Source organism: Maylandia zebra, linkage group LG2 (assembly GCF_041146795.1).
Source record: "Maylandia zebra isolate NMK-2024a linkage group LG2, Mzebra_GT3a, whole genome shotgun sequence".
Classification (NCBI taxonomy): Eukaryota; Metazoa; Chordata; class Actinopteri; order Cichliformes; family Cichlidae; genus Maylandia; species Maylandia zebra.
The window spans coordinates 1,520,296-1,587,283 of record NC_135168.1 but is presented as its reverse complement, the minus strand read 5'-3'; the positions used below and the strand labels follow the sequence as shown (position 1 = coordinate 1,587,283).

Below are 66,988 nucleotides of genomic sequence, written 5' to 3'. Positions count from 1 at the left end.
ACACTCTCTCTCTCTCACACCCACACACACACACACACTCTCTCTCTCTCTCTCTCACACACACACACTCTCTCTCTCTCTCTCTCTCTCTCTCTCTTTCTCACACCCACACACACACACTCTCTCACTCTCTCTCTCTCTCACACACACTCTCTCTCTCTCACACACACACACACACACACTCTCTCTCTCTCTCTCTCTCTCTCTCTCTCACACACACTCTCTCTCTCTCTCTCTCTCTCTCTCTCTCTCTCTCTCTCTCTCTCTCTCTCTCCTTCTCTGTTCCCAAGATGGCAGCCTCGTCGCGAGCTCCCCCAAGCAACGGCTTTCTTCTGTGTTTAATTTTACTTTTCCTTCATTTTTTCACGAGCAGCACTTGTCTCCTTGTGTACGACCGACAACCTTACTGGACATAAAAGACGGTCTTTCTTATAACTTTCCGGAGTTCAAGTTTTGCAACACGGACCCTCCGTTTGCAGACCCCCCCATTCATCTCACCTGAGACGCCTTTGTTCTCTGGCCCTGGAGGCCGCAAACGCCGACGCAGAGAGAGAAGATCTGGCGTTCTGTTTCGACTGAGACGGCGCACTAACAGACCACCGTTACCCAGTTTATTACTGGCTAATGTGCAGTCTCTGGAGAACAAGCTGTGCGAGCTTCGGGCACGGATCTCATTCCAGCGAGAGATGCGGGACTGCTGCGTGATCTGCCTCACAGAAACCTGGCTATCGGACAAGGTACCGGACTCCGCAATACAACTACCGGGGTTCTCCGTGCACCACGCGGACAGGTCACAGGATCTTACTGGAAAAGCAGAGGCGGTGGTGTGTGTTTCATGATCAACAACAGCTGGTGTGATTATGCAAACGTGCACCCGGTCAAATCCTTCTGCTCACCGGACCTGGAGTACCTGATGATTAAGTGCCGGCCATTCTGGCTACCGAGGGAATTTACAGCAGTGATTATTACGGCTGTTTACATTCCCCCACAAGCCGACACTGACCGAGCACTCAGGGAACTGTACAGCGCGATCAGCAGCGAGGAAACCGCACACCCAGAGGCAGCGTTTATCACAGCCGGAGACTTTAATAAGGGAAACCTGAAGAAAGTCTCACCCAAACTCCACCAACACATCCATTTTAACACTCGTGGAGACCGGCTACTCGACCACTGCTACACCTCTTTCCGGGATGCGTACAAAGCCCTCCCCCGCGCCCCATTCGGCCAATCAGATCACTGCTCCATCCTGCTCCTGCCCGCCTACAGGCAGAAGCTGAAACAGGAAGCTCCAACCCGGAGGGCGGTGCACTGTTGGACGGACCAATTGGAGTCTGCGCTGCGGGACTGTTTTGATCATGCGGACTGGGAAATGTTTCACGTGGCTGCTAGGGACATTGATGAGTACACAGACTCAGTCTGCGGATTTATCAGAGATGTTCGCGCGGCACGGAACACCGCCTTTGCCTCTGCGAACACATCGGACTACAAACACGCACATTACCAACTCCGGAAGACGATCAAAGCAGCCAAACGTGAGTACAGGGACAGGGTGGAGCAACAGTTTGACAACCCTCGGAGTATGTGGCAGGGACTAAACACGATCACAGACTTTAGAGGGAAAACCAGCACACCGCAGACCACGGCCTCTCTGTGTGAGGATCTAAACGTATTCTACGCTAGATTCGACACAGCGAACACCACGAGACCGGACAGTGTGCGCACCGCGGATGACGTCAGTGCGCACACTGTGTCTGAGGAGGATGTGCGGAAGTGCTTCAGGAAGGTGAACGCACGCAAAGCTACTGGTCCGGACGGGATTCCCAGCCGCGTCCTCAGGTCATGCGCGGCTCAGCTGGCTGGAGTGTTCACGCACATCTTCAACCTTTCGCTCTCTCGGTCTGTAGTCCCAGCCTGCTTCAAAATGGCCACCATCGTCCCTGTACCCAAATCCTCCACCATCTCCTCATTGAACGACTGGCGACCTGTAGCCCTGACTGTAAGCAAATGCTTCGAGAAGCTGGTCAGGGACTTCATCCGCTCTGCACTACCCGACTCACTGGACCCTCTACAGTTCGCATACCGCCACAACAGGTCCACTGATGATGCCATAGCCCTGACACTACACACTGCCCTGTCACACCTGGAGAAGAGAGACACGTATGTGAGAATGCTGTTTGTAGATTACAGCTCAGCATTCAATACCATCGTTCCCTCGAAGCTGGACAGGAAACTGCAGGATCTAGGACTGAGCAGCTCCCTCTGCAGCTGGATCCTTAGCTTCCTGTCTGACAGACGCCAAGTGGTCAGACTGGGCAGCATCACCTCATCCCCCATCACACTGAACACTGGTGCTCCACAGGGGTGTGTACTGAGCCCTCTCCTGTACTCACTCTACACCTACGACTGCACAGCCACTAACAGCTCCAACATCATTGTGAAGTTTGCGGACGACACTACAGTGGTGGGTCTTATCACCAACGGTGATGAGACGGCTTACAGGGAGGAGGTCAGCGCCCTGACCCACTGGTGTCAAGACAACCATCTCACCCTCAACGTCGCAAAGACAAAGGAGTTGATAGTGGACTTCCGGAGGTGCAGAGAAGTACACACCTCCATCACCATCAGCGGCGCTGCTGTGGAGAGAGTGAGCAGCTTCCGCTTCCTTGGTGTACATCTGGCTGAGGATCTTACGTGGTCAGTACACACAAACAAAACAGTGAAGAAGGTGCAGCAGCGCCTCTTCTTTCTCAGGAGACTGAAAAGATTTGGCATGAGCCCCCGCATCCTCAGGACCTTCTATCACTGTGCCATTGAGAGCATCCTCACTGGATGCATCACCACCTGGTATGGCAACAGCACCGCCTAGAACTGCAAAGCTCTCCAGCGAGTAGTGCGGTGCTCTGAACGGATAATTGGAGGTGAGCTTCCCTCCCTCCAAGACATCTACAGGAAGCGGTGCCTGAGGAAAGCGGGGAGGATCATCAAGGACTCCAGTCACCCCAGCCATAAACTGTTCAGACTGCTTCCATCAGGAAGGAGGTTCTGCAGCATCCGGTCCCGAACCAGCAGACTGAGAGACAGCTTCTTCCACCAGGCCATCAGACTGCTGAACACTTCATAGACACCTCAGCTTCACTACTGGAACTTTAACATTATGCACTCCATACTGTACAGTAATGCCACTGTTTTGCACGTCTCACTCTGTATATTTTTATATATTTTATTTATTGTTGACTCTATTTAATTTGTAAAATATGTGTACACACACACACACACACACACGTAGAAAAATATTTAGTATACACATCCAGAAATGCATATACTATTATATATTGTACATATATTTATTAGTTTCAGATGTAGCCATTCTTGTATTTTGCTTGTTTACATTATTGTATTTTGCACAACTCTGTTGCTTGTGAAGCTCGCACACAAGAATTTCACTCACATGTGCTGTACCAATGTACCTGCACATGTGATGTGACAATAAAAGTGATTTGATTTGATTTGATTCTCTCACACCCACACACACACCCACACACACACACACACACACTCTCTCTCTCTCTCTCTCTCTCTCTCTCTCTCACACACACACACACACACACACACACACACACACACACACACACACACATCAAACTGTATGACTCAGTTCAGTCTAAGGAAAATATTCATCTTGCTCCATGTTTCCTTTTAGAGTTTCTTTTGTGGACTATCTGAGTTAGTGACGTTATTAATAAATGACTTCAAAAGGGTGACGTGTGTGGGCTCAAACTGTGGTCATAAATATTTTGTACTTGTAAATCAGACTGTGTAGTTGAGAACTGAGTTTTGTAACCCTGTCAACCAAAATATCTGAAGCCTTTACCTTTGCGCATCTTTGGATGCCAATTTGTGTGTGTGCAAAAACGATTTGAGTTTGTAAAAAATATTTACACAAGTTAGAGTTTTTTTTGTTAAGGTCTGGTTACAGATACAAAGGAAAAAACTCTGTGCTTGAGTTCCCCGGCTGTGTGTGCATTTCAACTTGCAAGTATGGGTTTTGACCACTCCGACAACCAAACCCATCTGTTATCTTATTGGACTGTTACATTTGTGATTGACATTAGATCGACCAATCAGCTGAAAGGAAGAAAAATCTGGTCAACAAATGGAAGCCTTGTGCCACCTGACTACAAGTAGAATTTCTGTCCTTAGAAATAATGAACAGACTCAGTAACAAAGGGAGCCCTGGAGGAGTCCAACACCCACTGGGAATGAGTCCCACTTATTGACAGCTATGTAAAGCTAATTCTTCCAATAGTTGTATAAGGATTGCATGGCTCATAGCAACAGACACCCCATGCTCCTGAAGCACCTCCCATAGGACACCCCAAGGGACACGGTCAAGTGCCTTCTCCAAGTCCACAAAATACATGTGTACTGGTTGGGCAAACTCCCATGCACCCCAAGCATCCCAGAGAGGGTAAGGAGCTGGTCCAGTGTTCCACGACCAGGACGAAAACCACATTGTTCCTGCTGTATCAGAGGATCCTGTATCCTGGAACTCTCCTTTCCAGCAACCTGTCATAGACTTTCCCAGAGAAATCAATCAAGACAGCCTTACAACATCCAGAGCCTTCAGAAACTCAGGGTCTATCTCATCCACCCCAGCAGCCCTGCCACTAAGAAGTTGTAGCAGGGCTCCGGGGGTGAGGTCACTGAGACGGTTATTGACGAGTCATCCTCCTCGTCCCCAGACTGTGCTTCCTCTATGGAAGACATGGGATTAGGGAGGTATTCCTTACACCGCCCAACAATATCCTCAGTCAAAGTCAGCAGCCACCTGCACTATACACAGTGTAGGCAGAGCACCGCTTTCCCCTCCTGAGTCACCTGATGATTTTCCAGAATCTCTTTGAGGAAAATGAGCAACTTCGTATATCTCAATTTTACAGCTTGTTTAATGCAATACCAGGGAGCACTAGTGTAGGTGTGTGGGTAAGATGGCACCAGTGTGCATGCCAAGGCATCTATCTGGGTTCCTCTGTTATTTTTCTTCTTTTTTGTTGCCCTTAATTTATGAATCCCAAACACTCCCGAGTCTTCTTCCAGTTAAACCACAAACGTTTTATCTTAGAAATAAGCCAGAAATCTTCCTCCACTACTGGCTGAACACCTACCACTCTTGTTTCTCCTTACGAAGCGCTCAAAAAGATAGGGAACAAAGGGCAGCATCTTGATACACATCAGAACCTACCTGAAATCCACCAGACCGATTAAACACTGTACTATTGCATCCGTGTTGCCATCTTTCCCTACTGGCTCCACCTGTCATAGTGTGGAGTCACACAGAGGTGGCGTGAATCAGAGAAACTTTCAGAGACGTTAGTACTAGCATGCTTCGGATGGCTCTGCTGAAACACCAGATCAGCAAACAATACTTTTGTCTTAAATTACCTCTTTACCTCTTCAGACCTGCATTACATATTTCTGATGGAAATTTGGCTTCATCCCATAGTCTTCCAGGATCACTGGCAAAGGTGGAGGGATAACTTCAGTATTTCAATCCAAATATTGTTTTTGGCAACGGTCACTTTTCTTCTTCCTCAATTTTGTAATGCAGCTTTTTCAACTAAACTCTGCTTTCTCAATCGTCTGCACTACGGTGTATTGTCCACCAAAAGGTGTTAAAGATTTTAGTTTTGTTCCGCTTCCGGAGTCTAATGTCAACATAAGGCCATGTTTTAATCAGGGGCCTCCAGAATATTTTCATAGGAGTGGCCAATAACAATATTGGGCTGGCACAACAAAAACAGAATTTCCAGATGTATTGTGCTATTGTCAAATATGGATTACAAAAAAGAGAGAGAAAGAAAGGAATTATCATCATATGTCTCATTAATTTTCTGCTGTTAAAGTTCAAATCACTGAATATTGGTACTTCTCAAACCTTGGTGGTGTTTATTTTACAGGGAGTGCAGAATTATTAGGCAAATTAGTATTTTGTCCACATCATCCTCTTCATGCATGTTGTCTTACTCCAAGCTGTATAGGCTCAAAAGCCTACTACCAATTAAGCATATTAGGTGATGTGCATCTCTGTAATGAGAAGGGGTGTGGTCTAATGACATCAACACCCTATATCAGGTGTGCATAATTATTAGGCAACGTCCTTTCCTTTGGCAAAATGGGTCAAAAGAAGGACTTGACAGGCTCAGAAAAGTCAAAAAATAGTGAGATATCTTGCAGAGGGATGCAGCAGTCTCAAAATTGCAAAGCTTCTGAAGCGTGATCATCGAACAATAAAGCGTTTCATTCAAAATAGTCAACAGGGTCGCAAGAAGCGTGTGGAAAAACCAAGGCGCAAAATAACTGCCCATGAACTGAGAAAAGTCAAGCGTGCAGCTGCCAAGATGCCACTTGCCACCAGTTTGGCCATATTTCAGAGCTGCAACATCACTGGAGTGCCCAAAAGCACAAGGTGTGCAATACTCAGAGACATGGCCAAGGTAAGAAAGGCTGAAAGACGACCACCACTGAACAAGACGCACAAGCTGAAACGTCAAGACTGGGCCAAGAAATATCTCAAGACTGATTTTTCTAAGGTTTTATGGACTGATGAAATGAGAGTGAGTCTTGATGGGCCAGATGGATGGGCCGGCTGGATTGGTAAAGGGCAGAGAGCTCCAGTCCGACTCAGACGCCAGCAAGGTGGAGGTGGAGTACTGGTTTGGGCTGGTATCATCAAAGATGAGCTTGTGGGGCCTTTTCGGGTTGAGGATGGAGTCAAGCTCAACTCCCAGTCCTACTGCCAGTTTCTGGAAGACACCTTCTTCAAGCAGTGGTACAGGAAGAAGTCTGCATCCTTCAAGAAAAACATGATTTTCATGCAGGACAATGCTCCATCACACGCGTCCAAGTACTCCACAGCGTGGCTGGCAAGAAAGGGTATAAAAGAAGAAAAACTAATGACATGGCCTCCTTGTTCACCTGATCTGAACCCCATTGAGAACCTGTGGTCCATCATCAAATGTGAGATTTACAAGGAGGGAAAACAGTACACCTCTCTGAACAGTGTCTGGGAGGCTGTGGTCGCTGCTGCACGCAATGTTGATGGTGAACAGATCAAAACACTGACAGAATCCATGGATGGCAGGCTTCTGAGTGTCCTTGCAAAGAAAGGTGGCTATATTGGTCGCTGATTTGTTTTTGAATGTCAGAAATGTATATTTGTGAATGTGGAGATGTTATATTGGTTTCACTGGTAAAAATAAATAATTGAAATGGATATATATTTGTTTTTTGTCAAGTTGCCTAATAATTATGCACAGTAATAGTCACCTGCACACACAGATATCCCCCTAAAATAGCTAAAACTAAAAACAAACTAAAAACTACTTCCAAAAACATTCAGCTTTTATATTAATGAGTTTTTTGGGTTCATTGAGAACATGGTTGTTGTTCAATAATAACATTATTCCTCAAAAATACAACTTGCCTAATAATTCTGCACTCCCTGTAATTGTTAGGGATTTTTACATCCATGTTTGCCTTGAGTCCACTTGTAAAAGACTTCTTCACCCTTATTCTGGGACCGAATTAGAATATTGTGGGATATCAGACCATTTCCCTGTTATGCTTAATATTGTGGTGTGTAAGCATCACAGCAGGAGACGCTCTTCACTTTTCCCCCATTTTCATCACCTCTTCTCTGTGTGATGCCAACCTTTGTGCTGAACTACCTATTAACCCTTTAAGACCTACCATAGAACCAAGTACGCCAGAGCTTACTTTATATTTTTACATGCTGTAATTCCATTTTTGGGAGCATTTCAAGTTGCTATACATCAATAAAACTGTTACAGCCCAAATTCTAATAATACGTATGCATTAAGCCCATAGTAACTACATAAATTGCAAAAAAGTGCAAAAACTACAAAAAAACTGAAAATCGTTTTTGTTTTTTGTTTTTTACATATATTTCTACTTAGAGAAATTTAAGAGGTCTATCCCTCAAAACGTTAAATACAAAAAAGTTGCAAAAATTAGTTTACAACAACAGGATATTTATTTTGAGTGTCTTCATATTTTATTTTTTAGATACACCAATTTTTACTTCAGAAAAAAACTAAAATAAATCCTATAATACAAATTTGCAAAGAAAACAGCATGTGGATCAAAATAAACTATTTAAAGCAGTGCAATTTGAGTTCTAAGCATCCCAGAAACTATTCAGAAGTCAAACATGACTTATAGGCTTATAAGGCCTATAAGTAAAAAACTACATTTTCTGCAAAAAATATGTCACTTCCGGTTTCGGGCAGGTAATGGCAGACACGCGATAGTTTGCGCTGATGCCTATTTCAATGTAGGAAGTGTTACGAACAGCTGATTGGATCGACAATGCATGTTTCTGGAATATTATGTTTTTGTTGCTGCAAATGCTTTTTATGGCAAATTGGTCCTGGGTGAGGGACCAGACAAAGAGTGATTCAGAAGACCCTTATGAGGAAAACATTGAGGGAACAGTTTACCCTGCCCGGGATAGGGTTACCGGGTTCTCGCCATGGAGCCAAGCATGGGGAGGGTTCCCGAGGGCGAGCGTCTGGTGGCCAGGCCTTAGTTCATGGGGCCCGGCCAGGCACAGCCTGAAAAGGGGACATGGGCCCATCCTCTCGCAGGTCCACCACCCGCAGGAGGTGCCATAGGGGTTGGGTGCATTGTGTGCCGGGTGGCGGCCAGGAGCGGAGGCCCTGGCGGACTGATCCCCGGCTGCCAAGACTGGTAATTGGGACGTGGAATGTCACCTCTCTGGTGGGGAAGGAGCCTGAGTTAGTGCATGAGGTTGAGAGGTACCGGCTAGATATAGTCAGGCTGCCGGTACGTTGGGGTTCTTCCCGGTGGAGGAGAGGGTTTGTTCCCTACGCCTTAGGGTCGGGAACGGGTCCTGACTGTCATCTGCGCTTATGCACCGAGTGGCATTTTGCAGTACCCAGCCTTCTTAAAGTCCCTGGGTGGGGTGCTGCAAGGTGTTCCACCTAGAGACTCTGTTGTCCTACTGGGAGACTTCAATGCTCACGTGGGTAACGACAGCGAGACCTGGAGGGGTGTGATTGGGAGAAACGGCATCCCTGATCTGAACCCAAGCGGTGTTTTGTTATTGGACTTCTGTGCAAATCACAGTTTGGCCATAATGAACACCTTGTTTGAACATAAGAGTGTCCATAAATGCATGTGGCATCAGGACGCTCTAGGCCGCAGGTCGATGATCGATTTTGTAATCTCAGCTGACTCTTGGTGGCGCTGTCACTTGGTGTTCGCTCGCTCTGCGGTAGAGTATCACATCCTGTTCCTGCTCAAACACAGTGGTGTTTCTGAGTAGCTTATTTCCTTAGCAATCTAATTAACAACTTTTAAATAAATTCTTTTTCATAGTATAAGCTTCACGTGCTTCATCCGAAGCACACTTTCTGTGTATTCACTACCTAATTTATAGCCAAAGTATTCACTCACTGTCTCTGTACTGTTTTGCTAGCTTAGCTTAGCTCGTAGCCGACTCGTTAGCACCATGGCTACTTCACCTGTCCCTCCTGCACTTTCTTGCTCATTGTGTCAGATGTTTAGTTACTCCTCGGCCTCCTTTAGCAGTAATGATATCTGTAACAAATGCAGCATATTTGCAGCTCTGGAGGCCAGGATTACTGAATTGGAGACTCAGCTTCGCACCCTTCATTCACCCATAGCTAGCCAGGCCCCTGTAGCTGGTGCAGCCGAAGATAGCGTAGGCCCCGCTAGCTGTTCCCCGGCAGACCCCAAGCAGCTGGGGAAAGAGGGCGGCTGGGTGATGGTGAGGAGGAAGCATAGTCCTAAACAGAAGCCCCAGGTACACCACCAACCCGTTCATGTGTCTAACCGTTTTTCCCCACTCGGCGACACACCCGCCGGGGGTCAAACTCTGGTAATTGGTGATTCTGTTCTCAGACATGTGAAGCTAGAGACACCGGCAACCATAGTCAATTGTCTTCCAGGGGCCAGAGCAGGCGACATTGAAGAAATTTTAAAATTGCTGGCTAAGGGTAAACGTAAATTCAGTAAGATCATAATTCACGTCCGCAGTAATAACACACGGTTACGCCAATCGGAGGTCACTAAAATCAATATTGAATCGGTGTGTAACTTTGCCAAAACAATGTCGGACTCTGTAGTTTTCTCTGGTCCCCTCCCCAATCAGACCAGGAGTGACATGTTTAGCCGCATGTTCTCCTTAAATTGCTGGCTGTCTGAGTGGTGTCCCAGAAACGATGTGGGCTTCATAGATAATTGGAAAACCTTCTGGAGGAAACCTGGTCTTGTTAGGAGAGACGGCATCCATCCCACTTTGGATGGAGCAGCTCTCATTTCTAGAAATATGGACAAATTTATTAAACCCCCCAAAATATGACTATCCAGAGTTGGGACCAGGAAGCAGAGTTGCAGTCTTACACGCCTCTCTGCAGCTTCTCTCCTCCTGCTACCCCCCCAAAAACCCATCTCCATAGAGACTGTGTCAGACAAAAAACAAACTAAAAACCAGCAACAAACAACTTAAACATAAACAATTACAAAGAAAGAACAATACAGTATCCACATCTGAACCAAAGAGTAATCCTCCCTTAGTTATGCTGCAATAGACATAGGCTGCCGGGGGATTCCCATGATGCATTGAGTTTTTCCTTTCCAGTCACCTTTCTCACTCACTATGTATTAACAGACCTCTGCATTGAATCATATCTGTTATTAACCTCTGTCTCTCTTCCACAGCATGTCTTTTATCCTGTCTTCCTTCTCTCACCCCAACCGGTCACAGCAGATGGCCGCCCCTCCCTGAGCCTGGTTCTGCCGGAGGTTTCGTCCTGTTAAAAGGGATTTTTTCCTTCCCACTGTTGCCAAAGTGCTTGCTCATAGGGGGTCATATGATTGTTGGGTTTTTCTCTGTATCTATGAAGCGCCTTGAGGCGACTTATGTTGTGATTTGGCGCTATATAAATAAAATTGAATTGAATTGAATTGAATCACCAGACCTGAGGCCACATGTTCTGGAAACTCGGGTAAAGAGAGGGGCTGAGCTGTCAACTGAGTTGGATGAGGTGGCGGGGGAGGATGCTGGACAGACCCGGTGCACCTAAATGCGCAGTGAGGGTGTGCTGGGAACGTCTAGCAGAGGCCTCAGTCCGTGAGATCTTCAACGCACACCTCCGGCAAACCTTCAACAGCATTCCGAGGGAGACTGGGGACATTGAGTCCGAATGGACCATGTTCAGCGTCTCCATTCCCGAAGCTGCTGCATTAAGCTGCGGCCGCAAGGTGGTTGGTGCCTGTCGTGTTGGTAACCCCCGAACCAAATGGTGGACACCAGAGGTGAAGGGAGCCACCAAGCTGAAGAAGGAGTCCTATCGGGCTTGGTTAGCCTGTGGGACTTCGGAGGCAGCTGACAGGTACCGACAGGCCAAGCGGAATGCGGCTTGGGCAGTGGCTGAAGCAAAAACTCGGGTGTGGGAGGAGTTCGCAGACACCATGGAAAAAGACTTTCGGACTGCCTCGAAGAGATTCTGGCAAACCGTCAGAGGGGAAATCGGTGCTCTACCTGCACTGTGTATAGTGCTGGCAGAGAGCTGCTGACGTCGACTGAGAAAATTGTCGGGCGGTGGAAGGAATACTTCGAGGACCTCCTTAAACCCACTGACACATCTTCCGACGAGGAAGCAGAGTCTGGGGATGAGGGGAATGACCCGCCAATTTCCGGGGGCAAGGTCACTGAGGCAGTTAAACAACTCCTTGGTGGCAGAGCCCCTGATGTGGATGAGGTCCGCCCCGAGTTCCTGAAGGCTCTGGACATTGTAGGGCTGTCCTGGTTGACATACCTCTACAATGTTGCGTGGAGATCAGGGGCAGTATCCCTGGACAGGCAGACCGGGGTGGTGGTCCCCATCTTTAAGAAGGGGGACCGGCGGGTGTGTTCCAACTACAGGGGGATCACACTCCTCAGCCTCCCTGGGAAAGTCTATGCCAGGGTGCTGGAAAGGAGAGTTTGTCCGCGGATACAGGAGGAACAATGTGGTTTTCGTCCTGGTTGCGGAACACTGGACCAGCTCTTTATCCTCTCAAGGATACTTGAGGGTGCATGGGAGTTTGCCCAACCAGTCTACATGTGTTTTGTGGACACATTTGACCGTGTCCCTCGGGGTGTCCTGTGGGAGGTGTTGCGGGAGTATGGGGTGTCTGGCCCATTGTTACAGACCATTCGATCATATACAACCATTGCAAGAGCTTGGTTCGCATTGCCGACAATAAGTCGGACTCGTTCTCGGTGGGTGATGGGCTCCACCAGGGCTGCCCTTTGTCACCGATTCTTTTCGTAATTTTTATGGACAGGATTTCTAGGCGCAGCCAAGTGGCGGAGAGCTTTCACTTCGGTGGCCTCAGAATCTCATCTCTGCTTTTCACGGATGATGTGGTTCTGTTGGCTTCATCGGATGATGGCCTCCAGCTCGCACTGGAACGGTTCGCAGTGTGAAGCAGCGGGAATGAGGATCAGCACCTCCAAATCTGAGGCCATGGTTCTCAGCCGGAAAAGGGTGGAGTGCCCACTCCGGGTCGGGGATGAGTTCTTGCCCCAAGTGGAGGAGTTCAAGTATCTCGGGGTCTTGTTCGCGAGTGATGGGAGAAGAGAGCGGGAGATTGACAGACGGATTGGTGCTGTGGCTGCAGTGATGTGGATGCTGCACTGGTCTGTTGTGGTGAAGAGAGTTGAGTGTAAAAGCGAAGATCTCAATTTACTGGTCGATCTACGTCCCTACCCTCACCTATGGCCACGAGCTGTGGGTAGTGACCGAAAGAACGAGATCGCGGATACAAGCGGCGGAAATGAGCTTAAAATTTGTCTAATAATAGATAAAATGCCATTGTGAGTTGGTCATTTATACCATCTACATGGATGTTAACCCTCTGGACTCGATGGAGGAGCACATCCAGATCACATTATCCATTTTAAGATGATGCAGCATCAACATGCAGTCTCACTGTGGACTCAAACTGTACACCAATTTTCAAACTTGATGAACCAAGTAAAAACCAGACAAAGAGGACAAATAATTAATCCAATGCTTTTTCCTGAAAACTGTTGTTGGGTCTTTATCTTACAATATAAAGCACCCTGAGGTGACTGCTGTGATTTTGCACTACATAAATAAAATCAAACTGAAATACTCGTTGTATTCAACAATGAGACTTTGCCACCTAAAGACTGCCCAGTTTGGAAACAAAAGATTTTCTGGTACCAGAATGATGAGAAGAGAAAAGCTCAGGATCTTAAAACTTCATCTCAAAAATATGGCTGAAACAATGTAATGGCATGGGAATATATATGGGCTGCTGCTGAAACTGGGTCACTAGTATTTATTGATGTGAGTGCTGAGAAAAGCAGCAGGATGGTGTACAGGGACAGACGCTCTATCCTTAACTGAGATTGAGAAATAAGAAGGATTTTTCTACTGTTAAATAAGATTAACAACTGTAAGATGTGTTTAACAAAGAGAAAAAAGGCTGCTGTAGAAAGAAAGATTATGAAATTCAGTACAAAGTAGATCCAGGGTGTGCTAGTTTGAGATGCTAGTCCTTCAAGAAAATATGAGAATACAGATTTTGTCATCAGTTTACTTTCTTGACTGTAATATGACTGTGCAGTAATGAGATGAGATTGAATAAAATTAATAATATTTCCCGTCCTGTGTGTGTGTGTGTTGATGAAATCAGCTCCTATCTTAACACCACGGTTGAATCCAGTCGGTCATGTTTGACTAATAACTTGCAGGTTGATCCCTGTTAAACTGCTGCTGTCACTGAGATGACAGTTTTCTTACACAAAATCTAACAAAGTAAGAATCAAAGAATCTGAACAAATGATTGTTAAACACATATTAGCATGGACCAGCACTCACTGAAGGGTCTGCACATTTACTATGGCACATTTTCAAAGCAATTTTAATGCTACTATTTTTTTTATTTCTGCAAAGCATTAAAATGATAGAAACAGTTTATTATTCTACTTAACTGTTTTCTTGATATGATGAGTTTGTTTTCTTTAGTGTATTTACATCTTAAAAACACATTATACTTAGGACTGGATGGACTTCTCACTGCACGTCTCTTCACTCCCCATGTGTCTGTGTGTCACTCATCTTTGTCTGCTCTTAGATTTTGTCCTTGACTCCTCGTGGTCTCCTTTCTCTTCCCTGTCCTTCCTCAACAGGTCAGGTCATGTCTGCCCTTTCTAAAGCCTGGTCCTGCTGGAGCCTCTTCCTGTTAAGAGATCATCTGATTGTTGGGGTTAATAATGTACTGTGTCTTGAAATTACAGATCCTTGCCAAGACTTGATTTCTCACCAGTTATGTATGCTAGTGATGGTGACAGGCCTATAAGGAAGAATTCCAACCTGGATGGATGTATGCTGTCATAAAAACAAAGAAATGCTTCTCCTCAGAACAATCCAAAAATCACATTAAATCATATGACAGAAAAGATACAAACACTGGTGTTAATCGTTCTTGTTTTGTGTCATGGTCCAGGTGAGTGCCAGTGTTTTTCTGCAGTGCAGTGGTCTCCACCTCTGAGCACAGCCCTCATCGTCTCACCTACTGTCCAGACCTGCTGTGGATTCCAGTCGCTATACTTAAGCGTGCAGTCGTCTCCAGGTCGTCTGCTAACCTGTGTTAGTGCTTGGCCGTCTAGTCCCACGGTGAATCATAGTACTTGTTTTACTGTGTAATTCCTGGGATCATCTACTCACGTTCACCTGGACACTCGTCTCTGCTGTGAAATCACAGCTGCCCGTCATGCTCTGTGTTTCTTCAAGCTTCACCTGCCTCACTCCCTCCTCGGTCACCCACAATCACTGGATCATCTCGCCCAGTGCTGTTCTGGCATCTCTCCCTCTATTGCACTGACTCCGATTGTCGCTCCTCGAACCACGACCCCCTTCCTGAGTCCCTCTCTGCTGTTCACAGCTCCCAAGCATACTTCTCTTGTTTGTAAATCTAGAACTGCGCCTCTGCTTGTATCTGCTTTTGGGTCGACTCTCACGCTCTGGCCTACGCCGCCGTAACACACAGATGCTCTCAGTAATAGTTTAGCCAGTGTTTGCAGCTGCTTACAACGGCATTGCGCTAGCTTAATGATTTATCAGCCACTGACACATGTGCTCATCTATTTACAGCACTGATTTATACTCGTGAGTACTCCCCAGCACCTGTGGAGCAGATTTATTATCCCACATAACTCCCACATATCTCTACATGCATTCCACATTAACAGGAAAAGGAACAATTACCCTCTCCTCTCATTGTTTATGCAAAGTCTGCTGCTGTGCTGTCCTTTACAGCAGTAACAGAGCTGAGATGGCTACTGCAGATCCACGCTTTTCTGCCGACTCCTGCATTATCTCAGCCTGATAAAAACACATTCTCCCACAGGCACTCGTATAACACTGCATACACACTCACACACTCTCTCTAATCTGATTGTTCCGGAAAACTGAATTTAAAATTGCAATCAGTGCAGTGCAATTATTAGCCATCCAGCAATTCAATCTGCGCTCCTCTCTGCCTCCTCCACTGCTGGAAATCAGCATGTTCACTACAGGCAAAACAAGGAACAAGTGGGTGGAAGGGAAGACAAAGAAGTGAGGAAGGAAAGAAAGGGACATGGAAATTAAAGTTGAAATAAAAGAAAACCAACTGCTGTCCCAACTATCACTGAAAGTAAAGCAGGAAAAACACATTTAAAGAAAGTTTGTAATAGGTACAGAACAGAGAAAGGGCAACGAAAGAAGCAAAGCAGGAGCGAACAGGGGAGGAGGGCGAAGAGTTGCAAGAACAAAAGCACAATGAAGAACTCAATTATTGTCACATCTGTCGAAGGAAGTGGAGTGACAGAAAGAAAATGAGAGCGGCTGAGAACGGGAATCATCTGAAAACCTGCATCTGAAATTCAGAAAGCTGCTGAAATATTCAAACAGCCCAGCGATGGCACATCCATTGGACTAATATATCTGATATTTCCATGTAGAAATAAAAGCCAGTGAGTAAAAGATTTATATCTTCTGCATTCTCTGTTTCCTTCCACATCCTGGAAATGGAGGAAAATAGAGAAAAGAAGAGAGGAAAACCAAATACAGAGCATGAGGAAGTGACACATATTACCTGGAAGAGATGAAACGATGAGGGAAGACATCGTGCAGTAGACCTGACCCCAGGTTTATGGGGCTTAGAAAGAATTACATTTGGAACCTCAGCCCACAGCTTCAACTATCAGCAGCAATATTAACTACAGACTGTCTGTGCTTATTAATGTTGGTATTATACATCCAACACAAGCACTGTTGTGGTTCACTTGTGTGCTGGAAATGAAGAAAATAAACCAATGTGCTTCACAAGGCATTACCTGATTTGTTTTTGAAATAATATGTGCTAATATGTAATCAGCATGTTCACTAGAGGCAAATGTAATTAAATATTTCCACTATTTTTACATGTAAAAAAAGACAACATAAACTAAATTAAACCACATTAACTACAGTAAGCCTAGCACACCTCAACTGAACCAAAGATTTGTTTAATGTGTTTGTAGCCAAGTAGAGGATAGGGTATGGTTAAAGTAAAATGGAGACAGAGTCATAGGAGGTCATAGGTGAGTTGCGTGCAGAAGAATGACTGGAGCCACAGGTCCAGTTGCTTTGAATTGTATTGAACTATGTAGCAACAATTTAGCAGCACTTCACAAATGGGAATGAAAGCATAAAAGAAAATACAATAACAGCAATAATAATAATACCCAGAATCCTATCTGAGCTCAGACACGTCAGTCTTGCCAGCTAAATAGTCAGTGTTCAGTCTAGTCGAATCCAAAAGGTCAAAGTGTGTGATTAGTGCGATTTTGTCCTACCGCACTGTTGCAGTTGTTCGTGAGGGAAGAGCAACCTGCCCTTCTGGGCCAACTCGGAATGGCTATGGTTCGGTTCAAAGGGAAAGGTTCGCCATCTTCCTCGTCAGGAAGAAATCCACTTCTCACGATCCCACAAAAAACCAAGCCTGTAAACAACAGGGCTATTACTAATTCAGTTCACACTCTATAGCAGGGGTCGGCAACCCTGGGCACACGTGCCACAGCTGGCACGCGAAGGGTTAACTGATGCCACGACACGCAGTGAATTAACCTGAGGAAGTGCATTAAAAAATAAATGGCCGCGCCAGTGGTGCACATCGCAAATTAGCTCGCATAGACACATTAGTCGTGCTGTTTCTTAATGACGGTATCTTAGCTAACAACCCCAACTACCAGATTCAACTTGCAGTTGGCTAAAAATAACTCAGCCTACCAGTGAGACCGACGTTGCTAGCTGGCAGTTTTTTCAAGCGATGTTGAAATTTCCACATTCCGACACTTCAAAAGCTTCAGCAGCTGTCCGCTCAGCATCAGCACCACGGAAATACACGGATACATCCGTAGACTCGAGACAGAATTCACAATGCGTTTTTGGGGCTTTCAGGTGTTTGGACCAATGTTTTCTTTTCTGATCAAACCAGAAAGCTTTAATCAGCAGCTGGATTTGTCTCACATTAACTGGCTCGACACAGAGGACATCGAAATGCAGCTGATTGAACTGAAAAGCTCGACTCTGTGGGGGTCAAAGTTTGCAGAACTACAGATGCAGCTGGAATCCACAGCTGTGCGTGTTCATGGAGCTGCATGTTCACCTGCTGGACATCACTACCTGACAAGTTTAACTGTCTTCAGAACATTGCAGAGGCCTTATTGACAGTATTTGGCTCTACATGTCTGTGTGAGCAGATTTTCTCTCACATGAGTCCTCAGGTAGCCGTCTCAATGCTGGACACTCGGAGACCTGTGTCTCTGAGTGGGAGACCAGAGATCACATTAACATGTGTGTCTCTGTATTAACAAACATGCCATATTGGCCCAGTTTATTTTCCTTATCATTGTTGTGAGGAGACCATAAATAGCATTTGCATTTTCTGATAACTATTCGCTGATAGCTGCCAACATCTGTGAACAAATATAATTCTATAAAGTGGTTCTATATAGTGTGTAACTGTTAATATAGAGCGTTATTAAATTTATTGCTAATGCAATCATATGGCACATTGACTCCTGAGGAAACCATAGGGATAGAGATCCATAGGAATATATATGGCCATATGTAAATAATTCAAGTGCTATAACAAAGACAAGCACAAAACATTAAGTCTCATTTCTAATCATGGTCTTTACAGTGCATCTTAATCATGAATGTAATCTTTAAAATCACAATCAGCTTATTTTATCATCAAGGTGCACATTTCTATCAGAAACCATAAATAAACCATTAACTATGGTAGATTACTTTTCCCAGTACTGCCCCTTTAAGTGAATTAGAGGAGCATTGCTTTGCACTGAATAGCAATGAAGCAATATGTTAACTCATTCACTGCCATTGACGTCTATAGCCGTCAATGGCAGTGAATGAGTCAATGGGTTTAACTCATTCACTGCCAATGGCTGGCAGTGAATGAGTTAATTACATTCAAAATAAAATTACCAAAAAATATCCAAAAGCCCACAGGCTGTAGTTTTACAGTGTGTGGTAACATATCAGCACAGTAAGAATACTCAGAGACATCTATACAGCGATCTTAAAGGTTATAAAACAGATTCATAATCTTTAAGATCAAAATTAACTCATCAGCTTATTTTAGTGCATTTAATATTCAACATGTAATACTAAAACATCATCAGAACACAGCTGAGTGCTCAGAGTAGCTGAACTCCGTGAGAAACCCCGTGTGTTCTCCCACAGTGAAAACGTGGTCGGCCCCAGCTTCAGCTATGAGCATTAGGCTGGTTAGCTTCTCAGTTAGCCTCATTCACCCAGTCCCAGTTTAACTCACCAGCATGCTACTAATGTTCAACTCTCAGAGAGGATCTTCATGGATCCAAGGTCCATGCAGATCTCTGGTATGGATATTTGTTCAATTTATCAAGTTCATAGCTGTATTCCAGCAATAAGCTCGCAGTGAAAATCAGCAATGGTCTCGTGTACATGCGTGTCTCTCTGTGTCTGAGCACATGTGACGGTACAGACAGTGTTGCCAACCCCTCAGTAAGGAAAATCGCTATTGGTTTGTCCTAAAAGTTGCTAGAAGTCGACAAATGACGTAATTGCCTAATTTGCATAATTGGTCATGCAAATTACAGTTTTTGCCCACTGCTTGAACACATTTTGCAAAACTCCGCTCTCTGTGCCAAAACTGTACACACAAGTACACATGACACAACACTGGGAAATATACCATTCACATCTGTGCCAAATTGAAACTCTACTCCCAAAACCTAAACTCTGCTGTCAAAACCTGACATTCCTTTGTCAAAATGTAAAGAAAAAAAAGATAAAAAGTCCTTGGCTCACAAAAGGAATTATTAATGCTTGCAAAAAGAAAAAAAATCTGTATAAACAGTTTATCAAAGTAAAAACAAAAGAAGTGGAACAAAGATATAAAGCATATAGAAATAAATTGACTGATATTATAAGAACGAGCAAACAACTTTATTATAGAATAAGATTATATGAAAATGAAAACAATATAAAAGGAACTTGGGATGTGTTAAACAACTTAATTAAACAAGGATCTTCTGGAACATCATATCCTGAATAATTTACTGATGCAAATGGTGAAAATCACAACATGAGTAATATTGTCGATGGGTTCAATAAATTCTTCATAAATGTTGGCCCTGAACTAGCAGCGGACATCCCGTGTCATAAAAATGAAAATATCAGTAATATAAAATCAAATCCCTTTTCACTGTTCCTCTCAGCTACAAATGAGCAAGAAGTAATAAATATCACATTAAAATGTAAAAGTAAGTCTTCAATGGATTATCATGACATAAATATGTCTGTAGTTAAACAGGTTATTCTGAATATTGCTAGTCCCTTAACATATATCTGTAATTTATCATTTCAGTCCGGTTGTTTTCCAAAAAAAAATGAAAATTGCGAAAGTAATACCACTATATAAAAGTAATGACAAACACAGTTTTACCAATTATAGGCCTATTTCTCTACTGCCTCAATTCTCAAAAATTCTAGAAAAACTTTTTAATTCAAGATTAGAAAAATTCCTTGAAAAACATCAAATAATAAATGTTGGTCAGTATGGTTTCAGAACGCAAAGAACCACTTCAATGGCGATAATTGAGGCAGTAGAAGAAATTACTGATACACTGGATAAAAATAAATATGCAGTTGGTATTTTTGTTGACCTCAAAAAGGCCTTCGACACAATCAATCACTCAATTTTACTGGATAAATTGGAAAGATATGGTATTCGAGGGAAAGCTGGTAACTGGTTAAAAAGTTACCTAACAGGTCGGGAACAATATGTTAGCATAGGGCATTACCATTCAGAGAAACTTGGTATTACATGTGGTGTTCCCCAAGGGTCAGTGTTGGGACCAAAACTTTTCAATGTATACATAAATGATATTTTTGATGTTTCTCAAGTACTTAAACTCATACTGTTCGCAGATGACACCAACATATTTTTCAGTAGCGATGATTATACTGATCTTGTAATGACTGTAAACAGGGAGCTAAAATTAATAAAAAAATGGATGGACATAAATAAATTATCATTAAATATAAATAAAACTAAAGCAATGTTTTTTGGTAATTTAAAATATAATATAGAATTACCAATTATCATTGAAGGTGTACCAATTGATAATGTGAGTGAAAACAAATTTTTGGGAGTTATAATTGATAACAAAATTTCATGGAAACCCTACGTCAGACACATAAAAACCAAAATTTCCAGAAGCCTCGCAGTTTTGAACAAAGTGAAACAATTCCTTGATAAAGATGCACTTCGTACTCTGTACTGTACCCTGGTTCTTCCATATCTTACATATTGTGTGGAAGTGTGGGGAAATACATATAAAAATACAACTAATCCATTAGTCACAGTACAGAAACGAGCACTGCGTATTATTCACAAGGCTGGTTATCTAGATCATACTCACAAATTCTTTCTTCAGGCAAAGTTACTTAAATTCCAGGATCTGGTTAATTACAATACATCCATAATTTTGTATAAAGCTTTTACTAAACTTTTACCGGCAAATTTACAAACTAGATTTGAAATTCGAGAAAAGGTTTATAATGTGAGAGGCTTTGGAGAATTCAAATTACCCAGAACTCGAACAACCCGTAAAGGCTTTTGTGTGTCTGTATGTGGTGTGAAAATCTGGAACAGTCTGAGTTTACAACTGAAACAATGCAAAAATATTCATAGATTTAAATTTCTCTACAAACAGTTGGTCTGGTCACAGTATACTCAATGATGGGTTTTAGTGTGCTCTGTAATGTCTGTCCTCTTACCATTGCTGGTATGGATTCCAAAATAAAAAATAAAAAAATAAAGTGTGCGTATGTATGTACATATATGTACTTGTGTGTGTAGATATATATGTATGTATATGTATGTGTGTCTGTTACTTGTAGTTATTACTGCCTGTTACCTGTGGTAATGCAATTTATAATTTATATATTCTGTATTCAGTTATGAAGGCTCTAATTGTTGGTTGCGAGCTGCCGCTTAGATGCTTGTATCTGCCCGGGGCTGTTGATGGGTCTGTATGCAATGATGGGCGTAGCTGCGGGAAGTTTATTGGGTTTTTTTTGTTGATGAGTGAGTATAGGGGTGGGATTTAATAAGTTTTCTTCGTCCCACTCCTTTTTCAGGCAAGTTTTGTTTTTTGTTTTGTGTATTTTATGTTCAATATAGGTATTTGTTGTGCCTGAAAATGAATAAATAAATGAATGAATGAATGAACTCTGTTGACAAAATGACACATACTTGCATCATATGCAAACACTGACAGATCAGGGGGAACACACTAGTCTTCTTTATATAAAACACTGCAGTCCTTGATTTCCATTGTTTATTCAGAAGGCACATTTTCAGGAGACACATTTTCAAACAACCAAAAACGCAAATAGACCTACTCAATATTGTACATTGCAGTACCATGAATTCAGATAAAGCAAAAAAAAACAACAACAACACAATAATACTGCAATAGAAAAAACACTATACTGTAAACACAAAAAACCATGACAATTGTGCATAAGTGGGCTCATGGATCCCGCCGTCTGTTGGGGTCTGGCCACAGGACCTCATCAACATCGCAAGCAACGTCCTCTCCCGCTAGGCACCGGGGAAAATATCCTCTTGCATGTCGAAACCATCCATGGATTGCTGTCACCTGAATGTCGCCGCAGGCCTGTTCCATTGCCTGCAGAAGAGGCATGCGGGCATGTGGTTGGCGGTCATATACTCGCCATCTCCAAGCCGAAAAAAATTCCTCTATAGGGTTCAAAAATGGTGAGTAAGGGGGCAAGTATACCACTTCAAATTGATTGTGGTTGGAGAACCAGGCCTGGACCAGAGCAGCCCGATGGAAACTGACATTATCCCATATCACCACAAACCTGGGCTGATCTGGTCTGTTCTGTACAACTATATCATGGAGAGCATCTAGAAATGTGAGTATGTGTTGGCTATTGTATGGACCTAGTATTGCATGATGGCGCAGAAGCCCTCGAAGGCATATGGCGGCACATAATGTGATGTTTCCCCCGCGCTGCCCTGGGACGTGCACAATTGCCCTTTGGCCAATTACATTACGACCCCGTCGTCTTGTTTTGCTCAGGTCGAATCCAGCTTCATCAATGAAAATGTATTCATGAGGCTGTGCAGCTCCATCCATGGCCAAGATTCTCTGAAAAAAAGGGGAACATATCACTGTACTACAGTGCTACACATACAGCACCCTCACCCCATCACACAGGTACCTGTGTAGCTCTCAGAATAGATCCATGTGGTACTGATATGGTACATATTCAGCTGCTACTGGACTTCACCAATACTCTATTGTAAATGTAAGGGACAGTTACACGTACCCGTACATATTCAGTTCGGAGTCCTTTGACCCTGTCACTGTTCCTCTCGAATGGGACTCTGTAGAGCTGCTTCATGGTGATGCTGTGTTTACCCAAGATGCGTCTGATGGTGGTGATGCTCACATGGTCTATGTTGCTGAACACTCGCCTGTCTGCAAGTATTTTCCGTCATAGCTGGTGGAGACGGATGGCATTGTCTGCCCTCACTAGGTCCACAACGGCAAGTTCCTGCTGTTGTGTGAACAGGCGTTGCCGTCCTCCCCCAGAAGGTCTTCGAGTCATTCTGGAGAAATACAACCACATATTGTCATCGGTTTGCTTATTTTTCTTACAGTACTTTACTGTATGTACTGTGTCATCCACTGTACAACACTGTACTTCAATATAAGGAATCAGCCACTTTGGCTGCAAAAGGAGCATTAGCACCCCGTACACTTGATATGGTAATGTGATATACTGTAGAACAGTGCTATAAAACCATCTGAGTAGAGCAGAAGGTATGGAGGTGAAGACATACCTGTTTTCTAGTCGGAATGTTCGTATTACAGATGCCACTGTGAAGCGGCTTAGATGTGGGTGGACTCTCTGCCCAGCTTCCCTCATAGTCAGGCCATGGTTGATGACATGGTCCACCAAAGTTGCTCTTATTTCATCAGAAATATGGGTCCGTGCATGGCCTCTTCGGCCTCCTCCTCCTCTTCCTCCTCCTCCTCTACCTCTTCCTCTTCCTCTTGCTCTGCCTCCATCCATGCTTGCAAAGTTCTTGAAATGGCTACGCTGAGGGCTTTTTGTAGTTGGCTAATTGGTGTTCGGTTTTGCAAGTAAGTGCCTTCAGGTGTGTATTTGAGTGGTTGCAATTACCCGATGTGTTTTGTATTTTGGATACATGTGTTTTCCGAATGGCACCCTGAAATTTCATTTTGTGAGCGAAGTGTCTTATGTATGAAATGGAGTGTAACATGCAGGACCATGTGTGTTGCATAAAGGAGTAGGTGTGTTGCATAATTGGAACTGGGGTGCAAAGCAGCGCTTTTGTTTAAGGTAGGGGTACATGTGTTTGAGGTATGGTAACAAAAGCTTCAACTTGTGTTACTTTAGTCTAGGCATGGGTTCATGGTGTTCAAGCAACGGGCAAAAACTGTAAATTTCTTTTAGCAATTTTTCTCTTTTAATGTCACAATTCCAACCCTGCTCCTTTACCAGGGCTTGGACCGGCAACAGTGACCCGAAATAGACACTCTGGTGGAGTTACTTTGTGTGTGTGTTTATAAGTAGTTTTAAACTTTGTGATAACACAAAACAGCATAAGAGTAAAAAGAATTGAGTTACAGTCAGTGTGGGAGCAGCTCATACGCGATTCATTTGCAGTTTGGACACATAGGTGTGAATATCTTCTGCCCTGATAGCAGCTGGGGGAGGACTATCCTCCACCCGTGAGCGCTTTGGAACGGGCGAGGTGCCCAAGGCAGCACCGCTGCTTATTGAGAGTAAGAGCGATACGCGCTTTCAAGTCAAAAAGTCGTCATAAGTAAGTCTCCAGTAAAACCAAAAAAAGTCGTCAGATTTGTTGCTAGTCGCTTTTTGGAAAAAAAGTCGCTAAGGGGGTCTGAAAACTCGCTAAATATAGCGACAAAGTCGCTAAATTGGCAACACTGGGTACAGAGCAGGGGAAGGCGGGGCTTGTTAATCCTAGCCAGTAGGGCCCTCAAATTTACTCTTTGTGGTTTTATTCTTACATTTATGTTATTTGTCTTTTATTATTGATTTACTTTTGCTCAAGTCAGAGTAATGATGAATCACAATCAACAATAACAATGTTGAAGTGCATTACTGAGTCGTGTAAAACTCACTGGGTTACATGTCAGTTTGTAATGAATACTTCTCATAAAAAACTAACATGTAATAATCAGTAACTAATTACTGATTACTTCCCCAAAAAGGTAATCCCGTTACTTTACTGATTACTTATTTTCAAAAGTAATTAATTACTTAGTTACTTTTTAAAAACACGATTTACAACCTGAATAGGTGATAAAGCGATAGCTCTTTCAGCCCAATTCTACTTTTTCTGCATAATCCATCATACAAAATGTAATCAAATGGAAAAGTATGGGCTCAAAATGTGGTCATAAATATTTTGTACTTGTAAATCAGTTTTGTATGTGTAAAAAGAATTTGTGTGTGTGTAAAAAAGATTTGTGCGTGCGTAAAAAAGATTTGTGTGTGTGTAAAAAAGATTTGTGTGTGTAAAAAAGATTTGTGTGTGTAAAAAAGATTTGTGCGTGCGTAAAAAAGATTTGTGTGTGTAAAAAAGATTTGTGTGTGTAAAAAAGATTTGTGCGTGCGTAAAAAAGATGTGTGTGTGTAAAAAAGATTTGTGTGTGTAAAAAAGATTTGTCTGTGTAAAAAAGATTTGTGTGTGTAAAAAAGATTTGTGCGTGTGTAAAAAAGATTTGTGTGTGTAAAAAAGATTTGTGTGTGCGTAAAAAAGATTTGTGTGTGTAAAAAGATTTGTGTGTGTGTAAAAAAGATTTGTGCGTGTGTAAAAAAGATTTGTCTGTGTAAAAAAGATTTGTGCGTGCGTAAAAAAGATTTGTGTGTGTAAAAAAGATTTGTGTGTGCGTAAAAAAGATTTGTGTGTGTAAAAAGATTTGTGTGTGTGTAAAAAAGATTTGTGCGTGTAAAAAAGATTTGTGTGTGTAAAAAAGATTTGTGCGTGCGTAAAAAAGATTTGTGTGTGTAAAAAAGATTTGTGCGTGTGTAAAAAAGATTTGTGCGTGTAAAAAAGATTTGTGTGTGTAAAAAAGATTTGTGTGTGTAAAAAAGATTTGTGTGTGTAAAAAAGATTTGTGCGTGTAAAAAAGATTTGTGTGTGTAAAAAAGATTTGTGTGTGTAAAAAAGATTTGTGTGTGTAAAAAAGATTTGTATGTGTAAAAAAGATTTGTGTGTCTAAAAAAGATTTGTGTGTGTGTTAAAAAGATTTGTGTGTGTAAAAAAGATTTGTGTGTGTAAAAAAGATTTGTGTGTCTAAAAAAGATTTGTGTGTGTGTTAAAAAGATTTGTGTGTGTAAAAAAGATTTGTGTGTGTAAAAAAGATTTGTATGTGTAAAAAAGATTTGTGTGTGGACTTAGCCAAAAAAAACCCTGCAAGTTACAAGTACAAATTTTGACCCTATTTTTCTTCCTTTCATCTGATTGGTCAATGTCATGTCAATCACAAATTAAACAATCCAATCAGAGAACAGATGGGTTTGGCTGTCGGAGGGGTGCTTTTTTTGAACTGCAGGTCTTTGAAGGGAATGAATGCCCTTTTACATGCCAACCCAGCGTTTTCCTTCATCACCACAAAGGAAAACAGTCTGTGGTCGTCCGAGTTTGGTGATTTTTGTGTCACAGGCCTACGTGTTTAATACAGGGACTTCCACAGCCTTTTCACCAGCGCTGCGGACGCGGGGGGGGCAGTGTTTTGGAAATGACAGTCTTCATTACAAAGCTTTCTTCGTTATGAATTAGCATACATGTTTTTATTGAACATTTGAAGAACTAGCAAAAAAAACCCCACAAACTCTTGTAGTTCACATAAAGTCAGCGATAAAAATGACAAGGAGCAGGTGCATCTAGTACAGGTAGAGCTGAGCTGCTGCAAAAACCCACAGAGCCCAGCAGCCAGCAACAAATTCTGGATCCTTTGCTTTTAGTTAGCAGTTAGCATTAGCAGCACATCCTGCGTCCGATGTGAAAGGACTTTTATGCTGCGCACTGTGACTCACAGCAATGGTCCCGGGTCAGCCTTGACTTTGTGTTAAACTAATCCTAAAGTAATAATGGTATTTCTAACCACTGACATACCACAACTTTATCCTTTCAACAGCTGCTGAAAGTAAGGGGACCTAGCTGCTATCGGATATTTATATAGAGATTACCCTTCAAGGACCTGCAGTTCAAAAAAGCGGCCCTCCGACAGCCAAACCCATCTGTTCTCTGATTGGATTGTTTAATTTGTGATTGACATGACATTGACCAATCAGCTTAAAGGAAGAAAAATAGGGTCAAAATTCGTACTTGTAACTTGCAGGGGTTTTTTTGGGCTAAGTCCACACAAATCTTTTTTACACATACAAATCTTTTTTATGCACGCACAAATTTTTTTACATACACAAATCTTTTTTACAAGTACAAAACCAATTTACAAGTACAAAATATTTATGACCACATTTTGAGCCCATAGAAAAGTCTCTTTTTAAAACTTGTTTTATTAATTTTAATCTTTGAACTTTATGCATTGAGCAAATATTAAATTATATGCAACATTCTCTGACTGGAAGAAATTTGTTGAACATTTAAACCTATTTTCTGCATATTCCAGCATAAAAAAACTAAAATAGTTTTTTGTGGTGTTTACACTCACTCTTTCAAATAGATGCAAGTAAAACACAGCAGAAAATAAATAAAATCAAAGTCTCAGCGGTCCTGTTGCTCTATTTTCACCTGTATGGGGCAGGCAGAGGTGTGCTCTGGTGCAGGTGTGCCACAGCGGTCAGCGGAAGGATGCGGCAGTTTGTCTGTTAATTTCCCATTCTGTGGTGGCGCACTCGCTGCTTGCTCGGACATTTAGGGGTTTTTTCGCTGTAAAAAGAAGTTTTCTTCCCACGCACAACGGACACTAATGTTTTTGTCACTTTTTATGGAATCAAACTCAAAGTAGTCCAACACTACTCAGTGGTTCCACACTTTAAACGCTGCACGCTCATACTCTCTCCCGCACTCGTTATATTATCCACTGTTGATCTGCACACAGCTGTTGCCACAAACGTCGCACTCGCTTACGTCAAACACTTCTGCCAGGGCGCATCATTACAGTCCAATAAATGCTTCTGGAGGAATTTGGGGTTCAGTATCTTGTCCTAAGACACGTTGACATGTGCACTGGAGGCACTGGGGCTCTAACTACCAACTTTCAGATAAATGAACAATTCATTATACCACTATTTGTTACTGTGGAGGTTCTGTGGCTCAGGTGGGAGCGCAGGTCGTCTACCTGTCAGAGCTGTGTGTGTGTGTGTGTGTGTGTGTGTGTGTGTGTGTGTGTGTGTGTGTGTGTGTGTGTCTGAGAGACTGGGTGAATGAGACTTGTAGTAGAAAGCACTTTGAGTGTTGTGTGTTGTTTTTGTTGTCGTCTTTCAGTCTGATGCATACTTTTCTTTGTGCAGCATTTAACATGAAAAATGATTGATTGGTAATTTTATTTCAACATGTGAACAATATACAAGTACATTTAGAAAAGAAATAAGAGAGAAAAAAAAATACTATACAAATTACATACAAAAAAACATTCTGATTAATTTACATGTTGAAAGGGAGTGGGAAGAAGTATACACTGGACTGGAATGGAAAATTCTTTAATGGTCCTGCTGCCATTTAATTGCTCATCCGTTTTTTTTAGTCATTTTTCTTTGAATGCAATCCATTTCCGTCATTAGTCCAATGACCCAATTTGGTTTGAAGGATCCATCCATTTTCTTCTACTTATCCAACCCGTGTGTGTGTGTGTGTGTGTGTGTGTGTGTGTGTGTGTGTGTGTGTGTGTGTGTGTGTGTGTGTGTGTGTAAAATGAAATTTTAATATAATTCTTCATGATTTTATCCCTTAGTATAATTAAATATAGTCTAATAGATGATGTGCAGCCTTCTTGAAACAATATGTTCTGAATGTTTTGAATTTTAAAGGGACTTACCAAACTGATTGGTAGTGGAAAGTTGGGGCCTTAAATCAGTCAACATAACTTTCCTTTTATTTCCTCATCCATACATTCTGTTGACTATGAATAAAGATACACAGTGCTAAACAAATTAGATAAAACAAAAAGAACTACCACCATATCCATGACTGGATACATAATCATGATTGGAAGATATGTATCAGTATTGCAGGGGGAAAAATTGTTCTGTGCACCCAGGGTACTAAATCTAATTAGATCAGTTTGGTATCAGGGGTTGTGTACATCAGTAACTAGAATCGAATTAGGCCAAAGCCAAAGTTTGGCAATAAGGTAGTCATATAGTACTACTTCATGACTCATCAGATCAGTAAGGTGGGGGTCTGTTTTTTGTAACTGCATCTACTTGTCTGCAGAGAATCTACAGTACAGTGCCCTAACTGTTCATGAAAATGTCAAAGCAGTGTAATAAGAATGACTACTTGGCCATTGGGTCCAATATAGATTATCCAAATAGTCCACAATTAATGTCATTCTTAGTATTAAAGCTACAATCAACAGGAGTTTTCTGCAGTTGATAACGCTCTTGCTGTTGTATGCCTCCACCAGCGGACCAAGTCCGTTCCTGTCTACACAAATGCAGTGACAGCCCTCGAGCAGTAGCACCCAAGATGCTGGTGGTCAGGTGGTGGAAGAATTCCATATTGGTGGCCTTAGAATCTCATGTCTGCTTTTTGCAGATGACGTGCCTCTGTTAGTTATGTTGTCTTCATCTGTCTTCATCAGGTGGTGGCCTCCAGCTCACACTGTCACAGTCTGGCAGAGGCAGACTGTATGGTATGTATTATGAAAAGGACCCAAAACGCGGACACCATGAAACAAAGACTTAAATGTTAACAGAAAGCGAGCAGTTTACTAAACCTTTAAGACCTACCATAGAACCAACTCCGCCAGAGTTTATATTATATTTTTACATGGTGTGGTGCCATTTTTGGGAGCATTTCAAGTTGCTATACATCAATACAACAAGTATAGCCCAGATTTTAATAATATGTATTCATTAAGTGCATAGTAATTACATAAATTGCAAAAAAGTGCAATAAACTACAAAAAAATTGAAAATCGTTTTTGCTTTTTTAACATATATTTCTAGTTAGAGAAATTTAAGAGGCTTTTCCCTCAAAACTGTAAATACAAAAAAAGTTGCACAAAATAGTCTGCAACAACAGGAAATTTATTTTGAGTGTCTTCATAGTTTTATTTTTTGAAATACACCAATTTTTATACACTGCAGGAAAAACAAAAATAAATATTATAATGCAAATTTGCAAAAAAGCAGCATATGCATCAAAATAAACTATTTCCAGCAGTGCAATATGAGTCCTAAGCATCCCAGAAACGACACAGAAAGTCATAAAGTCAAACATAACTTTTAAAAAGACCAGTATAGGCCCTGAGGCCCTGATGGTAAAAAAGACTACATTTCCGCGAAAATGACGTCACTTCCGGTTTTGGGCAGGTAATGGCGGACATGCAAAAGTTCGCGCTGACGTCTATTCCAACGTAGGAAGTGTTATGAACAGCTGATCGGATCGGCAAAGCGTGTTTCTGGAATATTATGTTTTTGTTCCTGCAAGCGCTTTTTATGCAGTTTTGCAAAGCTGTATGTGGAAGGAAACCATGACCGAGGACAAGCTGATGGCATAAGATGTAAGTACAACTCCTCCGGTTTCATATGCAAAAAAAATTATTGCGCTAGCTTACGTGGTTGCAGAGCTACCGGGATTTAAAAATAGTTACGTAAAACAGAGCGTACCCGCTCCGATCGGCTCTAAAGGGTTAAGATTGGTGAAAACATTACAAAACAAAAGGCAGAGGAGAAACTAAACAATAACCTAAACTGGGAGAGCTAAGATATCATAGAAACCCAAAACATGAACCCTAACATGGAAAGAAAAATACCTAGAGCACAGAACCTGGAAACATGACACAAAGGACAACAGACAACCTGCCAATGACACATTGAAAACAGAGGACTTAAATACACAGGAGGTGATTAGGGGAAGTGGGAACACATGGAGGAACAAGGTTCAAGGTTCAAGGTTCAAGGTTCTTTATTATTTGTCACATGCATAGTTATACAAGTATAACACACAGTGAAATGTAGCCTGACACGCTCCTCGACATGTGCAAAAATTGGGGGGGGTGTAGAGGAAGAACATTATATATGTATATATATATATACACATATAGTATATACACTGGGTGAATGTGCAGTAGTAGCAGCAAGCAGGTGAATTCTGTACATTAATATGAATAGATATCTGACTATTTTACAGGATAGACAATATAAACATATTTAAAATTAAAGGAATTGAAATGTACATTGTTCCTTGGTTTAGTGTCTGGAAGAGGAACAATGTACATTGTACACAATGAACAGCTGACTTACATGAGCCTAATGACAGGACAAGGGAAGTGAAACTAAATACAATGAACAAAGAACACACGACTCCTTCAAAATAAGTGAATCAGACACTGTAGCGAGAAATCATAGTGAAGAGAAAGCTGTGCACAAAAGCGAAGCTGTCAATTCAAGAGGGGCTCAGAGTAGAGCAAGTAGTCCCCCTCATGGAAAGGAGCTAGTTGAGGTGGTTCGGGCATCTGAGTAGGATGCCTCCTGGGTGCTTTGTGGTGAGCTGTTCTGGGCATGTGCAAGCAGCGTATGCTGGGAAGAACAAGATAGGGGCAAACAACACCTACACCTGACTGGTTGTCAGATACCCTGCTGGGCTATACGCTAGCCAAAAGATGGGCTAGAAGCCATTGACATCAAGACCAGAATGCTGCTTACTAAGTATGGATGGTTTTACCCCCAGGCCCAGCACCCTGAGACTGTATGCTAACAAACATCCATGAGGGACAGGCTTAGGGCGTCGGGGGGTTCCCCGGAGGCATCTTCCTTGGGGGGCTCAACCCGGGGTAGCGGTCACGTCCGGTTGGGGGCTCTGTTGGCTCTCAGGTGACTGTTTCCTCGCGGCTGCGTGCAGCGGGGCTAGGGGAGGGTCTGTGCTGACGGACGTGGGTTACTGACCTGGCAACCTGGCTGCCCCTGGGTGGGTCCGGGATGGGCGTGAGGTTCTGGGGGCGCTCCGTCTCTGGGCTGGGGCCCGGGCCGGGCCTCGGGGGCTTGGGTCCTGGTTGGTGTGTTGCCGGGGTTGTGGGCGGGTGGGTGCATGGGGGCCCGGCCCTGGAGCAGGGTGCCGCCGGTGCATCGAGCCGCCTGGGGGGCTCTTCAACTGGTGGGGGGGATGGTCACATCTTGCAGGAGCTTTCTTCTCTTCAGGAACTCTCTGCAGGAGGGGGAGATACAGGAGAGGTGGAGGAAGATCTCAGCCTGGGCGTTTACCGTCTTATGTAGTCTGGAAGATGTGTGGATGGTGGGGTGGGTGCAGTTTTCTCTGTGGTGGGGTTGGGTGGACTGTCCAGGGCTCTGTGGAGCCGGAGGGCGCTACTGCACTGGGCCCCGGTCTGATGGGCCTGGGCCCCCCTTCCCTGGCGGGTCGTGAAGGGTGGGAGTGCCTACTGGGGTCAGCGGGGGAGCTGGCCCCAGGGAGGGGTTACCTGCCCCTCCCTTCCTTCCCTCCCCATCTCCAGCTGCCTCCCTCTTCCCGCTCCTCCACAACCACTCACACATGCAGGGCCTTGGAGTGGGGGTATGTCACCAGGGTGCAGAGGAGGCTACCCCCCCCCCCCCCCCCCCCCTGTCCCCTTCTGGCTGCCTCTGCCTCAATTTTATCCCACAACTTAGACATTCACATTATTCACACTCTCATTACACATACATATAGGATCTTGGGGGTGGGCACAATCACGGAGTCCAAATTACCATCAGGGTGTATACCTCACCCCTGACGTCGTTGCCCACCTCTCAATTTTAAATACACTTAGTCATTGAGGGCTAGCAGGAGGGACTATGCGCTTACCTGCTGCTCCTTGGCAGGTAGCTCCATGCCCTCCTGGGTTTTAATTGCACCTTAGAACACATATGCATCAACACTACAATGAGCGGGTGGAGGGAGGTTTGGAGTCTTCTCCCACCCCCATTCTCTGCGGCCTGCTGGAGCGGGAGGGCTAGTAGGAGGAGTTGGCCGTCCGACTGCGGTCTGGGGTGTGGGGCCTCCCTGCTGCTGCGGAGTCGGGGTGGTCTGCCTCTCCCCACCGCAGGGAAAAGGGTAACACCACCTGGGTCTGGGTGCAATTCCCCCCTCCAGGGGCAAGGGTACCTAGACCCGGTTTGTAGAGTACGCTTGGGGAGTGTGATTGTGTGTACAGCGTCTCTTTATGTCTGTCTCCACGTTGGTTGAGTGTGGAGTGAGTGCATATGAGAGCATGAGGGTGGGAATGGATGTTTGTGTCTGTGTGTGCCCGTATGTCTGTGTCTATATGTCAGGTTGGGTATCAGACGCCACCTCTCTGGGGACACCTCAGGCCCTCCAAGGTTTGGAGGCCTATCTCCACCCACCACCACTTCCCCTGCCGGTGGCGGACTCCCTCAGGTGTCGGTGTGTTGGTGGTTCTTTGTATCTGGGGGTGGGCGTCCGGGTACACACCGGCTCACTCCTTGGCGGCCGCTTGTCGGGGCCTGGGGCTCGCTCGGGCCCCTTTGGAGGTGGGGTGCCCCCGGCCTCTCGGCCTGGGGCTCGGTCACTCAGGCACAGCTGGGGGCCGGCGGAGCTCACGGGCGCGTCACTGCAACTCCCCCTGACTTCTGCTCCGCGGCTGCTGGGCGAGCCCTCATCTGGGACTCTCCTCAGCTCTTACTGGAACAGTGGCGCGGCTGCCCCTCTGTTGGTCTTCCATGGTCTCTTGTATTCTGGGGGCCTCTGGATGTCTGGAGTTTTGATCTCCTCCATACCCACTTCACACCCTGGAGGACGGGGCTGTGGCCCCCCCACACTCCCTAGCAGATCATTACATGGAGAAACCTTTGGAATGCAAGCATGCTGATCCACACAGGTATGCACACATGAGTATTCACAGACGCGGACTAAAGCTTTCTTGGCTGCTGCCTCAAAGCACACTGTGCGCTGTCTATCTTGCGTGCTGCACAATATCGTTTATTACTTAGTAAATACTGATATCTATGACTAGCTAGTTTATTGTGATGGTGCTTTGTTTTCTCTATTATTATGTTGCTCTTTGTTGTTTGCTGTCTCCTCTGTTTGTTTTTTTTGTTTGTTTTTTTTTTTTCTCCATACAGGTGACCCAGGAGTTTTTTTTTTTTTCTCTCTCTTCCCCCCCCTTCTCACCGTCTCTTCTCCCCTTTGGTTTTCTTTCTTTCTCTCCCCCTCTTTCTCTCATTCATTCCCCCTGTCCTATTTATTAAAAAAAAAAAAAAAAAATGACAAAGGATGAACTGAAGCTCTGCCATCACGTAAAAAAAAAACAAAAACAAACCAAAAAAAAAAAACAAACATCCATGAGTACATCAGGAAGAGGGCCACAACTGATCATGTGCTTGAAATGTGGTTAAAATGTGACTCGTATCCTCAAGAACTTGGAGTGATCAGTAAGACCGGACATTATAGTATATCGACATTACATCTGTGCAGTTTGGTGCCTTGCCTTTCAACAGCAGCTCCTAATCTTGTGATTTATCTGTACATCAATGAAAGAACAGTTTTAGCAACTAGTAACAACTAGTGTGAGTGTGTAATAAACAAAAATATGAATAAAATGTTCTGTGAGTAATCCACTAACATTGTGCTGATTTTTTCATCAGGGCCACAGAAGTTTGATCTTAATAATGCCCACAATTCTACCAGCACAAACTAACAGGTTAAAACAGAGGGAATCCTACATGATAATAAGCTACGCACAGGCCACCTCTGCAGGCTACATAACAAATTCAGGCATGCACAACCACATCAGGAACCAGTATGCATAATTACAGCCACAGGTTAAAGTGGGCCGGAGCGGTCCAGAACAGCATAACCTTCAGATAATGAGCAATTAAATCTGATAGGCAGGTTAATGCATATTACTGCTGAATGAGATTATTTTAGTGTGCTGCAGCCTGGTGTTGCTTCCAGGGAGGGAATAGAGACACTTCTTCAGTAATAAGAAAATAATGACACAGTCCATTTACACCTTACAACATTGGTTTTTAGTATCTATGACACAGTCATGGTGCAGTTATGATAATAAGTGAATAGTAAATTCAGTGTAGAGCATTTTAATCTAATAAAGCTTTACTTTTATAAAGAACAACTAATAACTTTGGCATTTTACATATAATATAACGAACATGTTGTTTCCAGGTTGATTCATAATCATCTACAACAACTTTTCAGCCAGGAATAGTCATCTTATTCCACATCTTTCTAATTTCCTTATTAACTGACTATGATCTACTGGATCCAAAGCTTTCTGTAGGTCAAGATAAATACCAATCGATAACTCTCAGTGACCTCGGTTATTTCTTCAAGCATCTCCCATAAGTAATATTTCTATTTCTCCGAAAACTATACTGATACTCATACAATATTTTATACTTATCAATAAACAGATCAGATTTTTCACAATTTCTCTAAGGAAGGAGATCTACTGCTCTATAATGATGCATACAGTCCTCATCCCCATTTTAAACATTGGAATTACCTTTGCTAATTTCATATTATTAGGAAATTTTTCATGAAAAGACTCATTACATATGTTAAAGGTTTGAATCATAAATTGTACAAATCTCAACTTCTTTTACGAAGTTCGTTTACTGTACAAAGGCACATAGACTCCATTTGTGTCCACATTTCTAATTGGACAGTGTTTATTATATAATTCTAATAATACACTCAAAAATGCACTTTATGCTCGACCAGGGTCATCATTATATACCCCATGCCAGTATTGATTTATTAGATCTATCTTCAATGTCTCAATTCTGTCTGGTGATCTTATTCTGACAAATTTATAGATGGTGCACTCACATCAGACACTTAACATTTGTGTTATGTTTTTAAAAAATTGGAAGATCATCACTTACATCACTCAAAAGCAACCCACTTGTTACTTGAACATTTATATTCAAAAAATGTTATTAATAAGTGTAGTACTTTCAAGGGCTTAGAGACCAAACGTGAACATTAAATTAAAAATATCTGCTGTTAATTAAAATATAATTTCTTCGTATATATATTTTTGTAAAAATAATGGCATCAGTAATGATAAACTGCTCAACACAAGAACTGGGTGTTCTGTAACTACAAATCAAAACTATACTCTTAAATCTCATTGAATGCATTTCAATGGTTAGACTCTTCGTAATATCATCAACCACTGTTCAGTTACCTTAAATTAGGGTTTAGGTCAGAGTACTCTTCTATACATAAAACATCACACCACCCCTTTTGTAGTGTAGTCGGATGGTAACAAAGAGAGGGAAGGTAGTCAGAACTGAGGGGATCGAACTACCAGGAGGCAACATTGCAGACATAGAGGAGAGCTACAAGTACCTGGGGATCCCGCAGGCGAATGGGAACCATGAAGAGGTCGCTAGGAAAGCTGCAACCACCAAGTACCTGCAGAGGGTAAGGCAAGTCCTGAGGAGTCAGCTGAATGGTAAGAACAAGATCCGAGCCATCAACACCTACGCCCTGCCCGTAATCAGGTACCCAGCTGGGATAATAGGCTGGACAAAGGAGGAGATAGAAGCCACTAACATCAAGACCAGGAAGCTCCTGACCATGCATGGAGGCTTTCACCCCAAGTCCAGCACCCTGAGACTTTATCCCTTTAAGACCTACCATAGAACCAAGTCCGCCAGAGCTTATATTATATTTTTACATGCTGTGGAGCCATTTTTGGGAGCATTTCAAGTTGCTATACATCAATACAACCATTATAGCCCAGATTTTAATAATATGTATTCATTAAGTGCATAGTAATTACATAAATTGCAAAAAAGTGCAATAAACTACAAAAAAATTGAAAATCGTTTTTGCTTTTTTAACATATATTTCTAGTTAGAGAAATTTAAGAGGCTTATCCCTCAAAACTGTAAATACAAAAAAGTTGCACAAAATAGTTTCCCACCACAGGAAATTTATTTTGAGTGTCTTCATAGTTTTATTTTTGAAATACACCAATTTTTATACACTGCAGGAAAAACAAAAATAAATATTATAATGCAAATTTGCAAAAAAGCAGCATATGCATCAAAATACACTATTTCCAGCAGTGCAATATGAGTCCTAAGCATCCCAGAAACGACACAGAAAGTCATAAAGTCAAACATAACTTTTAAAAAGACCAGTATAGGCCCTGAGGCCCTGATGGTAAAAAAGACTACATTTCCGCGAAAATGACGTCACTTCCGGTTTTGGGCAGGTAATGGCAGAAATGCAAAAGCTCGTGCTGACGTCTGTTCCAACGTAGGAAGTATTATGAACAGCTGATCGGATCGGCAAAGCGTGTTTCTGGAATATTATGTTTTTGTTCCTGCAAGTGCTTTTTATGCAGTTTTTGCAAAGCTTTATGTGGAAGGAAACCGTGACCGAGGACAAGCTGATGGCATAAGATGTAAGTACAACTCCTTCGGTTTCATATGCAAAAAAAATTTTTGCGCTAGCTTACGTGGTTGCAGTGCTACCGGGATTTAAAAATAGTTACGCAAAACAGAGCGTGTCCGCTCCGATCGGCTCTAAAGGGTTAAGCAAGGGGAAGGAAGGGGGCCGGGGACTGGTGAGTGTCAGCACCACAGCCCAGGCACCAACAGTCTTCATGCTCAATGAATGCCTCAGGCAGTAGAAACCCAAGAAGGAAGAGGAAGAGGAGGAACCATCATGGAAGGACAATTCTCAGTGTACGACTCTTCTCTTTTCCTCAGCCCTTAGCAACACTTTGATGTTTTTATCGAGGTCAAGAAAAGAGGTTAGGAATAGGAGACAGCAGTTACTTTTTGAACACACCCTAAGACTTGAAAACAAGACACAAAGGAGACTGAGGAAGTAAAAGAAACCGATAACTCAACAACTTAAAGTTGAGCAGATGTCAACCATGAGCAGGATTCAAATATCAGAGGATACAGACAGAAAGAAACCAACCAGTAAAACTCCTGAAACACAAGAGTCCAGAGTACAAAGTGTGACTCAGGCACCGCAGGGCTCGTGGCAGCACAGCAACAGCTCTCCAACAGAATGGCTGAAAAGAATCAAGGTGCTCGTCTGGGCCAAACTGCAGACCTCACCCCGACTGAAACGCTGTGCTGGGACCTTAAGAGAGCGGCTGCAAAACTCAATAAACTGAATCCAGAATGTAAAAGATTTCTCCACAGTGATGTGAGAGAGACGTCACACAGGAAATCATCACTTTAAGTTTTACTGTGGAATGTGCTTCTACAAGCTACTGAATCATGGGATGCAGTTTAAATAGAGTGATAGATCACGGAGCAGCACAGTGTACCAATTCTATCCTGAAATGGAGCTAAAACAACAACAGTCCGCACCACTGAGTGATCCAAAAAGGAGCCCTGAAAAGAAAAGCTTTCTGTTTTCATCTTTTCTTTTTATATGGAAGCTGATGGTTTGAATTTAAATCCAAATCTTCAAGGCAAAAAGGGGGCTGAGCACTACAGTGAGGCTTGGAGCAGCAACACAGTGGAAAGTCAGTTCTCAAAGCCAAGAATCTCATCAGCTGGCCAAGTCTTACTCCAGTCTCTGGCACTCACTGAGAACCCAATCAGCCCCCTGCAGTGGCACTGAGTTTGAGTATTTCCCTTTTAGAAACCTGATTTTCTCCTCAGCCCCACACAGGGACAGAGCAGCAGCAGAAAGACGAGCTACCTTCAGGGACCCACACTCAAGCAAATGCAGTATTTCCTTTCTTCTTGCTCTGTGAATTGACAAGTGCTGGTGGGAGCCAGTGCCGTGTTTCTGTGCCTGCAGATGCATTGGGTCTGGGTCTCCAGAGCTGAGTGCTTACTGTGGCTTGGCAGCATGGCAGGTTCCTTACATCATTCGAAACCAATATTTGACTAGCTGTAGTCCCCAAACTCTGTGGCGCTGCAGAGTGTTTTTGTAGCAGAGAGGCTGCAGTTTGACAGCGTCAGAGGAGCCACATATTTTCCCACCGCAGCCCTCCTCCTCCTCCTCCTCCTCCTCCTCCTCCTCTTTTTTTCTCCAAAACAGTTTTTTTCTTTTACATTTGTGCTACGGCTTCATGTCTGCTGCATGGGCATCCCTTGGGCTTACAGTGGTTTTCTGCTGAATATGGCACAATCCCCCCCCCCATACACACACACACATATACTCTCTCACTCTCTCTTTGTGTTTGCAGCTGAAGGTTTGGTTCAAGGCTGAGGCTCAAAGTGCTTTCCAGGATGAAGAAAACTCAGTGCGTGGTGATGGGAGAGGTATAAAGCAAACAGCTGGGACATCAGACTGGGAGACAAAAGGAAAGAGACTCTGACACTAATTAAACCATGTGGGTCCAACACATTCCTGTGCCTGTTTGCTCTTTTCCTTGCACTCTTCAATAATAGACTCTCAGTGTACGGCTGCTTTTAACTGTGCACATCTTTGTGTTTACCTTTTTAAGTTTGGAATGTGATTGTGCCTTTGCCATGAGTAAATATGGCAAAACAAGTTTATCTGGAAGTTATTAGAACGCAGTCTGATGCAACTCAGACATCACAGGTCACACTGTGTCACGGCACGTTTTTACAAGTACAATCTCATTGGAAGCTGAACTAGAATAAAATAACACAATTAAGAAAATTCAGTTGCTGACAACTTTTGACGACGCCATGTTTAGAAAGGTCCAGCTCAGGTTCTGAACTATCACTGAAAGTCTCAGGTATGACAGGCTGCTGGGCAGGAAATACCCAACACTGCACTTCCTCTAATAGCCGCTCAAAGCTCCGAAACACGATAGAAAGGACGTCTGTAAGGAATGGAAATGGATTACTAACACCCAAACCAGTTTTGATCTCTGTTGATTGTTTCCCTCATTGTAACAAGCAGAGATGGGCAGTAACGCGTTACTATAATCTGATTACTTTTTTAAAGTAAAGAGTAAAGTAAGGGATTACTATCGCAAAAACGGTAATTAGATTACCGTTACTTTCCCGTAGGAAAGCTGCGTTACTGCGTTACTAAAACCGTAACTTTTTGTGAGTGTCTCATGACAGTGACGTAAGCAAGCGCGACGTTCGTGACAACAGCTGTGTGCAGATCAACAATGGATCACATATCGATTGTGGGAGAGAGTATGAGCGTGCAGCGTTTAAAGCGTGGAGGTACTGACCTTACTTTGAGTTTGATTCCATAAAAAGTGACAAAAACATTAGTGTCCGCTGTGCGTGGGAAGAAAACTTCTTTTTACAGCGAAAAAAACCCCTAAACTTCCAAACAAGCACCGAGTAGCTACGACGTAATGGGAAACTCACAGAGAAACTCGTGGATTCTTCCACTGACCGCTGCACACCTGCACAGGGTAAACCTCCGCCTACCCCACTCCTGCTTTACAGGTGAAAATAGAGCAACAGGACCGCTGAGTCTTTGACTTTATTTATTTTCTGCTGTGTTTTACTTGCATCTATTTGAAAGACTGAGTGTAAACACAAAAAAATATTTTATTTTATGTGCTGGAATGTGCAGAAAATAGGTTTAAATGTTAAACTAATTTCTTCCAGTCAGAGAATGTTGCATATAATTAAATCTTTGCTTGATGCATAAAGTTAAAAGATTAAAACTGATAAAACAAGTTTTAAAAAGAGACTTTTCCATTTGATTACATTTTGTATGATGGATTATGTAGAAAAAGTAGAATTGGGCTGAAAGATCTATCGCTTTATCACCTCTTCAGGTTGTAAATCGTGTTTTTAAAAAGTAACTAAGTAACTAAGTAATTAATTACTTTTGAAAATAAGTAATCAGTAAAGTAACGGGATTACTTTTTTGGGGTAGTAATCAGTAATTAGTTACTGATTACTTTTTTCAAGTAACTTGACCAACACTGGTAACAAGTGTATAGGGTTACATTTAATTCATATAGATATTTAAAGCCCAGGCTGCTGTGGCTGCTGTGGCTGCTGTGGCTGTGGTGGCGTACTTGTGAGCCCTGCAGCGTCTCCTTGCCTCCATTGATAATCAGTCAGCCGGGTGCTGCAGATCATTCAAGGGCTTCAAGGCATGCTAGCATAACACTAATTACATTTATGCATTTACAATGAATCATTTCATTACAACTGCAAAAGAACAAAAATAAGAGAAGCATGTTTTTGGTTTAGTACTGCTGTTGGCTAGCAAAGGTCAGTCGGTTAATGGCCGTTTATTTATCTGTGTGAGACAGTGTTAGGATGGTTTTGAGTTTATTATATTATTTATCATTTCTAGTCTTTGGTTTCTTAGAGTTCTGTCTTATGGTTTATGTCTCTGTGTAATCCTTAGTTGCTGTCTCCCCGTATCCAGTCAGTGTCTGTGTCTGCCCTGGTCCCACATCTCTGTTCCCTCTGTTGTAGTGCCTGTGAGTCTGTGTCTGTAAGCTCAGTCTGTGTTATGTTTCCTGTTTTACTTTGAAAGTCCGTGTCTCATGTAAATGCGTCTGGTTTTGCTTCCTTTGTCTCGTTAAGCCTGATTTGCCCCAGCTGTGTTTCCCTCCTGTTACCCATTCCCTGATTGCTCCCTCTGTGTATTTAAGCCCTGTGTTTCAGTTTGTCGGTGTTGCGATCTACCCATATCTTGCTGTGTGGTCTGTCTGCGTAAGGTTATTTTGTATTCTCAGTTTTTTGAGTTCACGTTCCGTCCCCGAGTGTCTGCACATTGGGTCCTCCTACTACTACTCCTGCCTGCACACAGCCTTCACATAACAGACAGATTAACCATCTAAACATGCTTTATTATGTGATTATATCATTTCTGTGGATGCTGTAAGATGCTGTACGTGCTGCCTGGTCTGTGATTGTTTAGACAGTGAGGTGAGGCAGCGACAGGAGCATGGAGGTGCTGGGGGTTTGGCTCAGACACGTATTTAGTATAAAGGATCTGATTGTTCTGAATTCCCTCAGACTGCAGCGAGAGAGAGATGTGGGGGTGGGGCAGAGGAGGTATTATGTTTCAAGTGATGTGGAATGGTCCACTGTGGTTTTGGGACATCGGGGGGTGGAGGTGAAGGAGGAGGTGCTGGGTGGGGGTGGAGGGAAACAGAAGGAGAAAGAGCAGAGTGAGATAAACTGCCTGTCTTGCGCTCGTTCACACACATTAATTCTGTCTTGCTTTTGTGTTCAGAGCACGGCTTCTCCCTTCACTTTTAACTAGACTGTGTTAAACTGTGGTGAATAAGTCCACTGGCCTCAGTCCTACACGTGTCCATACCACCTGAGACGCCAGGTAATCTGAAAATCTTGTGACTGTGATAACTCGATAAAAAGGTGGCATAGAATTTTCAAAATAAAAGCAGAGGTGGAAGTTATGGTGAATGCCAAAAAGTCTACAAAATACACGGAGTAACTGTGAAAAGGTACCAGAGACATATACAACCCATGATTTACCATCAGTGTGAGCTCACGTGACATCATCTCTGAGACAACAGTCTTCCTTTAAACAGAGAATGCCCATCTACCTGCTGTTCAAACCTGTGAGGGTCAGCCAATCAGAAGAGAGCTGGGCTTGCATGAGGATAAACTGAACTTCAAACAGTTTGAAGCACAGGGTGAAGTGAGGGGCTGCCAGACGGAGATGAATGAGGATCATTCTGAAGTCTGAATCATGGAGAAGTTTTTCTAGTGAATTCCAAGTGAACAAAGACTACGACTTTAACTATGGGAAACATCCAAGTTTACAGTTGTTTGGGAAGGAAGTGATGCAATAGGATGTCCAAATAATACACACCAATTAGCTCCCAAAGCTCCGTGATAGTTTCATAAACATTACTGGGCTAGTTCAGATTCCCAGGAACATTTGTCTATCAGCAGGAGGAAAACTGGCAGGATGATGAAGACCAGCGCTCTCAGTTTGGAAATGAAATAGTGTCTCTGCATGCAGCAGTGTGACAGCACTTCATACTGTTAAACAGGCTGTGTGTGTGTGTGTGTGTGGGGGAGAAGGGTTTCAAAAGCACTAAGCCTTTATATTAGAAACATGCCAACTCATGTGCATGCGCACAGACGACCGAGGGACAAAAACATATTATTACACACACACGCACACGCACGCACGCACGCGCACACACACACACACACACACACACTGAACTAATAATGTTGGACACAGACCACAGGATGAAGCAGACATGTATTCATGTTCAGTTTCTACACTGAATCTAAAAACATATAAACAGCAAAACTTTGTATTTAAAAGGTTTTAGAGAGAACTGTGTGAAAAAAACAAGGTCAGTATTGTTTTTGTTTTTTGTTGCTGCTGATGTGGAGAAAGTAGGGTAATTTCCAAATAGGCTGCACATCAATATTCATCCAGCTAAATTTCCCACTTTCATCTCTTTTCGTACATTTTTCTAACATGTTGGATTCCTTCTTAGGCTCAGAGTAAAAAAAACAAACCACTCTGTGTCTTTAAACTCTGAGGTTTCTGAAAAAGAAGCTCTCATGCTAAAAACTTTAAATAACCCTGTGCTTCCCTATTGGTAATGATGATGCTTTTGTTATCAGCTAAGATAATGCATGATATCCCTCAGGAAGCTGTTACAATGTTAATGCTAATGGGGGAAATACAATAGCACTCAGCTGTGTGTCTGTGAGGCAGTCGCAGTAATGGATACAGCCACATTTTGGAGAAGCTTAGGTGAGGCGTATTCTCCTCTGCTGTGATTACAGCATCCATCGCTCTTCTTTCTTTGGCTCTTAATTAAAGGAGGAGGCTCTCTTAGTCTCAGCACACTGTGCACTAATGACCTGCGAGAGGTTTGGCCTCCCACAAAGGAGGAGAGAAAGGAGGAGAAATCCCTGCCAGCACACAAGTGTCTTTGTGTTCAAGCATGTCTGCTGGGGGATGGGGACTCACGAGACAACCCGAGTTAGACTTTAACAGCGTTCATCCCTAGTGGAGACTTAAGGGTCAAAGGTCACCTGCGCTCTGACAAAGGAGCCTGAACTCCCAACAAAAGTCATGTGGCTGGGAGCAGGGGCAGGCAGGAGAGGGCTTATTACCGCAGCCTCTCGTCTGGCCTCTAACAATGACAGATCAGCATCTGTACATGCTGACACACTGGGGGAGGGCGAAGGATTGGTGGACATCTGTAGGTAAGGAGCAGAGCGCTGAGGCGCTGAGCAGCCCCAACTGTCACGCATCAGCAGATTGACTGATTTTGCCTGTCATTCATCTGCATGCGTGTGCAGCTATTCACCGAGTAAAGTGCAAGAACATCTGAGGCAGAGGAACAGGTGCAGACACCAGACTGTCCTCGCTTCAGCACAGGCCCTGACATAAGGCCCCAACTGAAGATACAGCAGTTAGCATCACACTGACACGGGTGCTGTGAATCACATCAGCTATAAATGAAAGCTCCTTGCTTTGTGCTGCAGGCAGGACGCTCAAACCTAACAGGGCTTTACATGCATTTACAGTTAGTTTCTAACACTGTGCTAATGACTGGGGTTCAGTCTGGACACCATCGTGCAGCACAGACCAGTACAGACCAGTAGATGACTGACAGGTTTCCACTCCAGTCCCGTCTAAGCACGCTGGGTGAGCTTTCATAGAGAACATGGAGGATTGTGTCAAACCTGTTGGGTGGCCATAAATCTGATGTCACCACACGTGTCACATATTTGGAAAAGCAGCAGATGCAGTGAGATGTGGTCTGAGTGTGGGACTGGCCTTGTTAGTCCCTTTGAAACGTGAAGAGTGTTTCTGACTGAAATGTTTCTGCTTCTGGATCGGTTCCTCACAGCGGTTCAAACCTGCAGCGCTGTGAGTGGATTTACATGATGTCACTGCTGAAGCTTTTTCAGTTGAACATTTATAGACGTCCACAGGACAAACAGTGAAGGACAGACCGAGTGTACAATCCCACAGTTCTGTCGAGTTATGACAGTTAAAATCTAACTACTCACATCAGGGATATAATCTGTTCTTATCTCATTGCTCAGTACTTAACTAGTGTCATTGATTGTCTTCCTGTTTCTGTTACATTTACAGTTTACAGCTTAAGAAAATGTAACAAAGAGGTGTGGTCACTAAAACTCGTGAATATCAGTGAAATTCAAGCTAAGTAACAACGAGCAGGTCCAAAGTCCGAAGGACCGGAGTTTGGGCTGACACAGTGGAACAAATGGCTCACTAGCAAATGAAACAGTTTATATGTGGACAAAAAACAGCAAATGTTCTTGATTTGATCTTCCACGGCTGTGGAAACGCTGTGTGTGAAACCAGCACCGAGCCATCAAGCTTCAACCTTAAAATCAACTGTAAGTAAGCTCCTCACTTTAAAGTGGCGGCTGCCAAAAATGAGTTTGGCATCAAAGACCTGAAAGACTTTTCTGCTGCACAGCTGCGCTCCATGAATCTGCTGCTATTCCCTGTATCGCACCTTCTTCTTCTAACAGGACAAAGAGAGAGACTGAGGAAGAGTAGATTAGGAATGAAGGCAGTAGAAAGGGGAGGGGGGAGGCAGCAGTTGAGGGGCCATCCTTTAGGCAAGACTAATGAATAAGTTGTCGTGACTGATGACTGAAGCTTTCTCATGGAAATCAACGCTGGCAAAGTAATTAGGGAGCTCTGTGATTAGCCTAAACACAGCCAGGCAAAGAGATGCTTCTGCTCCAGCTCAGAGCTGCTCCTCCGAGTATTGGATTTGTTTGAGCCGTAAGATTTCATTAATAAATCCGCTGGGATGAATGCGGAAAAAGAGGCAAAGCGAGCGCGTCGCACAAATCAGTTCATTAGGGTGTTTCCTCACAGTTATTTTTATCCCGCGCAAAGCTCTGATTCAAATTAACAGTCGATTAGCCCGAGTGCTAACACGGCTCTGTGCTGTTCGACCACACAAAGCACTGCTGCTGTCTGACATTTCGACTTCTCGCTCTCCTCCCCCACCCCACAGTGTTTTTACACGTGTGTGGACTTTCTTATGAATGATTCAGGAGGGAGGTGCTGCTCACTGCTTGTGGACCTCAGCTCCACTCGCGAGCTCCTTTTAATGTGTCCCTCTGCATCAGCGCACAGGTGCTGGCACATGTAGACGCACACACACTTATCGCCGGCCCTGTCGCTGTGTACATCCCTAAGTAGTGGAGAACATGAGTTGATGCCAGGAGAAAATTGTGTTTTCAGCCATCCTTCAGGCTTTTTTGTCCCTGCTGCACCTCTAAAACCTGCTGCCGCCTGCACTCGTGTCTGTTTCACTTAGTGACTCAAACCCCACCAGTGGATTAGAGCGCACGAGCCATTTCTTCCCCAAAACACAAACTTGTAGGAACATCAGTTTGTGCTCAGGTCATGATGATGCTGGGTGTCTCTTGGATTTGGGGGCTTTGAGTAGAACTTCATGCAGAGTTACGCTGGAGCAGATGCAGCAGGTCACGCTGAGTTCAGTACTGGAGCCTCTAAGGTTTACATGATGAAGCCCTCGCAGTTTCCTCCAAAGCTGGAATGTGTTTAGATAAAGCACATCAGGACTGGCCTGTAAAAGATCCTTCCCTATGGGCCACCATGGTAAACACAAGTGCTGCTCAGTGTGTGGAGCGTTTATTAACGTGGTAAAAGTGAGTTCTGCAGTGATGACAGATCCTGAGGATGTCCGCGTCTGTGTGCAGTTATTAACGACACGGTGAAGCTGGCCGGGCAATAAAACAAATATAATAACCCCCTTCAAACACACACATACACTTGGTGTTCTACTGAACAGTACAGCTGCACTGAAATGGAAACTATACTGGTTACTGTAAAAGCTGTGCGGTAACAAATGAGAGTCTAGCGAGTTACATTTGTGTATTAACTAATCCACGATGGCCCCTCCAGTAGCAAACACTGCCCCGCTGCACACCACCATCAGACCCAGAGCACAGCACAGGCGCTGATCCAGGCCTCTTTAAGAATTTCCATCCAAATGGCCCCAAAATGAAGAACACATGGCACTTTAGTACGAAAGAGTCAACCCCCACAGCAGAATGGAAAAGAGAAAGAGAGACTGAAAGGCCAGCGCCTGCTTCACATCTGCCAAGACAAATGGAAAAGAAGAAGTGGGGGCTGATGGGTGGGCTGGGGGGCTGGGGTAGTAAATCTTCAGTCTAATAGATGAGTACTCCCAAAAATATGTCACCCATTGGCCCAGCACGTGGTAAATATTCAACTTGAGCCACATAGGAGCTCTTTGTTGGCTCCTCGCTCCCACACACGTCTCTTTTGTCTGCTGCAGCACGTGTGCGTCTGAAAAAGATCCTAATGAGTTAACACTCTCACGGGTCGTGAGCAAACTACAGTTTTAGTGACTCGTGAGAGGGGAAGCTCTGTCAGGAGAGAAACAACTGTTTAACTTTTGCGATCACCACTAAACAAATACTCCAAGAAAGACGCTTTGAAGGGAATCAAAAGCAACGAAGAGGGGTTTGCTGAGCATCTGGCAGATACTGCCTTTGGAGAAGAAGTGGGTAAAATGCTGGGTGTGGCGAGATGAGTGATACAAAGAGGTAGCATTTGAAGTTTAGAACTGTGACGACAACTGGCTTCTCCCAGCGCTGATATATGAAAGGAGGGCGTAAACCAGGAGAGGCTATTGTGCCGTCTTAAAAACAAGCGATCAGGTATCAGAGCAGCATATGCAAGGCGTGCGCCCACCAGAGAGCGAGTCTTTGGCTCTGTCACAACACGAACGCTGGGAAAGCTCCCCGCCCACCTCTGATCATCCTCAACACGCTGAAATGTAAGACTATCTCGAGTCTTTGAGGAGAGCAGTCAATTAGCCTTTGTAGCAGAGCTCTGCACACAGATACCTTTGTGCTTGTTTGTAAGCACTGCTCCAAAGTGGAGTCGATGACAAATTGCTGCCTGCAGACAGTGTGGATGAAACGCTCATTAATATTTCAATGCTTCAAGAAGTGTTTAAAATCTGTAACTTCTGGTTACAGAGCCTATGAATGCAGACTGTTTCTTTGTCTTGCGATGGCCAAATCATCCCAGAAACATTCGACACTGGGCTTCTTCTTTGTGAGAGCTGCTCTTCAAAGCAGGACAGGATATCTGAAAGGATCTTTTCAAAGCTCACAGAAAGTCAACATGGTAAAAGGTGGCGGTGCAGAGCACAGGCCTAACAAGACAAGTGCTTTGTATACAGCTGGGAGAGCCCATTACTAAGTCAAGGAGCGATTTCAAAGCTTCCAAATGTGAATGGAATCCTGGGGGGCAGTTAACGAGGCTGCGCCACAGGTAGAGGCGGGCTTTATGGAGGGCTCGGCAATCCCAGTGAAGACAATCAGAGCTGCTCAGGAACAAGAGAAGAGCAAACAAGCTCTGCTGTCACACAGACAGGCTAACGGGCTTTACAGCATCAGAGCAGGAACGTCATGACCTGTGACGTCAACAATGCAGTAATTACAGCGTATGTCCGGTCGACATGAAGGATCCATCTTTGTTCCTGTAACGCGCGGCCTCAGCACCTACTCTGTAACCACCTCTGTCTGCTGTGCACTGACATTTAAACACACAACACGGTGCTCACATGACGCTAAGCGGTATAAAGGCATCCTTTCTCTGTTTGCTTTTGCTATCCAAGGATAACACTGTGTCCATATGGTCTATTATTTGTTCAGATGTGCCCACAGTACACTTTTCAAGTCCACTGCAGATACGGGATCTGATATTAAAGAAGGTCAGAGTTCAGGCAGCTCTTTAAAGTTGTTTAAAACAGGAAAGAGCACTTTTCCATTTTTGTGAAGACTGACAGAAAGAACGTGTCTCACACCTGCAGTCAGCCACAGGAACCAAGGGTGTCGGTAAGCCTCTGGGGACTGTAGTAGGAATGTTTTGGTCGGTGAGTATAATGTACTCTAAAGAGCTGAGAGTGATCGGTAAGACTAGAGATGAGAAATACAAGTCACATTTAACCAAATATCCCTTTATTCAGTAGTTCACCTACATCGCAGGAGAGGCCAATGGCAAGTCACCTGACTCGCATCCTTGACAATGTGAACAAACTGGAGGCAGCCCATCAAGGCACAACATGCAACCTCCACACAGAAAGACCCGCGCCAACCAGAAACCTTGCTGCAAGGCAAGCCTCTGGTGACATGTTCATACCCTCATGTAATGGAGCTTTTAAAAAAGGGGAAATGGTGCAAGCGTTCTCTTAATTTATTACTATTGGTGCATTAGAAAAAATAGCTTGGAATCACAAGTGAATTCTACCTGCATAGCTGTAAACATGAGCACAGACACAGGGACGACTAAGACTGCGTGAAGACTGAAACCCAGATCCTGCTGCAGGTTCATCTGCAGTAGGCAGTGGCTTACACATATTCAGCCACGTGAGCAAGGATCTGATTTCATTTTGTGCAGAAAAAATTTACACCAATCAAATGTGTGATCATTTGAGGCATCACACTCAGGCTCATCGTCTGGGTGAGGTTCCATTTGAATCTATGCAGTCCACGTTTCTGTATTGAGCATTATGTCAGAACAGTAAAAGGCCAAAGCCAAGCTGGCAACACAAAACAAGCACACTATTGTCTACAACATCACTGTATAGGCTCAGAGAAAGGAGCACCTTTGTCCCAGTCTGAGGTTGTGCTGCTGGTATTCATGTGAGTCTAAAGTTTCTAATCAGTGTCCAGCTCTTTGTTCCAGCAGGCTCTGATGGAGAAGATGTCAAATGAAAGCACCCAGTTTGTGACTTGCACAGCTGACCACACACTCTGTCATCCTTTATATGGGTGATTTTGCAGCTACACTGCTAAACAGTCAAAACGCAACAAGGAAGCGCCTTCCCCGTGGACGATCAGTGCATGATATACACAGGAAATGACTGACTTGCAGAGCTTGACGAAGCGGGCTGAGGACACAGCAAAAGAGACCAACTTGTACGTTTTCATCAGAGAAGAATTTGTGCAGCAGAGTGAAAATCCCAGGATGGAGAGACATAGCTGTGCACAGGCAGCACTAAGTTTTCACTCTCAGTTTCTTTCCACTATTAAAGTAAAGGAGAGAATCTCATCTGTGCATTAAACATAGAAGGCAACCTGCACGCCATTAGCTCAGTGTCTTCACGCAGGTGCTCCCTTCTTCAATCATGAAGCAGCTAGCCTGCCTCTGTTCAAAATGCAGTCAGATATGAGGTTTGGTGAACATCAGATATTCACCTAAAGTAAGAGGATATCATTACAGTCTGAACAATATGTAGACCAAAACCATCAACATATGGGCCAATGAGTCAACTGAGGAACTGGGAGGCTGCACAGAACTGACTGACTGGGATGTGTTTTTCAGAAACACAGATTCTTTCTACCTGATAGTTTCTGCTGGTTCTCTTACCTCGTCTAAGCAGGTTTGGTTGGACCCAAATAATACACCTTGGGTCAAAAAAGCCTTGAAGTTTTTCCTAAATAAGAATAAACTGGAATATTTAAGGACTTTAGACAGAAAGTAAAGCTGAACAAAATCCAACTTGAGAACAAAGTGGAGAGAAAAGTTTACAGCAGGGAATGGAAGAAAGGCCTGGCCTGGGCTCAGCACCCTGATGGGTGGGAACCTGAGCACAGCCAAATTAAATACTCTGATCCCACCTCATTTTCAGAGCAGTGAAGCATGTTCTATAACAGATTCAACGACTTACAGCAACCCCAGAAAGACTGGATTCCCAGCAGCCCCAGTCCCTCATACTCTCCAGTCACAATGAAGGACAGGCCCACTCACCTTGGAGGTGTCATGACCAAGCTCTTCCAGCTGCTTCTGGACTCTGGGTTTGTCCCACATGAACGAAATCCACCATCACACCAAAAATCAAAATGATAGAACTAAACACGGGGTGGAAAATGCCCGCCTGACACTTTTGGACACTTTGGACATGGTAAGTGTCCAAAGTGTCCTAGTCTCCTAGGATTAGATTTATGGATTTCTCCTCTGCTTTAAATACCGTGAACATAAACATTTTGGCTTAACTGCTTAACTGCACAAAGTGCTGAGGTCAGATCTGTCTCTGTAAGCACTGCATGTGCACATGTAACACGGAAACATCAGGTTCTCTTTGGGAAACTGGAACTGGTACAGTACTGGTACCAAGTACTTGGAGTACTTTATGTGTGTCTTCTGAAACCTGATGAGTCACTGCTGTCAGTGTGTGCTGAAACTGTCTGCACACACACGAGGCTCTGTGTGCAGTTCTGATGAAGTTCTGTGAAGACGTGTTGTGACGCGTGCATCTGGATGGACCATCCTGTGTTTCAGACACTGTGAAATTTTCTGCAAAGCTCGGCTCAGCTGCCTCTAACTCTGTAAAGTCGTAGGTGATGGTCCCGGTGTTGTGTACTGCTGTGTCAGACACAAGCATCTGTGCTTGCTGGTGTTGAGTTTGCAGGCGACTTCCTGTCATTAGGTTAGTCTCCAGCGCTCACACTTTGGAGAGCACTGGAAGTGGTGATCAGCTGACTTGCAGGCAGGGTCCTTCCTAGCCCCCCTCTCCTCCAGCCCAAATCCATTCATTCTCACACGATCTGACAGCATGGTAATGAAACAGTGGCAGATGCTCGCGTGCCCTGACAATGCTCCCGACGCATGCCGAGACCCCCAAACACCCCCACATGGGAGCGATGCTGAATATCTGCACAGAGCAGTGTAAATGACCGGGATTGGTTGTTCCCGACACAACGGCTGTTCTGGTGCAGATTATCCGAGCGTGTCACTGATCTTCATTCCATCAAGTCTTAGTCCAACTTTCTTCACGTCTAAATTGGGGGAAAATCCCGACAGCTGAATAGAAGCAGAGGAAGCCCGAGTATCACCCCACGTCTCCCAGCTTCCACCCTTAACCCCCCCTGCACCACTCATTCTATGGGAATGAGTGGGGGTGGGCTTGCTCCACCTGCTCCGCAGCCTTTGTCATGGGGATCTCCTGCTTCATTTCAATGACAAAGGTGCTGCACCCTCTTTTCACTCATGTTATGGTCCCTGAGGGCAAAGTCTCTGCATCCACCCCATCACACAGCCTGCTGCACATGAGCTGCCCAGGACCCTCCAGCAGCCACCCAACCCCCGTCTATATTATATTATATTATATTATATTATATTATATTATATTATATTATATTATATTATAAAGATGACTGAACCTGTCCATCGCATTTAAATATAAGTGCTGCAGAGTTTGTTGGTTGAGGCTTGGTTGAAAGTTTCTGGGTTAGATGGGACCCTGGTGCTTGTTTCACTGAGTGTTCTGCGTCTGAACCTGGAACTAAACACAGTTCAGGCCATTGATGCAGTCTCAGCGGCTCACAGCATCGCTGCATGAAAACTAAATTAGTGCTTAGAGCTTCTAAGATGTGTCTGTTGACAATCAGCATCTGCAAACCGAATACTACATGGGTGTTGGGTCGGTCAGTGTGTGTGTGTGTGTGAGCTGGTGTCCATGTGTTTGCTCAGAGGCAGATGGCAGTGCAGAGCCTGTTCCCACGGGTCGCTCACAGGAATGTCAGATTGCGATGAAGTCCGTCACAGATCCAGCCTCGGACAGACTGCAGTGCTAATGTGGCTCCGGTGCGCAGAAGTGTGAGCAGCTCATTACTGTGTGAATAATCAAATGGACCAAATCTGTACTGTGGGCTTTGCGACACTGTGGGGTGTGGAGGTGTTTCTGTGGTGTCACCTCAGAACGAAAAGACACACTTATCTTGGTGTTTTCCTTCACTCACACAGAAGCCATGACATCAAGATAAAGTCCGTGTAGCAGACCACTGCCTGTCATTACTGAGCTCTGATAATAATCTGGCACCATCATAGCTGGGAACGCTCTGCTCTCAACTGGTCTGAGCTCAGCTCGTTGTCACCAGGCACTCTGAATGGATGCTAATTGTAGGCTGGGCTGCTTGATGCTCGGCTCAGGATGGAGATCAGGGGAGCTGCAGATTCTGCCTCCACTGAACTCTGCAGCAACAAGAGGAGGTGGGGCTTTGTCAAGGGACACCTGTGGGGTCAGCTGGGGGGTCAGCACACTTTCAGTGATTGTGAGAATGCATTCTGAAAAGATTAGACACACAGACTGAGAGACGGACTGTCTTGTTCAGACAAACAGACTTTAGTGCTCAGTCACGTGACTACAGTGGCTAATGTGCATCCATGATACTTTGTAACTGATCAGTGTGAGACTGTCTCTCTCTCTCTCTCTCTCTCTCACACACACACACACACACACACACACACACACACACACACACACACACACACACACACACGGTGTGTTACTGCATTATAAGGACAGATTCGTAACTTTACTGTGCCCTGTCCTTATAATGATGATCTATAATGTGATCTAACGCAGCCGTGGTAAACACACTGGGTGTAACTGCTCGGCGTGTTGGCTCGTTGTTGTCCTCAAAGCCATAAGTTGGTGTTTTAGCCGCACGCGACAAAAGAGGTGGCATGCGCTGTCAATACAAGCGCGACCGTCAGTGTGCGACTGTGTTAACGGAGGCTGAGCCGAATGGATCGCGCTCCGGCCCATTGTTGTGACACACTTCTGCGGTGGGGGGACCGGGACCCTCCCCCCCGACCCGCACTCCTGTTGCTTAAAGGAGGCCATTCTGATTTAGGAGGAGGGAGGAGTGTTTGTGTGGAAAAGAGACGGGGCGGGCGCAGAGAGGGGCGCGAGAAGAAAGACTAGCGCGCGCACACATTGACTTTTCTCTCTCTCTCTCTCTCTCAGTCACACAGAGTGGGAGGGAGCTTCCTCAGCCACAGACACACACACTCAGAGCATATGTGGAAGTGTGACAGAGCGGTCTGCGAGGAGAGAGGCGCAGTTTGTGTGTGTTCGTCTCCCACGAAACGACTTTCTTTATTTCTTCATCTCTCTTTGTGTCTCGTGCAGTTTTCCCAGGACGAACATGTCGCACTAAGGACACTCGTGTTCTCCACTGCGTGATCTCCCCTCTGTGGAAGTCATCCCTCGGTGTGAGCGCAGAAGATGGGGGCAAAAAGGAGGCAAAGAAAAGCGACCGTTTGGTCCTCGGCTCCACTCCAGCTCGCGCTGCTGCTCGCGCTCGTGCACGGCGCCAGCGGGAAGACTCTGAAATACAAAGTTTACGAGGAGCAGAAAGTGGGCACAGTCATCGCGCGGCTGAAGGAGGACGTGTCCGCGGTTCTGCCAAAGTTACCCAGCTCCCTGAGCTTTCGCTTCCGCGTGATGCAGCTGGGCGGCACGCCGCTGCTGGCCGTGCGCGAGGACGACGGACAGATCAGCATCGGCACCAGGATCGACCGCGAGAAGCTCTGCGAGAAAAACTCCAACTGCTCCATTGAATTCGACGTGGTCACGCTGCCCACGGAGTACCTGCAGCTGTTCCACGTAGAAGTGGAAGTCCTGGACATCAACGACAACTCTCCGCACTTTGCTCGCGCCATCGTCCCCATTGAGATCTCCGAGAGCGCGTCAGTGGGGACGCGCATCCCGCTGGACGGCGCTGTGGATGCGGACGTAGGGGAGAACTCTCTGCACACGTACTCACTCACAGCCAACAACTTTTTTAAAATCGACGTGAGGACCCGGACAGACGGGGCCAAGTACGCAGAGCTGGTGGTGATGAGAGAACTGGACCGGGAGGTGCAGGCCAGTTACCAGTTGCAGCTAACGGCCTCGGATAACGGGGTGCCCCCCAAGTCTGGCTCCACTCTGCTCAAGATCAGTATTTCGGATTCCAACGACAACAGCCCGGCCTTTGACGAACAGGCTTATGCAATCAATCTGCTAGAAAACTCTCCCCTTGGGACTCTGATTATTGATTTAAACGCCACGGATCCTGACGAGGGCACTAATGGGAAAATAGTTTACTCTTTCAGCAGTCATGTCTCACCAAAGATCCTGGAGACCTTTAAGATCCACCCTGAAAACGGCCACATTACTCTGATTAAAAAGGTGGACTATGAAACCGGTGCTTCCTACGAGCTGGATGTTCAGGCTCAGGACTTGGGCCCTAATTCCATTCCTGGACTTTGCAAAATCGTGGTCAAAGTTGTGGATGTCAACGACAATAAACCAGAGATAAACATTAACCTGATGACACCTGGCAAAGAGGAGGTGGCCTACATTTCAGAGGGGGCCCCTGTGGACACGTTCATAGCTCTGGTGCGTGTTGATGACATTGATGGAGGGCTCAACGGGGAGGTGGTGTGCAGGCTGCACGGCCATGGCCACTTCAGGCTCCAGAAGACCCACGAGAAGAACTATATGATTCTCACTAATGTCTCACTGGACCGTGAGAAGAGGTCAGAGTACAGTTTGACGGTCATAGCTGAGGACAGGGGCTCCCCCAGCCTTTCCACCATCAAACACTTTACCGTCCAGGTTCTGGATGAAAATGACAATCCTCCGTGTTTTGAGAAGAGCCGCTACGAGGTCTTTAAGTCAGAGAACAACTCTCCTGGAGCCTACCTGATGACAGTGGTGGCCTCAGATCCAGATCTGGGCACCAACGGTCAGGTCACTTACACCATCATAGACACGGTGGTACAAGACAGCCCCATTTCCACCTACGTCACCATCGACCCCTCTAATGGTGCCATCTATGCACTGCGCAGCTTTGACCATGAGGATGTCAGCCGGATCGCCTTCACTGTTCAGGCACGTGATGGGGGAAACCCCGTGCAGTCGGCCAATGCCTCCATCCATCTGACTGTTTTGGATGAAAATGACAACCCGCCCATCATTCACTCCCCCTCACTCCGGAATCATACCGCTGAGCTTCCCGTGTGGAAGTATGCATCCCCGGGTCAGCTGATCACCGCCCTTAAAGTCACAGACCGTGATGCTGGTGCCAACGGAGAGGTGAGCTGCACCATCATCGGTGGCAATGAGGATGGGCTGTTTGTGATGGATGCCCGGCGCTGTGAGCTCAGAACCAATGCCAGTCTGGAGCAGGCTCCGCGGGACATAATGGAGATCAGGGTGGAAGTGCAGGACAGAGGCATCAGCCCGCTGTCCACAGGAGCCCTCCTCAGGCTCTCTGTGCAGGAGAACATGGACATTCTCCCCTCTCTGTATCCTACCGGCTCCACCCAGGCCTCACTGGATCTCTCCCTCATTGTCATCATTTCTCTGGGTGCAGTCTGTGCTCTGCTGCTCATCGTGATGCTGATGTTTGCGACGGCCCGCTGCAGCCGTGAGAAGAAAGACCCCAGACACAACTACAACTGTCGCGTGGCGGAGAACAGCTACCAGAACCACCCTAAGAAGCCCGCCAGGCAAATCCACAAGGCAGACATCACCCTGGTCCCGACCGTCAATGGAACTTTACCTGTGCGTGCACACCCGCGCTCCCCCTCCCCTTCCCCTACACCTGAGAGAGGCACGCTGGGGAGCAGGCAGAGCCATCATAGCCGCCAGTCACTGAACAGCCTCGTCACCATCTCCTCCAATCATGTGCAAGAGAACTTTGCTCTGGAGCTGGCCCACGCCACTCCTCCTGTAGAGGTGAGAGGTTTACTCATTTTCTTTAAATGTCCATGGGATTGATCTAAACCTGATTTACATGTAATACTTTGAAGTATTTATACTTACAGTACCTTTTCATTTGAAGCCGTGCACGTGGTTTGTCATGTACCGGGGTTACCTCCCGTGTTCTGTTCAGCTGTACGTGTCGTGTTTTTGTTGACCATCACAAAGTCATGCACTCCCTCAGCCCCCCCCCCCCCCCAAACATTGTCTTGTGGCCTTGCTTGTTGACTCCATTCATTTCCCCCTCTTCATTTTCCCTTTTATTTTGTCTTTTTTCCTTTCTTTTTGTTTTTTTTCTTGGCTTTGTAGCAAGTCTCACAGCTTCTGTCCATGCTTCATCAGGGCCAGTACCAGCCACGGCCAAGCTTCAGAGGCAACAAATACACCAGAAGCTACAGGTAACACATGCGTGAACGATGCTTTGTGTGCTGGCACACCTAGGCACACATGAGGAAGAGCCCTCTGAGCTCCTCCTTATGTCACAGTGCAACATTTCCACTGTTCTCAGCTCTGTTCTGGTCCAGTCGATTTTGGAGTTAAACTATATGCTCAATAACTTCACATCTGCATAATTTTATGTTAAAACCCTTCTGCAGAGCACTCTCAGTGAACCTTATTATTCATCAGTGTGGTGTCTTCATAAGCATGCTAATATTATTGGCAGTAATTCATGTATCAAATCTGCTTCTGGCTTTTTGCAGATATGCCCTGAATGAGATGGATAAGTTCAGTCTGAAGGACAGCGGACGGGGAGACAGTGAGGCCGGGGACAGCGACTACGAGCCCGGCAGGGAGTCCCCCATGGACAGGCTCCTCGGTGAGGGCTTTACTGAGATATATGCCCCTGATGGCCAGCACAGAGCACATGCAGGTACATCACAGTGCACTGCCCTCGGTAGATATGAAGCCAAGCTTCAGTCTTTATTTTGCTCAGCTTTATCCACCACTCTGATATTGTTCTTATAATAATTATACGTAGACTTGCTAAGAACTGTATCCATTAAACATGCAGATTCTTGGTTTGCTGATCTAACAGCTACAGGGATATTTATATTTTTGGTGATTTATCAGGTAATGGTGACAAGTGTTCCTGGAGGTTCACGCCAACAGCTCTAAACACAAACACTTTCAGCTTCTTTTCATATGAGATGATAAAATGTAGCAAATTATGGTAGCTGGCAGTCTGTGGCCTGCATGTTTGGTCGATTTATTTATTCAAATGAATTAAAGCAATACATCAATTTGGGAAATTCATTAGAGCATATGAGTCATCATTCACTGATGTTTCCATGGGTCACAAACTCTTTGAACGTGGCTCAAACTGGGCAACACCAGAGCTGCTTAACCTTTGCTTAGCAACCCCACCTAGAGGTCATCTGATGAGAACTGTGCTACACCCTCAATTCATTCTCTATACCACCGATACTAATAACATGCCATGTACTATACCAGTCCAGCCCTCGATGGTTGATGCTTTCTGGTTCCACTGACCACCGCCTAATTTCTCTCAACAAATCACATCATTTTTACTAAAATTTAATTAGCCAAGACCTGATTTGTGATTTAAGTGCTCATTTTCTTTCCTTTTAGGTCGTAAAGATATTAACCCTATTAAAGAGGTTTTCAAGTCAATTTTAAAAGAACGCTTGAGTTTCTCATACGTCACTGTAGTCATTTGTAGTCATGGTGTTCTCTGTGGACCACAGCTGAGAGGAACTTTACTGTGCTGGTTTGCATATTATGGGATTTTTGACTTTGCCCCCATTCTTTAGAGTGGAGTCGGAGGTCCTTTAGATCATCCTTAAAAACTAAAATGAATTTTCCACTTTACCAAGACATGAGTCTATTTGTGGGATGCTGGGAATACTGTGGCCTATAGACAGCTGTAATAGGGCCGGGATCCTTACTGATTTCTATCACTGATTCAGTTTAGGCTCAGACAGTCAGATATTATAATTCTGATCATTTATCAGTACATGTCCATATCTTTATCTTTCATGTCAGAGCTCGTTTTGGAGAAAGAAAAAACAATAAAAAAAAACTGAAACTAAAAAAATAAGCTGCACATGTATTGACTTTGAAGGACTGTGAGTGACACTGTCATGAGGTTGTTGAGCCGTCATGTTGCTGGGCGGTCCCTCCTCTCTACAGCTGAGTTAACGAGGAAGAATGAGCACTTTGTAGTGACCATACTGACTGTGAAGTATTCTGCATGCTGGCATCACATGTGTGACAGGTTTGCATGCTAGTTGAGCAGGGTACACTCCGTCACATCCTGTAAAACTTTCACCGTGTCTTGGCTAACATCATACAGGCTACAAGCTTCTGCAGCATCTTTTATCACGCCATCCCTCTTCTCCCAGAGCTGCTGCTTCTTCCCGGCCAGCTTCCCACACAGCCATCACTTAATACCACATTTGAGCTACATCCCAATTAAAGTCGATTCAGACGGGCAGACAATCTCATCACTAACGCCTCCTCCTTCCCTCCCACCCCTTCTTTACAGCTTTGTAGAGGAGCTCCGCTCGTTAGGCGCTCTGCTTTTTCCCACCTTCAAACCTTCATTTCCAGCCATCCAAACCAAAGCTCTTATCTTGCTCTGATGAAACGGAGGCATTTAATTGCCACGAGGCGCAGAGTTGCTATGCAATCGGCTCAGAGTTGCGCTCATGATTAAACCCTGAAGAGCACAGTTACATCTCTAGGCTCACCTTTCTCCTTATGGATGCTTAGGCCACCTCCCACTCCCGGTCCACTGCAGCATAAAGTCAGCTCTCTGTTATTATGACTCAGTGTGGAAGCCTTAACCCCCGCCCCCTTGGATATAACACAGAGCTTTGTTTCTTGCTTGTCTAGATGGAGAAGACAGGTTCTCTGTTTTTCACAGCTAATACACAGCTGTAGTACAGAGCCATCAGTAAAGCAGTACTTGCACATTTTACTCAATATTCACCTTTATTTAACACTTGTACTGCCTTTAAGCTCTTGTACATGAGTAACCCTGCTGGCTTACTTCTAATAGACCTCTGTGTAGCGCTGCTGATCAGCCTGATCACGTCTTTATATTTAGCACGAATACTGAGTAAACAGTGTCATTACATACAGGCAGGGAGACCTATTCAGGCACATGTAACAGTAATAGATTACTCCTCCAGGTTTAGATATCAGCCTGGGAACGTTCCTCAGGGGCCGATGACTGGAACTTTGTCTTAAATACGAAGGCATTAGTACAACGCAGTGTTTTCAAAGCTTGACTGGATGTCTCCTTTCCACTCTGACTCTTCTCCTTTGGTCTGTGCCTGCTTCACACAAAGCCAGAGTGCTCCTGTAAATCGTAGGCGTCAGTCCGATCACCGACGTTCACTGATCGTGCGTCCTCCTCTTAGCAGGAATAGAAGCTGAATTGGTTTACTGATCAAATCCAGTCTCTGAAGTAAACACACAGCGAACCATGTTGTCCTCAGTCCTCTCTGAAAAGTAAATCCCAGTTAGTCAGGAGGCTCTCATTTAACCTCCCAGGACCTGCGTCCACATATGTGGACATCACATTTTAGGTTGTCTAGACCAAAATACTAAATTTTGCTCTACAAGAGCCTGATATCCAGTTAAAAGGACATTATACTGCCATGGTTCTGTTGAAATTTAAAACGAATGTCCTCATATGTGAATCTCATTTTTGTCAAAAACAAAATCAGGTAAAAAATTCTTTATTTTTACATTCATCAGCCCAAATAGCAAAGAGGAATTAAACGTGCATGGCATGAAAGCGTTTGGGTCTTAGGAGGTTAATGTTTGTTTGACGTGGATTTTTGTTCCTTTTCTGTTTTCACACACCAGTCGCTCGGGTTAAATCTTTCATTTTTAGCCTTTCATCAGCGAGGTGGCCAATCTGCTTCTGCCCCCGCACTGTTTTCATCCTTCCACTGCACCCAAATGCACTTTTCATCCGCTCTAAGATGTATTATAAATGTTCCTTTCATGTTAATGAGGGGATAATGAAGTCCCTCAACAGCGTCACTGAAAAGCACCGCAGTCCTTTAATGAAGGCTTTAAGTTGGCATATTTGATTTGTCTAATTTATTCTTCAGAGATTTTCTATTTGAAGATTTAATATTGAAAAGAGTGACTTGAAAGGGAAAAATGCAGGGCTTTTAAAGGAGGAGTTATTTTGAATGGGTAATAGGCATTGATCGGCCCGGCTGAATCGTCTCTCTGTGGTGAAGTCGTTGGACGATAGACGGCAGAGCTCCTGCAAAGAGCCTCTCAGACTAATTAGGGCAGATTTCCAGAGACAGCCAAGCATGAAAAGAAAGAAACACCTGAGGACGGGCAGGCAAATGTTAGCTGGATGGAGACTTCTTCATTTCTGCCTGTTTACAGTATAAAATATGGACATACACAGGACATTATGGGATGCTTTTGAAAGTAGTTTGAAGTCATTTTTTCCTATTATGTTTGAAATTGTAAATATCACCAGTAGGCCCGTAGGTATGCACTTATTTTCTTGTGCATTGTGTATATTCATACAGTCATGTGGAAGAGAATGTTTCTACAAGAATCTATGACCTCATTTATGGCAGCGGTCCCAAACCCCCGGGCCGTGGACCGGTACCGGGCCGTGAGTCGTTTGGTGTTAATTCAATAGCAGGTAGAGCCATCCTTAGTAGCAAGTCAGTTTGATTTACATAGCATCAAATGACAACAACAGTCACTTCAAAGCACTTTATCTCATAATGTAAAGACCCGACAATAATCCTGAGAAACCCACCTGTGAGCAAACATGAAGGCCACACCTGTTCAGTCTTCTAATAGATGGTAGCTTAACACACGGCTAAATGTTTTAGATGGTGGTCACATTCGCTGATGATCAGTTTGATGAACAGTGAAAGAGAGAGGCTCTCCCACCAGTTCTGTGGAGAACCTTTTCAGTGTCCTGAGTGTACTATCAGGATTGAAACAAACCCATGTTCTGTGAGTTTTACTTTCCTGTTTAGGTTTTAGTAAAAGGTTTATCTTTAAATGACTCAAAACACAAGCAGGTTTAGTTTTGTATAGAGTGACCATATGGCTGCAGCTCACTCATGATTACTCATGCTTCTGTCTTCTCTGCAGCCATGAGGCTTTGCACAGACGAGTGCCGCGTTCTGGGTCACTCTGATCAGTGTTGGATGCCACCCCTGGCCTCCCCAGCCTCCTCTGACTACCGCAGCAATCTCTACATCCCCGGGGAAGAAGCCCGCCAAGCCAGTGACGTGTCTCAAGAAAAGACCCCGCAGCCCTGCACTGATACCGGCTCCACCCGGAACCAGAGCTTCTCCACCTTTGGCAAGGACCTCGTTGGGGAGGACGGTGAAGACGAAGGGGGAGAAGGTGCCGGCAGCAACGAGGCCGCAGACGAAGACCTGTGTGGGACCACGTCTTTGCTTTCAGAGATGAGCAGCGTGTTTCAGAGGTTAATACCCCAGGGCCTGGACTCATATGTCCAGGTCAGTGAAAACCAGAAGGGGACTAGCCTGAGTGGGATGGGCGTGCCGATGACTGGATCTTTAGATCGCAGGAGGGGTCATTTGCCCGGCAAGCCCAGCCCCTCTGTACACCAACAGGGAGTGGCAGCCTGGGCTGCTAACACTCACTTCCAGAACCCAGGTAGCAGCATAGGCCCATCTGGCCACCACCAGGGCGGTAGCTACCACACGCTGAAACCAAGCACCAAGCTCAGCTCACAGAGCAGCAGCCACAAGGGCTCACAGGCGCCCAAAAACAGCCCCCAGAACAAGCCCCACAGCAGCCCTCTGCTTACAGCGCTGGTCAGCCCCACGCTGGTGCAGCCTCCCCCGGTGCCGGTGTCGGCGCCGCTCCCTGGGCCTTCCTCCAAGTGGCTGCCAGCCATGGAGGAGATCCCAGAGAACTACGAGGAGGACGATTTTGACTCGGTGCTCGGTCACCTTCAGGGCAAACGTAGCGATAGCCGGCATGAATTGGTGGACGCCAGTGATTTGGTGGCTGAGATCAACAAACTGTTACAGGATGTTCGGCAGAGCTAGACTTCCTGTTTATTCCCCGCCCCCTCAGTGCAGAATGAAGGTGAGGGTGTGTTGGTGGCCAAAAAGACCGAAAAGGAAATAACAAAGAAAAAAACAAGACCTGCAAGTGTCGTTAAAGTTGTGTTTCAGTTTTAATAATTGTGTTTTGTGAATGCTAAATATCCAAAAAAAAGGTACACAATGTGACTGTATTTATCTTTGTATTTTGAAAATACATTTGTATACTTATATTTATAAAAAATGTATATAATTGTAATCAGAAGTCTATTTTTATATTTTAAATGCATGTTGAGTACACGTTGAATCAAGACTTTGACATGCGATTGACATTCGACATATTTAAATGGCTCTTTTGTATTGTGATTATTTTTTATTTGTCACTATAATATGTATTCATTAATATAATACTGAGTTAATAGACACTTGTGTTTGTGGATTATTGGTGCAGGGGATTGAAAAACAAATAAAATAATGCACAAACCCGACCGAGGTGTCTGGGTCACATTTTCTGTTGCACAGCAGGAATTTTTAGAGCTCCGCTTTCTTCCCAGGAAGATGAGGATGAGCGGAAATGGAACGGCTGCAGTCGACTGGATCAACCAAACATGCTGATAGAAAACAATGAAATCCACTTTACTGTCATTCTTTTCAATATGAGACGTATTTCAGACTAGATTTGATTTGCTGTAAACGTCCTTCTGTCAGGATTATTTATCAGTGCAGATGACGACCCGGGTGATCTGCAAACAACCCTTGTACACAACATATTCATTTTCCTTTACATGACAACACAACCTCTAATATATAGAGTACTGTTCAATAATTTAATCTTACCTGTGTTATATTTGAAACAGACTTCTGTGGGGTCCATGTGGATGCTGAGGTCACGTGAGTTGTGTCAAACATTTAGCTGTATTACCACCATCTGCTTGGTTCAAGACTTTGTACACACCACACGTTAGCTACAGCTATAATTCACCCTCCAAATTCTATTTGCAATCCTTTCTTCTTTCATTCTTTAACCAAACAATGCTGACCCATCAATCGAATGGCAGTACAAATCAGCATGCTTAATTGTTTAAATGAATACATTTTTTCTTATCTATGTACAGTCACGTCAAGGTGCTTTATACTGTAAACATCCTACAACCTTAGAGTGACACTTCAGCAATCAAACAACAAGTAGTTGGCAACAGAAGGAAGGAAAAACTCCCTGAGCAGAACCAGACTCTGGGAGGGGTGAACATCTCACCCTGGTTGGGGGTGAGGAGAGGAAGAGAGGACAGACATGCTGTGGAAGAGAGGCAGAGATTATTAATAACCCACGATTAAATTCAGAGAGGTCTGTTAACACATAGTGAGCAAAGAAGAAACATTTGTATGCTGACTTCTACTGATGGTGCCTAAGGGAAGCATGTATAATTTAAACAGAACTGGTCCTAGCACTGAACCCTGTGGAACTCCATAATTAACCTCAGTGTGTGAAGAGGACTCTCCATTTACATGCACAAACTAGAGTCTATTAGATAGATATGATACAAACCACTGCAGCGCAGTACCTGTAATACCTACAGCATGTTCTAATCGCTCTAATAGGATATTATGGTCGACAGTATCGAACGCTGCACTGAGGTCTAGCAGGACAAGCACAGAGATGAGTCCACTGTCAGAGGCCATAAGAAGATCATTTGTAACCTTCACTAAAGCTGTTTCTGTGCTGTGATGAGCTCTGAAACCTGACTGAAACTCTTCAAATAAGCCATTCCTCTGCAGATGATCTGTTAGCTGATTATAGTAGAGAGTAGTTTTTTTTTTTTTTTTTTTGCGCCTGTCCCGTTTGGCTCTTTTGCATCAGAATTGTTGTCTAAAGGCAAAGAAAGATGCCCAACGGATTTACTTTACCAAATTGACCATCCCAGCCTTGCCGTAATGGTCCATTTGATTCACCTTTTATTGTTTATTTTATTTTCACTTACTGAATACGGGACAGACTTGACTGGGGGAAAGAAGGGGAGAAAGAAACAGGGAAAGAGAAACAGCTGAGAAGAGGGACGGGGGAGAAGGGCAAAATACAAAAACCAATAGAACGGGAAGAAAAAAAAAGAAAGAAAAAAAATGCATATATCGATCACCTGGATCACCTGCTGAGAAAGAAAAAAGAAAACAAGCAGAAGAGAACAAGAGTAATAGAATAAACAACATCACAATGATATATGGGAATATGACAGTAAATACTAAATATTAAACATTATTGTGCAGCACATAAGATCAACAGAACACAGTGTGCTTTGAGGTAGGAGCCAAAAAGGGTGTAGTTTGTGTGTGTGATCACCCGTGTGTACACCTGTGAGCATGGACGCGCTTGTTTTTAAAAGGTTCCTTCATGTAATGATCTGCTAGAGGGTGTGGGGGGGCCACAGCCCCGTCCTCCAGGGCATGAAGCAGGTATGGAGGAGATCAAAACTCCAGACATCCAGAGGCCCCCAGAACACAAGAGACCAAGGAAGACCAACAGAGGGGCAGCCACGCCACTGTCCCAGAAAGAGCTGAGGAGAGTCCCAGATGAGGGCTCACTCAGCAGCCGCGGAGCAGAAGCCAGGGGGGGTTGCAGTGACGCGCCCGTGAGCTCCGCCGGCCGCCAGCCGTGCCTGAGTGACCGAGCCCCAGGCCGAGAGGCCGGGGGCACCCCACCTCCGAAGTGGCCCGAGCGAGCCCCAGGCTCCAGGCCCCGATAAGCGGCCGCCAAGGAGTGAGCCGGTGTGTACCTGGACGCCCATCCCCGGACACAAAGAACCACCAACGCACCGATGTCTGAGGGAGTTACTGAGGGTGTTACCCTTTTCCCTGCGGTGGGGGGAGGCAGACCGCCCCGACTCCACAGCAGCAGGGAGGCCCCACACTCCAGACCGCAGTCGGACGGCCAACTCCTCCTCCTAGCCCCCCCGCTCCAGCAGGTCGCAGTGAATGGGGGTGAGAGAAGACTCCAAGTAGAGAGTAGTTTTATAGCAGCTAAGACCGCTGGGTCTAGAGATGGCTTTATAAGTAACAGTTTAACTGCAGTCTAAAAGGGATGCTGACTTTTTGTCACCCTGGTGCTGACGAGAAACTAGGATTGTTGTTTCATCTGTCCATGCTTTCGTAGTTATAACACGGAGTCCTCTCTGATTGGTTCCCTTCTTTTAACCCTCTCAGGCTCAAATTAAACTTTTTGTTGCTAATGCACAACCAAGTCCTGCAGTGGTAGCCTACTTCTGAGTAAAAAAACCTCATAAAATATGTATGTGGGGTAATCAGGTTGTTAGTCTGTCACTTGTCTGATGAGCCAGCTAGTTGTGCTCTGTATGCTAGGTTGGTTATTTTGAGTTTGTTTCATGTGTCAAGTTCATAACTTCAGTTTATAGGCAGCAGATTTGTTGGCAGACTTCAGAACTAACTCATTTTTACTCTTCCTCGTTCAGCTTTTGTGTAACCTTGACTTGTCTGAGTAAAACCAAGCAGACCTCTACTTTTCTTTTAATTCTTGCCCTTATCTCTGAACTATAGCACTCCACTCCTTACCCAAGTTTTTGTGTTTCAAACATTTTCTTAAAAAATGTTATGTTAATAAAGCTAACAGCCGGTCTTCATGAGGACACAGCATCAGAAACGCTGGTATGTATGTATGTATCTCACCTCTGCAGTGGAGCGTCGTCAAATACCAGCAGAACAAATGCACACGCAGCAGTGCATTATCATTTTATTAGTATGGATTATGGAGTATTTAAGGTACTAGTTAGCAATTATTTTTTGCTCACATGGCATCAACATCAGCTGATAATCAGTGAAAGAATGAGCTTCAGTCTTAGTGATTAGAAAAATCATACACAACATGTCAGCACAGTGACAAAGCACACATTCTAAAGGCTCTGAACACAGAGAATACACTGAAAATGGATTTCATGAAGGGTAAAGCCACCTGCTCTCCTCAGTTACTGATCCTAGCATCAGGAAACTTCGCTTTTTATTATTCATATTAGAAGCATTTCTGCTAATAAAATGTCTGGAAGCATTTAGGATTAATTTAGTCTGAGCTCAGAGAAACAGAGAAGCCCGTCTGTCATCAGTCTCAGAGCCACTCGAGTTCACAACAAAAAGAGACCGAGCTTAGATGTGGTGGCAGGCAGAAATGTGCTGGAGACGCACGTGGAACTAGGTGCTGCTAAAACCCCCAAATGGTTGAATTTTCATGGGGGGGGGTAGATTACAGACACCTCCCTCCCCTCTGCCTTGACAACTAGACAATGGGTGACACCTAGAGGTTCACCGTGTGCACTGTAGGCTCCAGCTCTTACCACATTACTGCAGCTAACCACAGCAGTAATGAGCCCTGATATGGAAGGCAACCACACAGAGCCCCCTGGAGGAGAAATGGCCACACTGCAGCTTTTACAGCATGTATCTGTAAGGAAAACCAGGTTGCAGCCCAACACAGCATCAGAACATAAAAAAGGAAAACATTATATATGATTAGTAAGGAGGCCATAAATCAGCAAACGTG

General features: G+C 44.5%; 1 protein-coding gene across 3 annotated transcripts; it reads left to right on the top strand.

The window, feature by feature from the left end:
* The first annotated feature begins 53,604 nt into the window (after positions 1–53,604).
* On the top strand, positions 53,605–62,936 carry pcdh18b (protocadherin 18b). Of its 3 annotated transcripts, none has more exons than XM_004574090.2 (4): positions 53,605–56,383; positions 56,750–56,805; positions 57,109–57,278; positions 61,520–62,936. In XM_004574090.2, the coding sequence occupies exons 1-4, from the start codon at positions 53,882–53,884 to the stop codon at positions 62,449–62,451; spliced, it is 3,660 nt and encodes a 1,219-aa protein (XP_004574147.2). In that variant the 5' UTR covers positions 53,605–53,881; the 3' UTR covers positions 62,452–62,936. The 3 variants fall into 3 exon arrangements, with proteins under 3 accessions (XP_004574147.2, XP_004574148.2, XP_004574146.2); XM_004574091.2 differs by having other exon boundaries at positions 56,717–56,805; positions 57,109–57,224; XM_004574089.2 differs by having other exon boundaries at positions 56,717–56,805.
* The last annotated feature ends 4,052 nt before the right edge of the window (positions 62,937–66,988 follow it).

Excerpts from the sequence above, each read along its gene's own strand:
- pcdh18b (XM_004574089.2), top strand. The coding sequence starts at position 53,882 with ATGGGGGCAAAAAGGAGGCAAAGAAAAGCGACCGTTTGGTCCTCGGCT. Across the intron at positions 56,384-56,716 it reads ACGCCACTCCTCCTGTAGAG|CAAGTCTCACAGCTTCTGTC; the intron begins GTGAGAGGTTTA and ends TTGGCTTTGTAG. Across the intron at positions 57,279-61,519 it reads CCAGCACAGAGCACATGCAG|CCATGAGGCTTTGCACAGAC; the intron begins GTACATCACAGT and ends TCTTCTCTGCAG.